This window comes from Arachis stenosperma, chromosome 5 (genome assembly GCF_014773155.1).
Source record: "Arachis stenosperma cultivar V10309 chromosome 5, arast.V10309.gnm1.PFL2, whole genome shotgun sequence".
In the NCBI taxonomy this organism is placed as follows: Eukaryota; Viridiplantae; Streptophyta; class Magnoliopsida; order Fabales; family Fabaceae; genus Arachis; species Arachis stenosperma.
The window spans coordinates 19,090,390-19,156,019 of record NC_080381.1 but is presented as its reverse complement, the minus strand read 5'-3'; the positions used below and the strand labels follow the sequence as shown (position 1 = coordinate 19,156,019).

The 65,630-nt window shown below is 35.7% G+C and overlaps 3 protein-coding genes across 4 annotated transcripts; 2 read left to right on the top strand and 1 right to left on the bottom strand.

Moving 5' to 3' along the window:
- The first annotated feature begins 11,709 nt into the window (after window positions 1-11,709).
- Window positions 11,710-17,243, top strand: LOC130982805 (uncharacterized). Of its 2 annotated transcripts, XM_057906903.1 has the most exons (13): window positions 11,714-11,999; window positions 12,122-12,206; window positions 12,311-12,381; window positions 12,775-12,889; window positions 13,007-13,086; window positions 13,516-13,600; window positions 13,683-13,763; window positions 14,531-14,625; window positions 14,779-14,829; window positions 15,324-15,404; window positions 15,848-15,920; window positions 16,027-16,104; window positions 16,588-17,233. In XM_057906903.1, exons 1-13 carry the CDS (start codon window positions 11,881-11,883, stop codon window positions 16,624-16,626), a joined length of 1,053 nt encoding a protein of 350 aa, XP_057762886.1. In that variant the 5' UTR covers window positions 11,714-11,880; the 3' UTR covers window positions 16,627-17,233. The 2 variants fall into 2 exon arrangements, with proteins under 2 accessions (XP_057762887.1, XP_057762886.1); XM_057906904.1 differs by lacking the exon at window positions 15,324-15,404 and having other exon boundaries at window positions 11,710-11,999; window positions 16,588-17,243.
- Window positions 17,244-18,128: 885 nt separating this feature from the next.
- On the top strand, window positions 18,129-19,485 carry LOC130982441 (cytochrome c). The gene is made up of 3 exons (XM_057906450.1): window positions 18,129-18,358; window positions 18,935-19,068; window positions 19,183-19,485. Exons 1-3 carry the CDS (start codon window positions 18,247-18,249, stop codon window positions 19,276-19,278), a joined length of 342 nt encoding a protein of 113 aa, XP_057762433.1. The 5' UTR covers window positions 18,129-18,246; the 3' UTR covers window positions 19,279-19,485.
- Window positions 19,486-50,274: 30,789 nt separating this feature from the next.
- Window positions 50,275-51,291, bottom strand: LOC130982730 (ethylene-responsive transcription factor ERF022-like). Its single transcript, XM_057906804.1, has one exon. The coding sequence runs from the start codon at window positions 51,216-51,218 to the stop codon at window positions 50,610-50,612; it is 609 nt and encodes a 202-aa protein (XP_057762787.1). The 5' UTR covers window positions 51,219-51,291; the 3' UTR covers window positions 50,275-50,609.
- Between the last annotated feature and the right edge of the window lie 14,339 nt (window positions 51,292-65,630).

Sequence of the window (65,630 nt, the reverse complement as noted above, 5' to 3'; positions counted from 1 at the left end):
GAATCCAGTATATCAAAATACAACAATAATTTGTAATCCTCTTTATATTCATTGATACATGGAAAGTAGTAGTTTAGACATGTTTCATTTTTTTTTACTCTATTGTTGAGTGATTGTTCAATTGGATAGTTGGATCCATTGTTTTATATACTAATATATTGTAACATTACAGTGCTTGTGAATCTTTAGAATGTATTTGCTGTCTTTTGCTAGAATAATTTTTAGTTTAATATAATTGTGTATTTATTTTTATTTTATAATATTTAATTTATTTAATTAAAAATACATAATTATATATATAATCATATTATTAAATATTATGTTGTACAAAAAATTATTAGAATTATATATATATATATATATATATATATATATATATATATATATATATATATAGAAAATAAAAAAAAACAATGAGGGACCTAAGGCTACACTTATATAGAGTAGCTATAGTATACAAAAAAAAGAGGGACCTAAGGCTACGCTTATAAAAAGTAGCTATGGTATACAATATGGCTACGCTTTATAAGTGATGCAGTAGTGTTAAAAAGCGTAGCCTATTCTAGAAAAATGAAAGTTAAAAAGCGTAGCCTTTGGTCCTGGACAGCATCACTTGAAAAGCGTAGCCTATTCTCAAAAGTCAAAAGTGTAGCCCTTAGTGCAGAAAAGCGTAGCCTTTGAGAATAGGCAATGGCCGAATAGGAATCACTCCAAAAAGCGTAGCCGTAGCCCAAAAAGCGTTGCTGTAGCCTAAGGCATCATTTTTTTTTTTACTTTTGGCTACACTTTTCAAGTGTACCTGAATGGGTATTTTTCTTGTAGTGTTTGTTGATCACTCATAAAACTAAATTCATATGACATACCATCACCAAGATCCTCTTATAACAGCTGAAGAAACCATTTCCAACTGTCTTTTGTTTCTATAGTAACAATTGCATACGCTATCAGGTAGACGTGGTTATTAGCATCTTGCCCGATTGCCGTCAACAGCTACCCCCCGGTAATATCCTTTAAGAAACGTCCCATCCAAGCAGATAAACGGTCAACATCCACCCAAGAAATCCTTCTTGCAAGCATGAAGACAAATATATATTCTCTTAAAAAGGTTGTCTGAATCAGGCATCGGCGTTGTCTCAATAATGACAGTTGAATCAGGATTACACCTTAAAATCTCATCTTCGTAGTCTCAAAGCAATGAATATTGTGCCTTCTCTGAACCCTCAACTCTCTCCCTAGCTTTGACTATACACCGGTAGATCTTTCTCTCATTTACATTTACATCATACTCTTATCTGAAGAATTGTGCAGCCTCTTTCACCGTCAACATTGGATGAGTTCTCATCTTCTCCTCTAATTCATCAACTACCCACTTTCCATAAGCTGATTTGCACTTGTTATCTTTTGCACAAGTGTGTTGATCAACAAAGGTCTTCACTTGATAGCTTAGAAGATGAGTTCTTCATGCACAATAAAGCTGCCATGGGCAATTCTCGTCGTAACATATGTCTTTTGATCGCTTTGGATCAACTCTAGGGAAGAAAATGCTCCGACCAACGGCAATGTTGTACTTTATTATTGCTTTCTTGAATAATGCAATGCTTTCAAACTACATTCCGACATCCAAACACACTTGTTGAACTGGAGCATCTGCATTTTCTTGTGGGTATGCTGTTGGCTATGCATCTTCTTCATCACTGCATATGCTGTCGCAAAATTCAGATTCATCGTATTGATATCCAAGATCATCTAATGAATATTCTTCTTCATCAAAAGGCAAGAAAATGCATGGAGCTTTTGTTGGATCTGGATTTTGAATGAATGTTTGACATGTAAGAGCAAGCCTTCTAACATTTTTTACTTTTCTCTTGCTCTTACCCATTTCTTCAGTTAGAGTACTCTCTTTTTCAGGCTAGGATTGGGGTTGAGGAACTGAGGCTAAACCTGATGTGGATGCTGCTTAGTGTTGCTGTTCAACTATTGGTTCAGGCACATATTGTGTGAGTATCTCATTCGTTCCACTAGATGTATTTGTTTCTTGATGATTTTTGGGTTAGGAGTTTTGCTTGAGCTTGGTTCACTGCTGGAAGGTATATGGAGTGAGGAAGTTTTGCCTTCTAGTGGAAATGATACTTGGGTGTGTGTTGCAGTGGCTTCTTCAGAGTTTGGGTTAGGGTGAGAGAAGGATCTAATGGGTTGGGAGTGATTTTCAGTGGGCTAAGGGTGAGGTTATGGGCTGGGATTGAGGTTTAATGGGCTGAGAGTGAGATTTAGTGGGATGGGATTGAGATTTAATGGCCTGGGAGTGAGATTCAGTAGGATGGGATTAAGATTCAGTGTGCTGGGAGTGAGATTTAATGGGCTGGGAGTGAGATATAGTGGGTTGGAAGTGAGATTTTTTGTTCACTGTAACTTGGGCTACATTCTTAACTTGTCCACTCTCCTCAGTTTTCCCTTCCACTTTGCTATTCATCTCTTCTGCAATGACATTCCTAACCTCCACAATAACAACATCATTTTTACTTAAATGCTCTTCATCATCTTCGGCTAGCACAGGAAGACTAATTGGATGCTCAGTAAATACATTCATTCGCCTATTATGATTTATGGCAGCTTCATACATCTCAACTATATCAATGTCAGTCCTCAGTAACTTCAACCCATTTTTAAGCTCTTTACCGGGTCTCAGCCAATAGCACTTATTCACAAGAGTATATCCAATATCCCTTAGGAGACCCTTGATGAAGAAATTGTTCAGTGTGTCAATGTTAACCCTTCTAACTTCGTTAACATCACCTCTAACATATTCCACATTTCCATCACTGTGTCTTACAAACCTTCCACTGTGGTGTATGAATAAAGTTATATGAGTTGTTGCTGCCATCTACCTAAATATGATATAATATTAAAACTCATACTAAAATTATCATGATTAATTGCTAAAAATCTTAAACCAAATATTCAATTAAAAGAAAATAAAATAAAATAATTAACATGCAAATTTATACCAAGAAAAGAACTTCAACAAACATAATCGCTATCATAATAAAGATCATTAGGAATCACATTTCAAGTTAATACTCTTACAATATGAAAAGCATGTACATTTAAAATGAACAAAGAGAAAACAAGAAGAAGTTGAAGTGGGAAGTACTATGTTGCTAAGCATTGGCATTAAAGCCAATGCAATAAGTCATCGTGGTTTATATCTAGCTATTAAAATAATTAATCTTATCTACTAAATGTATATAATATCTAGTAGAATATAAATTTGTTGAAATTTCTTGGTTTACTATTGGAACTGTCTTATATATCTAAGATATTCATAGTCACAAGCATAAAAATGAAAGATATGGTTTTAAAAGAAGCTGCAATATTGAGATTGAGATGAGACAATGAGAAGCAAGGATGATGAATGGGGAGTGGTGAGTGTGGACCAATTATGTCTTGGCTGTATCAGACACTATGAAAAATCGAAATTGAAGAAATTCCTACTCTAAAAATTAAGTTACTACTTTTATAGTATATATAATCCTCACGGTGCATAAATCATAATAGTGCTTGAAAATTGTTTCAAGTGAATACAATATAAACTATATATACAAATAATTTAGTTCCATTCAATACTTCAATTATATTCGTAGCTATGCCAACCCATAAAACTGCCCTACCCTCAGGTTTCACTGGCCACCATTACGTATAGAGAAAAGCAAAGTGCAGTGAGTCTTCTTAAACTAACAGCAATCAATCAAGAACATTCAAGTTAGGAATTAACAATAAACAAAAATTACTAAAGTAACAATGAATAAAGTATTGAAACTTAATCAACAATCACCAACAATCAATAACCTAATGAGTAAAATCTTTATAACATTTTCAAAGGAAATCATTAATAAATTGGGAATTCTGCAATGGTAGTATTTGCCCTAACTTAAAAAATGAAAACAACAATGAAAAAAAGAAAGAGTAGAAGCAAGCACCAACCGGAACACAAGCAACGAGGGTGACGACAGGAAGGCGATGGCGAGTACTTTGAGGGCACGTTAACGAGATAACGACAATTAAGACGAGAACGTACAAGCTCTGAATGCACGACACAAAGGACCTCTGCAACAGCGACTACATCGGCGACGCTCACAAACGATGAACACCGGTGAAGATCGATGACGTTTGTTGGGTTAGAGGAGAATCGACATCACCATTGATAAAGAACCTTTACTCTACGCGTGAAACCCTTGGTGTTTCAATTTGGTACCAAAAGACTCTGATGAGTGATTAGTTTAGTAAAATAGTATTTTATTATTAAATCAAAATAAAATAATGACATATTGGATAATAAACAGCCACGTAGGAAGCCAAACTAACGAAAAATTTTAAAAATTGACATTTGATTAGAAATGTGAAACGGGACAAATCTTTCATGGTTACAAAGTAAATTTAAATTAGTCATGGTCAGTATTATCAGACCTCAATCTTTCATGATTAGAAATGGTTAGTTACTCTATATTATATGTCGAAGATGGAATATTAAAAAAAAATTATTTTATGAAAATGATTATGTAAGGATACATGAAGTCTAAAAAAGTTAGACACTAAACTCTAGTAACTTTATATATTGTTTGATTAAGGAGTACTTTGTTATATGTAAATTTTTTTTAAAGTTAAACAATAAGTATCAGAAATATATAAATCGTATATATTAATTTAATTAATTTTGTTATAGAATACTAACCAATTATGTTATTACGACGTCTGTTGCTTGGACCAGCTCCATTATCATGCGCTTCCATTCCTAGATTTTTCAAAGAGTAGAATATAGATATTAAACAAAAATTGAATTTATAGCAAAACAAATAAATTATCATTATACATGTTAAGTTTTATGTTACCTGAAACAAAATAATGATGATGGATGGCTCTGTCCATTTGTCTAATTATAGTTAATCGAGCCACTCATGTGTTTGTATTTAATCAGTCACTCCACCTGTGCTTAGTAATGGATTTAGCATAGGAATTGTATTAGATGACACGACAACTTATTTTTCTTGTCGAATCATCTCCCGGTAAGTTGCACGTCTTTAGATAGGTGTTGTTGCCTTTGTTCTTCGCTCATGTTTTGTCTTCTTCGCCTAGCATATTCTGTCAAAGTGGGTCGATGTTGATGTGATTGTTGATTCGTTGAATTTTTCATTTTTATTTGTCAGAACATAATGTAGCAAGACGCAAAGAAGAAAAAAGATTGCAAGAGCACGATTGAAAGTGAAACAGATATTTAACTCTCTCGGGGGTTAAGTACAATTGAAGATGGAGAAGTTTTTTTTATTGAAAGTGAATCCATTTTTAAATTCTGTCGTGGGGTAAAGCCATTTTTTTAATAAAAAGAACCAAAAAAATTAAGGACATAGAAATAGTTTTTTTATTGAAAGTAAATCAATTTTTAAACTTTGTTGTGGGATAAGGCTATTTTTTAATAAAAAAAAAAACAAACAGGGATAAAATAGGAAGAAGGAATTGGATACCAAATTTTCGTATCCCTATTATATATTGATATAGATGGGTTTACCATGATTTCGTTCATCCCACAATGCAAATTGAGAAGTCATTATTCTACAAAAAAATCAGTTATTTTGTTTTTTTTTTCTTCAGTACAAAAGTTCAATTACTACTATTGTTCCCTTTTTCTTAAAATATTTTGGGTTCGGGCAGTTACATTCTACACGTTTTATGGATATCAATTTAATTCGTATAATAACAAAAAGTCCAAAGATCCCGTATTTTTTCTTCCAACTATGCATTTCAAAACAATAAATTCCAGGGAGCTCACAAATAAACTGTTCACTTCGCCAACCACCTTAAACACTTAATTACAAAACAAATTAAAACATAACGATTCTCAAATGCGGAATGGGACATGTTCCTTCCTCTGTTTCATAACCACACTCACTTCATCTGTCGTGCTCTGATGTTAACACGCACAGACAAGATAATACGATATGCTAAAAAACTACATCAACACAATAGAATTTTCCTTCATATTATAGGCATATGCTCTTTTATTATTAGAATTGATATATTCTATTAGCCATTGCTTTATTTATTAATGAAATTAAACAAAATAGAATTTTGAAGGCTTAAACTCATGTGTTCGATTCTTCTAGATGAAATGAATGATTGAGCAATAGAAATAAGTATTATTACTTTTAGATAAACTTCATTAATGTGAAAAGAGAATTAGTAAAATACATAATTCAGTATTATTACTTACTAAATGTACATATTCTAAGTGTCTATTGCAGTAACTTATCACATCATGAAGTAATTCTCATTGCAAAAGTACAGAGAGATTTTTATGTTCATTTGTTGAATAGATTAACTAAAACATGCATAAAATGATTGCAATACAAGAAACTTTAACAAAGGACTTATTACCACATATGAAGTAGCCATCTACACAATAAAGTTCTGAAGTTTTTAAACAACAAAGTATCAAATAATTTTTCAAAAAAATTCTTTGCAATTAATAATTTCAAGCTCACTCCATTGTTGTAAATAAATCTCTAACAAATATTTTATTAAAAATCAAATTTTGAGACATAGATACCTTACTAAAGTTAATTTCCTTAATATTATCATGAAAGTACTGTCTGCAACACCAAAAAAATAGTCTAATTCAAATTTTGGTTGAAAACAAATATTTTCTATTAAATATATAGAACAAAAATTTTAAGCATTACTACGTGTATTCAGAATAAAAAAATCCCATAGGAACGCTATCTTCACAAATGGTCCTTGGGTTAAAACTATAGTTGTGCGGGTATAAAACTGATGAGTAAAGAACACGATCAACTTATGATATTTAACTAATGAGTGATTTGTGCTTCAATACATAAAAAAATCCTTCGTACAAAACATAGACTATATATTTAACAGAGCGCCAAAATCCTCCCATTTTTCTCCAATTTCAACTTGATGTTTAACCCCAAAGGAAAAAAAAGGCTCATATTTTTTCATATGAAAAAAATTATGGTGTAACGCAATGAAATGGACGTGTGTTAAAAATTTCCGCTGCTATGGTGTCAATCCAAATCGAAACTTGCGTTTTACCTTTTCACTTTGTTTTTTTTTATTTCTTTTTGTTTATGAAAATAATCAAACGCAGCTTGCATTTTAATAATTTGAGATTTTTCAATTTTTTTTGTTTTGCTTTTAGCCCAAACGCAACCTGTATTTTTGAAATGAGAAATATTTAACATTTTTTTAAACTAAAAAATGCAGCTTGCTTTTTTAATTATCAGAAACTTCTTTTTTCGAAAGCTTCAAAATGCAGGTTGCATTTTGTATAGAAAAGAATATTTTAATCGAAAGCCTAACCTATAAATACAAAACGCAATTCATCCGAAGTTCCTCACTTCTACTCCTATTTCTCTTTTTTGCATATATTTCATAGTTGTGAGTTTTTTTTGGCAATTAGTTGTGGCAAAAATGTCGGGTTAGGTGAAGTTGAGGTTATAAAAGGTATTAAAAATTTGCGAGTGTATTATAATGGTGAGATTATACTAAACACACACGAATGAGTGATTTTTGTTTGTGAATGTATTCCATGCACCATAAGTTTTTTGTAGAGTTACAAAATGGTCTTTGTGATAACATATAAAGTCACATTTCAAAAATGGTGAGGAACATTTTATACAAGAATCTCGTACAAGTATTTGGTGGGCTGATACAGTTTCAAATAATGTCCATCACTGATGACGTAAGTATGCAGTAGATGTTCTGTATTTATCAACAAACCCGATTTCACGTGTCGATGATAGAGTTGTAAATTGAGTTCGAATAGCAAATGGGGCTAGGCGCGGTTGGCGAGGAGGTCAATGTTGATGAGCTCAGGGATATAGATACGGAAGAAGATAACAACGATAGTGAAGAGGAGTTCGAAGCCAACTATGAAGTCGATGACAAAAATGATGACGGAGACCTAGTAGGCAATCCGGCGGTGCAAAATGAAACGGATGCGATTGTAAGTCAGCACCCCTTTAGTGTTCCGTCTTTTATGCGGACTCTGGATCTTGAAGCCATGCATGCCTTGGAATTTCCTGAATATGCGAATATGGGTATGTTATGGTTTTTAATTAAAGTTACCACTACCATTTATTTTATTTGCCTTGTTTGACTAATGGTGGTTCACATGTCGTAGGTGAAGGCAATGTTGTGACGGAAGATGGTGAGTTTATTGTCGGAATGGAATTTAGTTCTAGAGTCGGTGATATCTGCAATCAAAAGCTATACTATCTCTAGAGGAGTTGATTACACTGTGTATGAGTCTGAGCCGCAAACATTTTATGCAAAATGAAGGGTTATGGTGCAGGGTGCGATTGGCTTATCCGAGCTAGCTTGATTGGAAAGAAAGATTGTTGGGAGATCAGGAGATACAATGGCAAACATACGTGCACCATGGGAACGATTTCACAAGATCATGCCAAGTTGGACTCAAACACAATTGCACATGCTATTAGACCGTTGGTTGAAGCAGACCCGTCGATAAATGTGAAGTCTATTATTGTAAAAGTTCAGTCTAGGTTCAACTACACTGTAAGTTACCGCAAAACTTGGTTGGCAAAGCAGAAATCTGTCACAAAAGTTTTCGGTGATTGGGAAGTTTCTTGACAGACTCTGCCAGTATGGTTGAAAGCAATGACTGCGAAGATGCCAAGGTCTCGTGTTTAAATAAAAAAGCTCTCTGTTTATCGTGAGAGTGAGGAGGTAAAGGTGTAAGAGTTCTCCATCACGTTTTTTGGAACTTCTATCCGTGTATTGTAGTATTTAGACACTGCAAGCCATTGGTGCAAGTTGATGGCACACACTTGTACGAAAAATATAAAGGTGCACTTTTAGTTACGGTTTCACAAGATGGGAACCGAAATATTGTGCCTATTGCATTTGCGATAGTTGAGGGTGAGACGACAGACATGTGGGAGTTTTTCCTAACCAATTTGTCGAGATATGTTGTTACCATTGATGGCGTGGGTATTATTTCTGACCGTCATAACTCCATCGACGCAGCAATAGCTCGCATTAACGGTGCATGGTCACCACCAAGAGCGTGTCACATGTTCTGCATCAGGCACATCGGGTCTAACTTCTTAAGGAGGTTCAAGGCTCCGTATTTGCATAAACTCGTGGTTAACACAGGTATTTGAATTCGCTGTTATGGTTCTATTTATAGTAATTTTGTGGCATTTGCTTATGGTTACATGGTTCGTTCTACAGGCTATTTTAGATCAGAACAAGAGTACAACAAAAACTACCAAAGACTTAAAGAGCAGGGTGGGGTATATACTCAATGGTGCGATGAAATCGGTGTTTAGAGATGGGTGTTGGCATTCGACACAGGTCATCGTTGGGGACATATGACGACAAACTTGGTAGATTCTGTCCTGAAGGGTACACGCAACCTTCCTGTGACTGCCATTGTTAGGTCTACTTTCTATCGGCTAAACGAATTCTTTACTAGAAAGAGCGTCAAGGCTCATGAGTGTGTCCGCAACGGATTTACGTATTCAGAATTTGCCACCAAAAGAGTTGATAAAAGTTTTCGACGTGCAGGAAACATAGTCATCAATCGGTTCGACATACGCAATGAGATGTTTGAGGTTCGCAAAATGCAAGATGGTTCTATTTACATCGTTAACCTTGCGCAACGACACTACAATTGTGGTCATTTCCAGGTTGAGCGACTCCCATGTCACCACGTTCTTGCATGTTGCACTAACCAGCGTCTTGATTGGCAAGTATATGTGCATGACGTGTACAAGATGTCTGAAATTTGTAAGGTCTACAGAGGTGAGTTTGTTCCGATGGGTGACCCATCTACGTGGGCTAGATATGAAGGAGCGAAGGTGATCGCCAATTAAACATTGAAGAGCGCGACAAAAGGAAGACCGAAGTCAATACGCTACTTGAATGAGATGGATTCGTGGGATATGCGTGGTCCTTACCAGTGTACTATATATGTGGACAGGAGGGACATAGTCATAGCTGATGTCCTCAGCGCGCAGGTCTAAGCTCTGCTTGAGGTCAATAGTGGTTAAGCATTTTACGTGTTTACGCATTTTAAACTAGTCAGTAACTTTTTATATAACTTTTTGTGTAAATTCAATACCTATTTTAAACTAGTGTAAGCTTGTTATGTACCTGCGCAGTTTATTTTTGTATGCGTAAACATTGAATAATAAATACGAAGATAGATAAAAAGTGCAACAGGTTAAACTCAAACAGAAAAATACGAGAACAAAGCTAAATATACAATAATAAATACGAGAACAAATAGAAACATATAAATATACAATATGAGATACAACACTGAATACGAGATACAACACTGAATACGAAATACAACACTGAATACAAAGCTAAACTCAAATAGTATAAGATAAACTGCAACAGGCTACTTTCTCGGGCCCTTCTTCAAATACTGAGATGAGGTGCATTTATCCGGGGGTGTAGTCTGTGTCCTTAAATTATACGGATAACCCTGAGACATACCGGCATCCAGACCACTGCCAACGTCAGAAGCACCGACATCTGACATGCTGGCATTGCCAGGGTCGTACAAACCAGAACCACTCATGTGAGAATATAATTACAACTTTTATTAGCATATATATGAAGAAACAAATTTGTTGGTCTATATGAAATGAAGAAATAATTTTTACAATAGGAAAAAAAGGTTTGTATCCTAACAACTAGAGAACATAAATTGATAAACATAATTTTTTTCTGCGTTGTCTGATTCAAAATGCAGTTGGAATTAAAAAATAATTAAAAAATAATGACTATTAGATCAATACGGTAATTATAAGATAAAGAAAATGATTAATACATGTATATTTTTTTATATTCATGCATTATGTATTTAAATTTATTATGAGGTTAGTTATTTTTTTTAAAGGGAGAACCTTTTTTGTTTCTATGTAAGAGAATGTGACTATTTTCAAAAATGAAAATGGTTGAAGAAGTAAAATTTTTTTTATTTCTTTTATTAAAAATTAAATGTATAATGGAATAGTATATTTCTTAACTTGCAAATTAATATTTGAATATGTATATGAAAATTTATTTATATATTTATATAAAAAAATAATTCAACATAATTGATATCTATATACATTAGATCATAAATATATTAATGTTTTTATAAATAAACTATATATAAATACAATAAAATAGATTTTGTATATGACCCGGGCTATGCCCGGACTTTACACTAGTAACCGGTTATTATCCGCATATAAAAGAGATATAAAACACATTTAGATTGCTACTCTCCTCATGCTAAACGCGTTTTGTAATTGCTTTTTTTTTTTCTCATGCAAAATGTGATCTGCATTTTGCAACTCTGTACGTATTTCGAGTTTACATATATGAATAAGACAGTATGTATTAAAATTGTTGAATAACACTCTCCTTTACTCCATATCTAAATTAATTTCTGGAAAAAGAAGGGAAAGTTCTCAACTTTGTAGCATGACCATTATATTTTTAGCCAAGTGTCAATGTTCTACAGCATGGGGTTTACTATTTGGTTGTCCATCTTTATAATAATAAAAAAAATCGGTAAAATATAAAAAGATATTATTAATTTATTATAATAAAAAATTAAATTAATAATAAAAAATATTAAAAAAAATTTCTAGTCCTCTTTTTAAAATTTTTGTCTAGTAACAAATGGAAGATATGATCGGATTCGTACATGTGTGATGTCAGAAGAGGGAAGACATGGCGAAGTGAAAGCACATTTGATATCAGACTCATACTCTCTGCTAAAAAGAAAAGCTTGCAGATCGACGCAACAAAGAGAAAGAGAAAAAGAAAAGAGAGAGAGCGATGGATTCCTCTGAATCTCACATGGCTACCCTCCCTGAAGATGACGCTAACTCCGATCATCCCCAACAAACTTCCCCCTCAGCTTTCGATTCCGTTCCTCAACGCCCTCCCTCAAATAAGTAACCTTCTCTCTCTCTCTGCGATCTTTTCAGCTCCCACCGCCCATTACTCTCTTCTATATACATGATTGCATTTATGATCGTTTCTTCGGTTCATTTTAGCTGTTAATTGCTTGTTGCAGGAGTTCCTTGGAGAAATATTTACCTGTAGATTGGTCCATCTACTTTGATAAAGAACAAGATGTTGCTATTCCCAATTCCAATGACGTTAGTCCCCTAAACCTAAACCATTGCCACTGCTTTTTTTTCCACACAATTAAATGATTATTCTTTGTAACAACAATAAAGCATTTCATTTTCCATCTATTTAGGTATTTCATGTGTACATGGCAGGAACTGAGGGACCCGTTGTGTTTTGTTTACATGGTGGTGGTTATTCTGGGTATGCTTACCTAGTTTCATTGCTAAATTTCTCTTATTATCTTAGTTATCTCTTCAAATTTTGATTAATGGAGTATTATGATTCATGGGAACTAGAATTATGCCTGACAGCCTGAGTGTAAGACCCACTAAAATTAAATCAAGTGGTAAATGGATATGTTGAATTAGGAGCAATTCGCAGTATATGCTTGATTTGAAAAAGGAGATAGCTGGTATAGCAACTTGATTACCAAAATTGAAGTCTTTGCAATCTTATTTTTCTTTGCTTACAGTTAGTATGACCATTCTCTTAAACGTGTCAAGTCTAATTTTTTGTGGTATTACTCGTAGTTGCTATAATTATTTCGTAGGTTGCAGTCTGCTGAATATTCATTCACGCATTTATTTTCTACAGGCTTTCATTTGCTTTATCTGCAAGTAAAATTAAGGAGAAAGCTAGGGTAGTTGCAATGGACTTCCGAGGTCATGGGAAGTCAGTGTCAGATAATGATCTTGACTTATCTGTTGAGGTACAATATAATAAATAGATTCAATAAAATTGTTTTGTGTGAGGATGTGTACTATATTCAGCATGCTGGCTGTTATACTGTTCATTTACTTGTACATATAACCATCTTTTCATGCAGACCATGTGCAATGATGTAATAGCTGTTATAAAGCAATTATATGGAGAATCCCCACCAGCAATTATCCTTGTTGGTCACAGGTAATCCTTTTTTGTTATCTTAGTAGGAAGGTGGTTCTGTAATAGAAGTATTGATTTGATTCCTGTTATTTAAAAGCTTTACTATCTTCCTAACCCTCTTACATGGATTGTAAGCATTTTGCATAATGTGATTGGTGAATTTGGTTTTAACGAGAGAAATTTTTCGGGGTTATCGGTTCAGTTCTTGATATTCTATATGGCTAAGGCATGATTGTTTGACTTAGGTTGTCTATTTTAAGCTGAATGTGTTTGTAGAGCCTCCACTTTTCTCTGACATTATATCCTTAAATTAATAATATATTGTTTTATCAAATATTTGGTGAACTAACCTCTGTACCATTTTTTTTCTTTCCTTCTAATATAGTAATGATTTTTAAATATGATAATGATGTTAACAATCATTGATAAAAATTTATTTCATCATCAAAGCATGGGAGGGTCAATTGCTGTGCATGTTGCTGCAAGGAGATCATTGTCTACCTTGGCTGGGTTGGTGGTTGTGGATGTTGTAGAGGTTGGTTCCTAGTTAATTTCAACTTATTGTTTCTAATGACCAATTACTCAGTGGCACTGATCTCGAGTAACAAAAATTTCAGGGAACAGCAATGGCTTCACTAATTCATATGCAGAAAATCCTATCAAGTAGGGTGCAACATTTTTCTAGTCTTGAAAAAGCTGTAAGCTATGAGTCTATAGTTTTCTATTTGATTTACAAGTTTTATCTGATCTGGTTGGGACAATTGTGTCTCACTTGAAATCTTACGTATTTACTTATTTTCTTACATTTGTTGTTGTTTGTTTTGCAATTGTTAAATAATTATTTTAATATTTCCCTTTGCATGTCAACCTAATTTATTATTTACTTCCTGAATATTGGGCTCTGCTTTAGAATTGTTCCTAGTCCTAGTCCTAGTCCTAGAAATTGATTTTGCAACTTCTAAAAATTTTTGTTGGAAGTCCATGAATTAAAACATATAGAAGGCCAGATTTTTGTATTTTCAACTTTTGAATTGAGAATTAATTTACTAGTTTCATTTCATGGCAAATTAGTTATTTCATATGGTCCCTTTAAGCTTCTGGAAGCACGCCACAACTGGTGGCAAGAAGCATGAGCACCTAAAAAATTTCTTGTTTGAGGGAATTTGCTTAACTAATGTCAAGCAAAGACAATAGTGGACAAAGAATATGTACCTTTTAGCCATAATAAGCTGGAAGATATGATTTTTATAGCTTATTGCATGTGAATTGGTTGTGTAGTAATGTTTTTGTTCTTCCATTTGTTAGCAAATTGTATAATTGTTCGAGGCAATTATTGCATGTCATATGCTTGTGCTAATGGACCTATGTAATGTAGAGTCTGATAGTAGCTATAGGTTATACTGGTACTTGTGATGTTTTTGCAGACAGGTAACATTTGGGTTGAGCTGAAATTGCTTCTGTGCAGATTGAATGGAGTGTCAGGGGTGGCTCGTTAAGGAATGTTGATTCTGCTCGTGTTTCAATCCCCAGCACCTTAAAGTATGATGATTCAAAGAAATGGTTGGTACTCTTAGCCTTCTGTAATATTGGGTACTTGGGTAGAACAATCCAAGATATAGTTTTCTTCAATTATCAATCTAAACAGTCTGGTTTTGAAGACTTTCGTTCCTGGTTTTTTTCTTGATTGGCTTGTTCTTTATATTGATGCTGCAGTTATGTTTACCGCACAGAGCTGGAGAAGACTGAACAATATTGGAAAGAATGGTACATTAATCAATATTATTTTATTATTTTTCTTTTTACTACTTACTGTAGCTACAAAGTTATAGATAAAACCATTGGCATTCTAAATGTGCTCTCTATTTAAGGGATAGCAAACTTCAGTACAAGTGTAATTCCTGGATGAGTTGTTTAGCCCGCATCTGAATTGCTTGCTCTCTAGGACTGTTGTTTGGATATTTGCATGCATATGGATTTTGACAATGTCTCTTTCTTAGAGACTCAACCTTGGAAACTTAATTTGAAATTGTGCTCATTGGCCTTTTCTTTCCATAAAACTTGTTTGTTTGGTCTTTTATTTCTGAGAGTTAATAAATAATATATTGAAATATTTTCTTATTGCACGGATATGATACTTGATTCTACAAAAATACAACTACGCTAAATTGTGTCAAATATAATGTGACTTTCATGGTGCCTTGATCAACCCATCCAACAGTTATTATTATTATTATTAACATTATTATTCTTATTTTCAGGTATGAAGGTCTCTCGGATAAATTTTTGTCATGTCCGGTTCCAAAGCTGCTGTTATTAGCAGGAACAGATAGATTGGACAAGTCAGCACCTTTAAACTACTTTATATTTGTGTAGTATTCTTCGAATTGTATTTGAGGATTTAATTGAAACGTTTCATTGAGTTAGTTTGTCAATTTCAATAGTTAGAATGGAATTAAACAATCAGATGCAAATTTTATTCTGGAACTAGACCTATCTCTATAAAAAATCGTTGGTGACAACTGTATGGTCTAAGTAGTTAAGTGCAAGGTCACTGTCAGCATCATCTTGGGAAGCACCATATATTAGTATGAAGATGGATATATGATTGAGATAATAATATGACTTTGACGTTGTATAAATAATAAATAATTAAAGTGTAAAGGAGCATTCTATATTTTGTTATTTTGTTTGTCCTATTCTTTTATCCTTATGATGTTCTGAGAAGATAGATGAATTGATCAATGAAATTCTGATATTTTTCTTGGCTATGTTTATCTAACAGGTCTCTCACAATCGGTCAAATGCAAGGGAAGTTTCAAATGATAGTTGTCAGACATACGGGGCATGCTATTCAGGTTCAAAATAACTATGATTTTTGCTTCAATCTTTAACCTCCCTCCCTCTCTCTCTCTCTCTCTCTCTCTAATTTATCATCTAACATATTTCTAGCACTATATTCAGGAAGATTCACCTGAAGAATTTGCAAATCTGGTTATAAACTTTATTTCTCGCAACCGAATAGGCCCTCATGGAGTTGAGGTACGAATGCCTCATCTTTTATATTCTCCATTCTAGACAGATTTCATTAAGTTGGTACCATCCATTGCAAGCTGTTACTTCAAATCCTGGAAAATGGTGTTTTTCATCCCATTTTGGTATGATAAGAAGTCAAGAAGCAATACCAACCTGCTTTATTAAAGCTCTGAATATTATTATTACAACGATTCTTGCATACATGCATATATGTAACATCCACCCTTTAGGCCTTTATCCACTGTTTGAATGGTGATTTGCTGTCACATTACTTGCATCATGCAATATAAGAACTATTTCATAAAAAAGTAATGGAAGTTTGAATTTATTTAAGAACAAAAAGGGTATAGTTGATTCCCTTGTTGTACGACGATTGCTTTCTCCTAAATTTAGTAACTTCCTTTTTTTTTTTAAATATTTTAGATGTGATTTGACTATTCTGCTACTAATTACTAAATATTTGGTTCACAAAATTCTTGGTTTATGCAGATACCTGGCCTCCGCAAGCCAGCCTTTTCAAAACCCTGAACCAGACATTAGATAAACCAAGAATCATACTACTTGGAGTGACAATGGGTGCCTTACTTTGTTGTTTCTAGTTCTTGTGGTTTACATTTTAGTATTAGTATTAAACCTCGAATTTCAGCCCTAACGAAAATGATAGAGGGCAAAGTTGCCTCAGAATTTGAAATTGACAAAATTTTCCTCATCATTTAAAAGAAAGTGATAGATTAGTCATTTTGTAAAAATCTACTCAGTTATGGAAGCGCCAATATGTCTATGTTTTAAAAATTATGATGAGACGAAGTTGTCAATTTCTTGAGGAACTACTCTGTCTTCCTATGTTTCGGTTAGGGGAAAGATTGAGAGTTTACTTTTAAGAATTAATCAATGCTTGTATCTTTTTAGTAGGAGAGGTGGGTAGATGAAACTATAGTTTAGATTATATTAGATATGACGACCATGAGAATCAGATGAGGTTGGGTGTGGATTTGAACACATTACTAGTGAAATGACTAATGAGTCTCTTCCATCAATATTATCATTCATAAAGTTTTGGTCATCTCTTAAAATTAAAGGAAACTCTCCTGAACAGAGTATTTAAAAATCTTCGACCTCTTGGTAAATGGTAGCTAGCAGGACTTTTTTAATTGTTTCACGCGTGAAAAAATATTGAAACAATGATAATATTTCTAAAGGGAGAATTAAAATGATAACCTTAGCGCCAAGTTTTTGACTTAAAATATCGTTATATTTAGTCATCTATATCTATTAATTCTAATTTATAAACATCTAGATCAAGTGTTTTACTTGGCAGCATTCATATAGAACCCAAGAAAATCCACAAAATTAGGATCCATTGAACACTTGTCTAAATTAATATTTGTACTAGTAAATTATTTTATAAAATAAATATTCTAAAATTTAAACACGAGTTATTAGAATAAGAATTTATTCGTTTTACCAAACCTAACTGGATTGTGCTTCAATGACTTCACCCAAAAAGATTCTTATATAAGCACAATGTCAATAATTGGCAATACTAGTTTTATTCAAACTAAATAAGGGTTACGAGTTTGATAATCGCTTACCTAACTTATGCAGAGTCCCTTTACATAGCACAAGGAAAACACGAGAAATTTTAAAAACTCTAAAAATAAATCAAGTCATTTATTTTATTTTTTAACATATCAGCAATAAGAAATCATGATTTTTATTATAATTTAAATTTTAAAAATTGTTCTTCTAAAAAAGTTTAATTTGAAACAAGGATGACAAATTTACATTACCTATCAGTATTGAATAAATAAAATAAATAAACAGCTTGATTTATTCTTGTAGCACTTTTTCATTAGAAAACAAATCTCATGAAAAAGTGAAAAACCGAACTTGACCTAAGCCTCACGCTAACGCCACTGACCAAAGGGAATAATTAGAGGGCCAAAAAGGGTCCACGTCAGCGGAAAAAGTTAGGGCTGCGTTTGAAGCACCGTGGTGACCGCGTTCCATTTTCAATTTCCCACCTTCTCCCTCGAATCCCTATATATATAAATCTTTCTTTACAGCCCTCGCGTTCTTCTCTTCTGTGCCATTAGTTTAGTTTTCACATTCTCATTCCCTATTCCCGAGAAAACAAACGCAGCATTAATGGCGTCTTTTGACCAGGCACCTCCCGGCGACTCCAAGTCCGGCGAGAAAATCTTCAAGACCAAGTGCGCTCAGTGCCACACCGTCGAGAAAGGTGCCGGCCACAAACAAGGTTAGCTCCCTCCTTCATTCCTCGCTATTCATACGATTTGTTTTTATATGTGATCGATATTTTCGATTTCGGATTGAATCGTGTTTGCATGTTTCTTCATTAATGCTTTTCTTATTGTATTTAAGCGAGTTAAGGCCTAGATCTGGAGATCGGACGCTAGTTTTGCATTTCACGTTTTTATCGTAATTGTTATCGTGCGTTAAGTGTGCTTTAATCTAGTTATTCAGATCTGCTTAAAATTTTAGAACAGATGGTATTAGTTGTAAGGTGTTATTGTAAATGCGGTTTGTTGATGTGATTATATGAATGGAAACATTGAATTGTTCTTTTAACATGATTCCCGATGATTTAAATTTAAATTAGAGAATCTTAACACAATTCGGTTCGATTTTTACAAATAGTTTAAGCTGAAGAGCATTTAACAGTGTGTATAGTAAACATATGATACTTGAATACTAATCATAACCACTTGAGGCGGTTATAGAATTGATTTTATGCGTTACCTCTGTGTTCTTTTTGAATAATGTCATTGTCAATTCTGAAGGCTGAAACCGTCACCTTTGTTTATAATTTCAGGACCCAATCTGAATGGTTTGTTTGGAAGGCAGTCAGGCACTACTCCTGGATACTCCTATTCTGCTGCTAACAAGAGCATGGCTGTGACTTGGGAGGAAAAGACCCTATATGATTACTTGCTTAATCCCAAAAAGGTAATCATCACTGACATATTTCATTCAATTGTGACATTAAGAAAATATGTTTGCCATGCAAGACGTCGCTGACTTGTGTATTTTTTTGTGACCTTTTTTTATCCTCTTATGCAGTATATTCCAGGGACAAAGATGGTGTTTCCAGGTCTTAAGAAACCCCAGGAACGCGCTGATCTTATTGCATATCTGAAAGAATCAACTGCACAGTAAATTTTTGTTAAAGTTTTATGAGATTTAATTTTTAGACATTTAGTTCAGCCGGTGCAGTGATTACTGTAGAATTGGCGAATAAAGTAGATCACATTGTTTGCAATGCTATTTTGTTCATTTTGCATTGCTTTTATAAGAGGCTGCCGTAATATGGCGGGTGTAACATTCAATCCAATTATCAGTTCATTATTGAAACATTCAAATCGATATTTGGTTACCAGAAGCAGAATTAGTCAGTTACCACTCTTAAGTCTTTGCTGAATTATTTGACGTTATTTTTGCTTTTCATGGTTTGCTTGCAATTAATCTTCAAATGTTCCATTCACTTTATTGGAACACTAGTATACCATGTACGATAAGGTTTCCTATTTTCCTTTTGTTATTTAGCAAGTAGGTAAATGACCAAAATGTCCTCCATATTAGAATCGTGCCCCACTCCTAGCTCTGTTCCATCTTCCTCCTATCGGGCCATCGCATGCCCTTTATTGCCGACATCACCATTCCTCGCCGGATTCCTTCTTTTTGCCTTTGTCACCTTCTCCGAGTGTTATTGCCTTCGCTGCCTGTAGTCGTCGCTGCCGTCAAAGTCCTCACCTCCCAAAGGCCTAGCAATCACTGTCGTCTCCTATGCAGTCCGATGCTCTGGCTCTCCTCTACCCGGTCATCATTTGGTCACCTCGCTTGTTCCTTTCTCTGCTTCTCGGTTCAGGTCTTCACTCTTCAATACTTGAGGTATGTTACAGTTTTACTTTTTAAAAATTTTCAAAATTATTATTTTTTATAATTTTTTATTATTATTATTATTATTATTATTATTTATCTATTTTGATTCTCAATAAATTTTGAATTAGGCGTTTTCAATTAAAGTTAATTATTCGATTAGTTCCTAATAATTAATTTAGGCAATCAATTAGGTTCTTTGTTTCATCAACTTTGACGGATGACAAAATAGTTTCTGACAATTTTAAAGAGGGACAAAATGATCGCTGATCCCTGTGTTAAAAAATGATACCGTTCTTTTCCAATTTTCACATATCTCGCATAATTCTAATAATCTAAAATTTAGTTTGATAAAGTTTTTATTTTTCAAACTTGTAAAAGCTAGCTTTTAAAAGATGACTTTTTAAGAAGTGTAATATTTATGTTTGGTAAATTAAATTAAAAATAACTTTAATAAACACAAGCAATAACAATTATGTTTGGTAAAATAGTTTTTAAAATTTAAAAATACTATAAGAGACATAAATTTATGCGTTAAATTTAAAAATTAGTTAATATATGAGATTATATTAGACTTTTAAATTTTAAAAAGTATAAGCCAACTTTAAAAGTTCTACTTTAGGTGCTTTTAAAAGTACTTTGATCTTTTAAAAGTTACAAGCACAAACACATGGTCTTTTTTATTTAACTTACACAAATGAGGAGCTTGTGTTTTTAAAAAGCACAAGCACTTCTTTGAAAAAATTTACCAAACTAAGCCTAACACTGCAATATTAAGTTAAAAAATGCACACTCTACAACTTTAATATTTACAAGAAGAAAAATACTCAACTTGTTCTTAACTAATTCATACTTAAGAAACTAATGACTATGTCTCTCAAATACTTGTCGTATTTGATGGATCCAATAAATCTAGACAGCAAATATGATTTGTTAAAACCCGTATTTGCTAAAACCCACTATCATCGTCGCCATCTCTTTCCTCCTTTACCGTATCATTTTTATGGCCATATTGTCCACCACTCCGATCGCTTCCTTTAGTTTCTTCTCCGAACCAATGTTCAGTAATCGTTTCAGTTTCTATATGAGTGGCAATGGCGACGTTGCTCGCTATATCGATAACTTAGATGCAGGGTCGAATTTGTCTGCCAACTTAGACTTTGGGAGAGAAGGAATGAAGCACTCGCGATCCATTTCAAATGAGAATTTGCATATAATGTCGAAGGAGAATCTTCTCATGATGTCTTAATGTCCAACAATCTATATTGCTTGCTAGAGAATGGAGAAAGACATGTCCTTTGAGTAGTTGTGGAACTTGGTCTTGAAGATGTAGTGGGTATTGTCGGGGTTGGAGGTGTTGTTGTTATCAAGAACGTGGAGGTGGATGCTTGTGGTGGGTGAAATGCGGAGGAGGTAAGTGTACCAGTTACAGAAATTTGAAAAGTGTGTGGTGCATGACATGTTGAGGTAGGTGCGACACGCGTGACAGTTACACCATGGCTTGATCTTAGAGTTGAAGAGGAGGAAGGAGAAGATGAAAAAGAAGATTATGAAAATAAAGAAGGAGAGTATGAATGTTAGGGTTATGCAAGATACGATGAAAATTGGTGGAGAACGGCAGCGTTTTCAAACAGAGAGAGGGCAAATACTATTTTGTCATCTGTTAAAATTGTCAGGGACCATTTTGTTTTCCGTTAAAATTATTAGAGACTCTTTTGTCTTTTGTTAGAATTGATAGAACAAAAAATCCAAATAACCGACAATTAATTATTAGAGATAAATCGAATAATTAATTTTAGTTGAAAATAAAGTATCTAATCTAAAATTTTTTAGAAATTAAAATGGATCATCATTGTATAAAAGTAGCAACTAGCAAGCATCTTACAAAAAATAGTTAACAAAAAAATCGAGTTGTAGAAATCCCTTTGCCTGGGCTTTGCATAAACGATGCCAATCGAGTGCGTTCTTAGATGACAAAATAGTATTTCCGCTTAATCAAGTGTCGGGGGTTCGAATCTCGCTTTGTGCATGTAGCAATCAATTGGCCAGCGACAGACCCTTAAATGGAGCTTAGATCCGCGACAGATTAGTCCTTGACCTGTCGGGTTGGAGGATACCGTGGACAAAAAAAAAAAAAATCTATTTAAATAAGTATTAGTTTGAATCCTGCTTTTATGTATGCAGCAATGCATTGACAACAGAATAGTCCTTAATCTGATAAGTTAAAAAATACAATAAAAATTAAAAAAATAGAAATACAAAAGAAAAAAGCAAAAAAAATTGATCAAAAAGAGATATACTGTGATTTGATTTGATATGAACAAGCAATCTAACATGTTACAAGTCCTGCGTTTTGTCGTATTTGTTCCTTACTTGCTGGAAGCTCTCCTTCAAATGCATGTAAAATGATCTTATGATCTCCATGTCAATAACCGATTCTTTTTCTCCCGAACCAATTTATAAGAGAATATATTTGATGAATATATCAAGTACCAAAAATTTTTACCAGATTCTTTCTTTCCAAACTAATCCCTGTTTCAATAGTTCTTTCCCAATTCTCTCCATAATATATCATATTAATTTATTCCATCATCGTTTGTGGTGCTTATGGTAAATGCTCTTAACCCTGGAGGATATCATATGCTTCAAATTGATTCAGACAATAGTATATGAGAAACTTCCACACAATAAATATAGCTCTGGTGACAGTTGTATGTATCTAGTTTCTAGTATCGACTTTGCGCAATAACTGTTACGCTATGCGGAGTACTATCTAAGCAAATAAGCATCTTACATAAATTACTTTAATAACATTTGTATATGTATGGGTCCCCAAACTGCCCCTCCATTGCAAGTAGTAGTTATTTCGTTAATTCCGAAGTACATAACACCGGTTAGCCTTAATTTTGAAAAGTAGGGAGCGTCAAATGTCAAATGTCAACGGTGAATTCCGAATGAAAATGTCAACAGTAAAACTCGCTGCACAAAAGTCATACCCGTTGGGTCCAAATAGATTTGGGCGGCTACGATTTCTGCATCATTCTCCTTTTAAGTTTTAACCTTTAAACTCATTCAATTAAGCATCCTCTTTTAGAATTTGGTTACGCGAAATCAAAGATTCAAGGTTAAATTAAAACGACGACGTGAAATACAAGACATTGCTAACATGCTTAACAGCTTAAGTTCAAACTACTTGGTCCATTAAATCTACGACTGCAGGTTGAGTGGTTTAATTTGTCTCCCTATTAGATGAATAAGCGCATTTTAAAAAGCTACTCACATATATATATATATATATATATATATATATATGGGTCCATCTACTGTACAGATGCATTTTTGTACAGATTTACAGATTTTTGTTTTATTTGATTTAAAAGTGTGTCACTAAAAGTGTTGCTTAAAGAGAAAGTGTTGCCCTTAATCGTTAACTTGGCTCTGATACCAATTTTTTAATTTCGACTTTTCTTTTAATTTCTTTTTCGAAATTTCTATTAACTCTTCATATTTTACTTTGAGTAAGTTTATAATTTGTATATGTGCTTTATTTAAAGGATTTTGATAAAAAGTATTGACCATTTCTACTATTTCTCTTGCATTTATTACTAGTCTTTGATGTTTTGATTTATAACTTTTCAATCTTGTTTTAGTTTATAATATTCTTTTTTGCATGGATTATTGTATATAAAATCTTTTATCTGTTTGTCTTTTTCTTTAATATAATTTCTCAAATCCTCAATAACTCCTTTTATTTCTACAATTTCTCCTGTTTCTAAATATCTTTAATTTTTCAATTTCATTCTCCATTTTTTCTTTCAATATCTTTAATTCTTTTAAGTCATAATATGGTTTTCCAGGCATTTATAAATTTTTTAAGTTTAATTCCAACTTGTTTATATTTATTCTTATTTCTATCCTTTTTATTATAAGATCATCAATTTCAATCTGAAGATTGTTTAATTCCCTTTTATACTCCTTTATTTTACCTTTTAATTTTCTCGTCCTATTTCTTTTTATTTTATTTTCTGGTTTTTCAATCTTTTTATGCTTCATTATTTATTTTAAAATTTCTGCAAACTCTATCATTGATTCATCACTATTTTCTAGAGATTCTATTAATTTCTCTAGCTTTTCAACTTCTCTTTTCAACTTGTCATAGATTATTTTTAGGGCTTCAAATGCTCTTTGATTTATTTCAGAAAACTGTAAATAATTCAAACGATTTTCTCTTTCAAATAGCTCTTGTTTCTTGTCTTGATAAGTTACATATATTTCTTCTTTATTTATTGTCATAATTTAGTGTTTAGGGTTTCATTTAATTTTTCGACCTTTTTTGTTAGTTCTTTTATTTCAGAATTTTTTTCTTTAATTTTTAACTTAGATAAACTTAAAGGGCTATTAATTTTAGATTCTCTTATTTGAAAATTCGATGAAACTAATTTTCCTGATAGTTCTTTTAATAATAGAATTGGGTTTTCAATAGCTTTATATTTTGGTATTTCTTTACAATTTTCTGAAATAATTCATCAATATAAATTTTTTCTCTGTTTTAAAATATTATACTATGATGGCTATTTGTTAAAGCATAATTTATTGCATATGTAATTGAAAATGGTTCATCATCTTGTTCCATTAGATTCTTTCTGTGAAATTTATAAGCTAAGCTTATAGATCTTCCAAGATTTTCAATTGATAAAGGTATAGCGTATCCAAGATGGGCATTGAATTTAACATTTACGTTTGCCAAGTTTCCATGAACAATTCCAATTATTTGATCTATTGGGTCATCAGTAATTCTTTTATCACAGATTGCTAAGCTTATTGGTGAATTAATTCCTTTCATATATGTAGATTTGATTAAGACTTGTATAGTACTAATATAAATCCATCCAATTTTAGATCTTTTTTGTTGATCCTTAATTTTCTCAATCTGTTTACTCAATTCTTCATCATTTATCAAAGCTATTTCAAGTTCTCCATTGGCGGATTTTATCTTTATAGGGGCTTCAAGTTGAATTTTTCCATAGTATATTATATTTTTTCTATTAAAAACTTCTTTTAAAAGATTTTGTTTATTAAAATTTTCATTTGATTTGAGATTTAATTCTGTTTTTAGAACAGCCTGTTTTTCATTATCTAATAAGACAGATAATCTATAATAATCAGATTCTTCGGTTAATTCTAAACTTTCTAAATAATTCATAACTAAGAGATTAGGATAAAGGCGTACCTTTCTGGAGAAAAACTTCCTTTATTTAGTATATTTTACATAAGATGTTTTTATCTCCAGAGGGGAGATGATAGATATTAACTCCAGAGGGGAGTTTAAAACTATTTTTCCTAAGGGAATTCTTTTGTCAGACTACAGAATCGCCTCGGCAGCTTCCTCCTTGCTCTCCTAGCATATGAGTACTCTTAGCCTCCTGCTTTCTATTGTCTGATGCCTTCTATAATTGCCTAAGCAATCTATTTATAATGGTTGGGTCTGATGGACAATTCCCATCCTTTCCCTTCTTATGACGTCATTGCTTACGTCATTGTTTATTATCTTGCACCAGCTACATTGTTGGTGCTCTATGACCTAAGCGCTTACGTCATTATGCAATAATGTTGAGAGATGCTTCAGATGCACTGTCCTCTTCTTTTATGTGGGTGGATGAGCTGTCTTCTTCTTTTATCATGCGGGTAGATCCTATTTCATTATTGCTTTCTTCAGATATTTCTGAGACACACAGCTGGCACTTGTGGTCTTCTCTGTTTTTTATCAAATAGCAGAGATTCCTTTTTATCCCTTTAGAGAGTTTTTCTAAGAGTCCGGATAGATTGTAGAATGCAGATTCAAACTCTACCACGAATCTCATCTCTCTTTCTTCAATTTCATTTCTTTTACTGGACACAAGCAGAGTATTTCTGCTTTTATAATTGATTCTTGTGTGAGATTCCCTTGTTATCTTTTGAGTTCTTTCGAAGACCCTTGCTAGTATGCTGGCTAGTCTTCCTTCATGTCTGTAAATTGTTAAGTCTTGAATCTGATCAATTGGTTGAAAATTTCCTGGAAAGACGGACATGAATATTACTTGGTGTACTGGAACCAAGCATTCTTCTTCTTCATTAAAAATAGGTTGACTGTTTGTAAATTTTTGGGATATATCCCTTGGATTTACATTGTCAATCATATTTTTAAATCTCTTTACTGCATCAACAAATCCTGTAGAAAACTCACTAATAATTTTTAGATCATTAAAAATTAAAATTGTATCAATCAATCCATAATGGAAAAACTGATAGGTGTCTGATGGGGAAGCATCTGAAAATATAACCAGTTTTGTTAGCTGTTCTTTGGCAATAGGATAATATCCTAAAATTACCATTTTTTCTTCAGTCCAATTTAGGACTATGTTAAGGGTTTCTCTGAGATTTGATCTACAGACCCTTTTCTTTTCCTTGATTTCAGCCCTTGTAGGAATGTTTCTTATTATCCCTGTTCTCTGGGTTTGAATTGGAGCTTTATCTGCTCTTTTTAGGGTTTGCTCTGGATGGAGAGCTTCATATTTCCTGAAGGATTCCTTTGCCTCTTCCAGTGTTAGAAACCCTCCTTTATGAATTATCCTTGATTGATGTGTGAATGGTGCTGCTTTTTCCCAGGCATCATATACTCCTTTCATGGGGCCATTATAAATTACATAATATTTTTTATCTTGGGTGAATTTTTTAATGATTTCAGCAATTATTTTATTTTCTGAAATTTTTTCTTTACCTGATTTGTCCACCATGCTTAGCTGGCTGAACTCTGATGGTTTTGCTTGTTGTGTTGATTTCATTGCTTCAATGGCCTTCTTGAGGGATTGGATCTGTGTCCTTATTTGTTGACAATGCTTGCATTTTTCGAGTTCTTGTTCATATTTTTGAATTTCTTGATCTAATGCGTTGTAGACGAACTCCATTCTCTCGTTAATGTATCTGCAATAACATTTTTGTCACCCTTAATATATTCAATTTTTATTGGATATTGTAACAAAAATAATTGCCATCTTACCAATCGTTCATGATTATAATCAACTTTTAAATTATATCGTATAAAACCTGTTAGGTAACTTGAATCTGTCCTTAATGTAAATTCTCTGGGTAGTAAATCAATTTTCCATTTCTTAAGAGATTTAATTGCTGCTAGAGTTTCCTTTTCATGAGTGGTATATCTCTATTCTGTTGGAGTAAAAGTCCCTGAAATATACCTGCAAAGTAATTCCTTTGGGGAATATTTAGAATCTAGTGATTCTTTTTCTTGTTCCAAGCTTTTTATAGCTTTCTTAGCTTTTAGACATCCTGACCAGGTTATGTCTGAGGATCTATTTCTACTATTAAGTAGTCATTTTCTTCTGGAATATAAAGTTCTGGAAGTTTTTCACATAATTCTTTAATTCTTTGAATTTGCATACTATCTTTTCATCCCATTTCCATTCTTTTTAGTACTTATTTTTGGAAATAAGCTTTTAGTGTATTCTGTTATATTCTTTAAAAATCCTTGATCAGAAATATAATTTATACACCCTAAAAATTTTTGTAATTGTTTTCTATCTTCTATTTTATTAGAAAATAAATTTACTTTTTCTAGAACATTTGGTTGAAGTTTTAGCTTTCCTTGAGTGGATAGAATTAATCCAAGAAACTCTATTTCTTGTTTTGCTATTCTTGCTTTCTTTTTGCTAAGAACTAATCCTTTTTCTTTACATCTTTCTAAAACTATTAATAATTTTTGAAGATGATCTTCTTTATCCTATTTTGTAAAAATTAGTATATCATCAATGTACACTAAAACAAATTCATTTAACTCTTTTAGATTTTCTTCCATAAATCTTTGATAAATACCTGGGGCTTGTTTTAATCCGAATGGTAATACATTCCATTCATAGAGCAACACACTTGTTGATTCTTTTGTTGGGCAAGTAAAAGCAGTTAATTTCTTTGTTTCTTCGTCTAAATGAAGTTGCCAATATCCTGATTTTGCATCAAGAGATGAAAACCAAGTTGCTCCTTTGATTTTTTCTAAAATAGAATCTTTTCTTGGAAGTTTATGAGCATCACCAATAGTTGCTTCATTCATCTTCTTATAGTTAATAACCATTCTTCGTTTTCCCCTATTAATTTCATTATTATTTTCGACATAAAAGGCTGGAGCCGCATGAGGACTTTTACTTAATCTTATAATTCCTTTTTCCAAAAGATCTCTACATTCTAATGAGAACTCTTCTCTATCTCTTGCGGAATAAGGAATTTTATTTGGAACATTTATCTCTTTTGTAGGATCTTTTAATTTAATACTTACTAATTCGTTATTTGTATTTTTAATATCTAAAGGATTTTCAGCACAAATTTCATCCAAAAGTTCTTCTATCTTTATTTCAAGATTATTTTTTGGAATATTTATCTGAAAGTATAAATTTAAATAACATGTCTCTAATATAGAAAATATTTTAAATTTTAAGATCTTATCTATAGTAGTAGTTGGTATTTTTATACGTTTTGATTTTTGGTTTATTGAAGAATCGTGTGGAGCTTTTAAAACTATATATGTTAATTCTTGAATGAATGGATGATATAGCTTTAAAAAGTTATTTCCTATGATAAAATCCATTCCAGAATCTAACATATATATAGATGGAACAATGAACCTATAATTTTGAATAAAAATTTCAGCCATCTCTGCTTTTTGGTCAATTTTATGTATTGATTTGTCAGCTATTCTAACTCTTAATGGTTTCTTTAATTTTTTCCAATCAAGTTTTATATTTGAACTAGCAAAGCATTGTGTTGCTCCAGAATCTATGAAAGTATTTATAAACTTTTCTGTTATTTTTATAGTAATAAATGTGGCATTATTACTCAGTCTCTGAGTCTGTTTCTGATACATATTCAAAAATATAGTCTAAGTTATCATCAGATTCCTCTAATGGTTCCATGAAACAAGACTTAGCAATTTCTATTTGTTTAGTAAGATCATTTTTATCCTTTTTTTCGGACATTCATTTGCATAGTGTCCTTCTTCTTGGCAATACCAACACTTACAATTTTCTTTTTTATTCGGGCAATAGTCATTTTTTTGTCTTTTGTTTTTATTGTTATCTCTTTTTCTAAAATACCTCTTTTTTCTCCAGTTTGGATAGTATTTTCTTTTTCTAAATTAATATTTTCTTTTTCTTTGAAAATTTTTATTAAGACCATATTTTTGGGGTATCTCTTCATTATCCTGACAGCAAATTCTAATTATATTTGCAAATCTTTTTTGAGTTGCTTCTTGCATACAACGTTCTTTTATTTCTTCTCTTATTGCAGAGGTTGCTCCACCAAAATTATTTTCAATTGTCCTTCTATTTATTTCTCTTATAAATCTTCCCATTATAAATTCATTAGCAGGATATGGAAGTTTTGTTATATACATACTAAGATAATGATTTTTATCTTCTTCTTTTAATTTGTAATAATGTATTCTATATTCACATATATAAGACTCCACATTACATAGATCATATATCTGAATATTAGCTAAATGGTTTTTTGCTTCTTGATATTCTTTATTATAGACTTCTTGTCTATGATCTATAATATTTTTTCCAAAAAATTCTTTATATAGAATCATCATTATATATAATATCTTATCATAAGCTGTCATTTTTGTTGCTAATTCTTCTGTTATTTAGTTTTCTATTGATGTCATATAATCTCTTATAGTTCCTTTAGTATGAAACCCTATGTAATTCCAAATATCTCTTCCAGACAATTCACTAAGTTTTGGATTAGTAAAGGCTTCTAATAAAAAGGAATTCAACCAATTTTCAAAAATTTCTTTTTCATTCTTTTTACAGTCTAAGTCGAGCATTCTTTCTCCTTCCATTTCCTGGATTTTAGGAACGTATTTTGATGGTATTTTTGTATATTTTGAATCTTTATTTATAAACCCTTTTTTAAAAGCATAATTATCAAAACCTGTTTCCCATTTAAATTGAGATTGATTATCCTTAGATGTTCCAGCTTCATTTTTTACTTGTATTGGAATTGCTGGTTCTTCGTCAGTTGAGTAATCTAGGATGTGTTCTTCATTTTCTATATTTTCAGAATTTACTAATTCTTCTTCTATTTGAAAACCCTGTTCCATAATATTATTTTCTTGAGCCATTTTTAATTGTTTAAAAAGCATTGTAACTTCTTCTAATTTTTCTTCAATATTCATAATTTTAGTGGTGGTTTTACTTTTAAATATGTTATGTTGATTATATTTTGAAATTTTTCTTCTTTGAGATTTTCTTTTTCCTTATTTCTTTGAAATTTTATGGATACTAATATTTCTTCAAGCATATCTACTATAGAATTTAATTGTGGGATAAAGATGTGGGGAATCATTTCTATGGTAACATTTTTTAGAAATTTCGTGTGAAAAATAAGTTTTTTCAGGTTTTTGAAGTCCTTCAATAAAACTTATAGTAAAATAAAGATTTTGAGAAAAAAACATTTTGTATTGATTTTAAGAATTCGGTGTCATTGCAGTTAACATTAGTTAAAATCATTAATTTTTTGTCTATTAATTTTGATAACTTAATTATTTCTTCTCTTAAATCTTCTAATTTACTTTTTTCCATTAGGTGACGCTTTTCTTTGTGAAGAGTTACAATTTTAAGTGAAAAGTGTGGCTTTAGGATGTGTGGTTTAGGTTTTGCCACGTAAGCATATCTTTAAATCTGTATAGGTTTTTGATCTGTACCATATAATTTTCTTTTATATATATATATATATATATATATATATATATATTCTTTCTTAATCCAAATATTAAATTAAACCAACTCAATAAAAATTATACTAATTAAAATTTAACAGAAAAAATAATCACTCCTATGAAAATGGTGACTTTCATATGAAAATATTTTTATGTAAGGATGATATAGTTAAGCTGTTGATACATATTATGTTAAACAATTTAATTAAATATTATCAAATAATTAACAATTTTGTTAGATAATCAACGATGGTCTAACTAACAACAAATTAACAAACGTTTTTAAACTACACTTCATATTAATTAATTATTATTAATTAGTGATTATTTAAATTTTATTTTTTGAAAAATATAAAATTGATAATTATTAATTGCAGTTATTTAAAATTACCTGGTTAGGAGTTATTTTTTTTTTTTTGGCAATCAAAAGGGGGTCAAGAACCCCAAGAGAGAAGAAAACGCCTAACCCCAAGAGAGAAGAAAACGCCAATCAGTAAGAGGGGAGCAAGAGCTTAAGACCCCTTAACTTGATGGTTTCAAAATAGTCACAAAAAAGGGCATAACTAATACAAGGGGGCTTGTATCTAAGTGATTTTATGGACCCGGGCCGCCAATATACAGATATCCTGAACCAGCGGAGCACAAGGATGAGCTGGAGAGCAACCGTGGTTAATAAAGTTTATGGCAGCAGCCGAGTCGGATTCCACAATAAGGTTATGATAACCATTAGTTGTAGCAATATTAAGCCCATGAATGACTGCCCACAATTCCGCATGCATAATTGAACAATTCCCCAGGTTGCAGGAGAACCCCTTCAAAAACCTCCCCTTCGAATCTCTGAAGACATCCTGTTTGTGGCTAAACCAGAAACCATCAACATTAACTTTAATACACCCCTCCTCAGGTCGAGACCATCTTATAAGACAGTCACCAGTAGTTTGGGTATTCCGCAGTTTTAAGTTGCTTCTGGCCACTCTACCAAACTCCTTTGATCGTGCTTGAATCTGGTTTACGGCTGTCGTGACAAGAACTGAATCACCATTGAAAACAAGCTTGTTTCGAAGATACCAAATAGATGACACTGCTACACCGAATAAGCAACTCCAAGTGTTGTTAGACATCAGGTTCTGAAGCAACCACTCGTTGAGGTCGGTATTGAAGAAGTAATTAATCCCATTGGGAGGGAAGAGCTTTTGCCATATGCTTTTGGAATAGAAACAGTCCCGAAACACATGGATGGCTGATTCTTCATGACATCGGCACCGTGGGCAAGAGTCGTCATTAGTTAAGTGTCTCAATGAGTCACCAGCCATAGAAATGTTCTGATCCGTTAGAGCCTTGCCAATTCCACACCAACCAGAAGTTCTTATTTTGAGTATGATGTTCATCCATGGTCACCTGGTATGCTGACTTTGTACTGAAAGTCCCGTCCGAGGAAGCCCCCCAGGCTATATGATCATCTTCCTTCCAAGGGGACGAGGGAGAGATGGCAATAATTTTCTTGACTATATCCTCTGGCAACATCCGTTGAAGCTTTCCCACATCCCATTGTCCTGAAATATCGCAAAAATCCATCAGCATCTTAGAAGAATTAAAACCACTACTTACCTGAATTGAAGAGTCGCTCAAACGTTCGGCACCCGGAACCCAGTGATGATCCTAGAAGCGAATTCGGGTTCCATCACCAATTCTCCAAATGCAGTTGCGTTCAACATTCTCCCAGGAAGCACAGATACCCCTCCAAAGATTGGAATTGCTTCTCTTTTTCTCCACTCTGGGCATAATGTCGTTACCGCAACCATACTTTGATCGGAGGACTCTAGTCCAAAGGTCGTCCTTTCTTGCTATAAGCCCCCAACCGGCCTTCATCATAAAGGCTTGACTGATATGACTTGCATGTCTAATGCCCAATCTGCCAGAGTGTTTTGGCTCATAGATCTTCTTCCAGTTAAGAAGGTGTATCTTCTTATTTTGATCTATGTCACCCCAAATAAAATTTCTGCAAATACGATCAATAGTATTATAAGTAGTAGCAGGTAATATAGCAGATTGCATATTGTACAAAGACATTGAAGAAAGGATGGATTTCACCAAAGTTGTTCTTCCAACCAGGGAGAGAGAGGAAGCTTTCTAAGAATTTAGTATAGCATGGAGTTTATTGATGATGCCTTCAAAGGTGTGCTTTGTTGCATTTGAATGAAGAACGGGGACACCCAAGTATTTTCCCAAATCATCAGTTCTGGCAAACTGCAGGACATTACTTATCTCTATACGTACCGTGTGCCCCACATTTTTTCAGAAGAAGGTTCTAGTTTTCTCATTGCTAACATTCTGGTCGGAGCTTTGACAGAAAGCTTCGAGGCACTTATTAATGATGTTGGCTTGGTCAACTCTTGCTTGTGCAAAAAGAAAAATATCATCTGTAAAGCACATATGGGAGATAAGTGGCCTATCCTTCTTTAGGCGGATAGGCTTCCAAACATCTTGATCCACTACTGTACTAATGAGTTGGGAGAGTCTTTCAATGCAAAGAACAAAAATATAAAGAGAGATGGGGTCTCCTTGTCTGATGCCTCTGGTAGGAGAGAATTTCTCGAGTTCCTCCCCATTCCATAGGACTCTCACTTTGGGAGTCGAGATATATGAGAGGGTTAGATTAATGAAGTTTTGAGGGAAACTGATATCCAAGAGGATCTCCTTGATAAAGCTCCATTTAAGTCTATCGTAAGTTTTTTCCAGGTCAATCTTGATGGCCAACCAACCTTTTCCCCCTATTTTATTCCTCATAGAGTGAATGACTTCTTGAGTGATGATGATGTTATCGGAACTTTGTCTACCAGGAACAAAGCTGTATTGATTTGGCCTAACCAACTTGTTCATAATACTTCTCAACGTATTAGCCAATATTTTTGTAACCACCTTATATGAAACATTACAAAGGCTGATAGGTCTCAAATGCTTCAGGTGTGAGACAGGTTCGACTTTCGGGATAAGAGTGATGAGCATCTTATTTACCTGTTTGACCTTATCCGATTGCTGAAAAATATTCTTAGTCAGATTACAGATGTCACTGCCTATTTTGCTCTACTGATTTTAGTAGAAGATGGCTTCCAAGCCGTCTCTGCCTGGGGCCTTCCAACTGTCAATGTCAAACATGGCGTCTTTGATTTCTTCATTAGATACATTCCAGCCTAATGTGTGAAAATCTGAGTTACTCACAGTGGGAAACATGTTTTATAGAAAAAAGGAAGTGTGGGGAGGGCTATCAGTATAGAGATTAGAGAAGAAGGAAGTGGCCATATTTTTTAGAGTAGCCTTGTAAGTTATCCAGCCACCGGTGTCATTCTGAAGGGAAAAATTTTTATTTCTACATCTTCTAGTCATAATAGAACCGTGGAAGAACTTAGTATTGCGATCCCCGAATTCGATCCACTTGTTCCTAGACTTTTGGAACCAAAGCATTTCTTCCTGGATGAGAATCTGTTTATATTCAACCCACAGATCTTTTTGCAGCTTTTCAAGAAAGGAGTTTTGGAAATTTCCCAAGCTAGAATTGATACCTTGAAGGCGTCTAAAAATTCTCTGCTTTCGCTGAAAGATGTTGCTAAAAACTGACTTATTTCAATCCTTAATCCTACTTTTAAAATTTGAAATGCCCTCAGCTTAGGAGCCCTGAACATTCCAAGAAGCATCCACAACATTTCCAAAATCTGGGTGAGTGATCCATGCCGCAAGAAAGCGGAATGGCTGTCTCCCTCTATTTTGAGAGAAGGTTGGAGAGAGTTGCAGGCAGATAGGAGAGTGATCTAATTTAAGCATGGGCATATGTTTAATAATCACCTCTGAAAATTTACTTTGCCAATCCAGGTTGCTTAATCCCCTGTCTAATCTCTTTGCAAGATTACCCCTCTTCTAGGTGAAGGGTTAGCCTGTAAATCCCAAATCAACCAAGTCACAAGTCGAAACACAATCCTGAAAATCTTTGCGGGCCTTGTGACTACTACTCAGTGCCCCTCCACTTTTTTCGTGATTATGAAGCATCGCATTGAAATCACCCAACAGAAACCAGGGGAGATTAACATTAGCAGCATAGGTTTTAAGGTGTTGCCATAACAATTGGTGCACGAATTTGTGATTCGCACAACTAACCAGCAAGTGCATTGGGTCGTCCAAGTAATACCTTACGTGAGTAAGGGTCGATCCCACGGAGATTATTGGCTTGAAGCAATCAATATTTATTTTATTTGTCTTAGTCAGGATACCAATAGGATTCTTTGGCCTCGTATTTTAATAAAGAAAAAGGGCATAAAATAAATAGTTATTACTTGAACAATAGAGTTATTTGTTTATAAAGGACTGTGGAATATGTTGGAGTTTTGGAGATGCTTTGTCCTTTGACTTCAACTCTTCCTTGAAATCCTTCAATACACGCAAGGCTCCTTCCATGGCAAGCTCTGTGTAGGGTGTCACTGTTGTCAATGGCTACTTCCCATCCTCTCAGTGAAAACGTTCCTATGCTCTGTCACAGCACGGCTAATCATCTGTCGGTTCTCAATCAGGTTGGAATAGAATCCATTGATCCTTTTGCGTCTGTCACTAACGCCCAGCCCTCAGGAGTTTGAAGCACGTCACAGTCATTCAATCCCAGAATCCTACTCGGAATACCACAGACAAGGTTTAGACTTTCCGGATTCTCATGAATGCCGCCATCAATCCAGCTTATACCACGAAGATTCTGATTAAGGAATCTAAGAGATATTCATTCAGTCTAATGTAGAACGGAGGTGGTTGTCAGGCACACGTTCATGGATTGAGGAAGGTGATGAGTGTCACGGATCATCACCTTCTTCACAATTAAGCGCGAATAAACATCTTAGATAAGAACAAGCGTGTTTGAATGGAAAACAAAGGAATTGTATTAAATCATCGAGACGCTGCAGAGCTCCTCACCCCCAACAATGGAGTTTAGAGACTCATGCCGTCACAAAGTATGTAATTCAGATCTGAAAATGTCATGAGGTACAAGAAATGTCTGTAAAAGTTGTTTAAATAGTAAACTAGTAACCTAGGTTTACAGAAAATGAATAAACTAAGATAATTGGTGCAGAAATCCACTTCTGGGGCCCACTTGGTGTGTGTTGGGGCTGAGATTAAAGCTATCCACGAGTAGAGGCCTTTCTTGGCGTTAAACTCCAGGTTATGACGTGTTTTGGGCGTTCAACTCCGGATCATGACGTTTTTCTGGCGTTTAACTCCAGACAGCAGCATGAACTTGGCGTTCAACGCCAAGTTACGTCGTCTATCCTTGCGCAAAGTATGGACTATTATATATTGCTGAAAAGCCCTGGATGTCTACTTTCCAACGCCGTTGAGAGCGCGCCAATTGGACTCCTGTAGCTCCAGAAAATCCATTTCGAGTGCAAGGAGGTCAGGATCCAACAGCATCAGCAGTCCTTTTTCAGCCTAAGTCAGATTTTTGCTCAGCTCCCTCAATTTCAGCCAGAAAATACCTGAAATTACAGAAAAATACACACACTCATAGTAAAGTCCAGAAATATGATTTTTGCTTAAAAACTAATAAAATTTTATTAAAAACTAATTAAAACATACTAAAATCTACATGAAATTACCCCCAAAAAGCGTATAAAATATCCGCTCATCACAACACCAAACTTAAACTGTTGCTTGTCCTCAAGCAACTAGATGAATAAAATAGGTTCTAACAGAAATTAAGAAGTAATAATATTTTAGAGTTTTAAATGAAGCTCATATTCTTATTAGATGAGCGGGGCTTGTAGCTTTTTGTTTCTGAACAGTTTTGGCATCCCTCTGTATGTTTAGATTTTCAGAATAATTGGCATCCTTAGGAACTCAGAATTCTGATAGTATTATTGACTCTCCTAGTGTAGTATGTTGATTCTTGAACACAGTTATTTTATGAGTCTTGGCTGTGGCCCTAAGCACTTTGTTTTCCAGTATTACCACCAGATACATAAATGCCACAGACACATAACTGGGTGAACCTTTTCAGATTGTGACTTAGCTTTGCTAAAGTCCCCAGTTAGTGGTGTCCAGAGCTCTTAAGCACACTCTTTTGCTTTGGATCACGACTTTAACCACTCAGTCTCAAGCTTGTAACTTGGACCTGCATGCCACAAGCATATGGTTAGGGACAGCTTGGTTTAGCCGCTTAGGCCTGGATTTTATTTCCTTGGGCCCTCCTATCCATTGATGCTCAAAGCCTTGGATCCCCTTTTTTACTCTTGGCTAGTGCTCATGGCTTGTTTTTTTTTTTTTTTGAACTGCTTTTTCTTGCTTCAAGAATCAATTTCATGATTTTTCAGATCATCAATAATATTTTTCGTGTTCCTCTTCCTTTCAGGAGCCACTATTCATCAAATTCAAAGTACAATTTATGCACTGTTCAAGCATTCATTCAGAAAACAAAAAGTATTGCCACCACATGTAATTAATTATAATTTTTATTATTAAGAACTCGAAAAATATAGATTACTTCTTTATTCTAAAAAAAATCTACTACTTTATTCATGCCTGATGATGATGAGAAAAATAAATTATAGCTTAATTGGAAATAAAATCAAAATAGACAAACTAAATATCTCTTAAGGTAAATTTCTATAATTATCCTATCACTAAGTTAAAAGCAGGAAAAGGAAAGGAAAAGAAAAAAAAAATTGGAACTCAGCAACCTGTTGTTTCGGGGAGTAGGTGTTCCTCTAATATGTGTGGTGCTTTTTCATGGATTAATTTTTGGCGCTTCAGCTCCCTTAGATCACGCCTTTGCTCCTCCTGTTCCTTGAGCAGTTTGCAAATCATGCTACTTTGATTATTCTGTTCTTCCTTTATTTGATCCATAGCTTCTTGCAATCTGGAAATAGAAGCTTCAAGATGTTCCCAGTATTCGAATTGGGGCAGTTCTGGGAGGGCTTCTTGTGCTCTCCTCTTGGTTGAATCATCTTGTTGCTGTTGTCTGACCATTGATATTCCAGTAATGGGCTTTTCAATTAGGATATATTCAGTTATTCCCATCTTTACTCCAGCATCTTTGCAAAGCATAGAAATTAGGCTTGGATAAGCCAATTTGGCGTCCTTAGAATTTCTGTTTGCTATTTTATATAGCTCACATGAGATCAGCTGATGGACTTCCACTTCTTTTCCCAGCATGATGCAGTGAATCATGACAGCTCTTTTGATGGTAACTTCAGAACGGTTGCTGGTGGGCAATATGGAACGCCCAATGAAATCCAGCCAGCCTCTGGCTACTGGTTTCAGATCTTCCCTTTTGAGTTGAACTGGGATGCCAGTCGTGCTGGTAGTCCACTTGGCTCCAGGGATGCATATATCTTCCAAGATCTTGTCCAATCCTTTATTGACCCTCATCATTCTCCTATTAAAGGAGTCTGGGTCATCCTTTAGTTGGGGAATCTTGAATATCTCCCTGATTTTGTCAGCATTGGTATGAATGATCTTTCCTCTGACTACGGTCTTATGGTCAAAGAGAGCAGCTCCAATGATTCTTTGCCTTTCTGTCTGCCATAGATTAGCATAGAATTCCTGAACCATGTTTCTTCCCACTTTCGTTTCAGGATTGGCCAGAATTTCCCAATTCCTGTTTCGAATCTGCTCTTGGATTTCCGGATATTCATCTTCTTTCAGATCAAATCTGACTTCCGGGATCACTGATCTGTGACACATTATCTTGTAGTAATGGTCTGAATGTTCTTTAGTTAAGAACTTCCCTTGATTCCAAAGTGGCTTTGGAGTGCTTTCTTTCTTGCCTCTTGGGTTGGGTTGTTTCCCTTTAGGAGCCATGATCAAGAGACACAATAGTTTTTGTGATCACGGGTAAAACACACCAAACTTAGAGCTTTGCTTGTCCTCAAGCAAAAGAGAAGAAAGAAGAGGGATAGGAGGAGAGCAATGTGGAATGGTGATGATGAGGAAGTCGCCGAATACAAGATATAGGGAGGGGGGTGGGAAATTTTCGAAAAATAAGAAAGAGATAAGATAGAAGATATGATTTTAAAAGATATGATCAGAAAAAGATATAATTTTTTAAAAGAGAAAGATATGAATAATAATTTTAAAAGATAAATCTGAAATTTTTAATTTTGAAAAAAAGATTTTAAAAAGAAAATTGAGTTTTGAAAACAAATTTTTAAAAGATTTGGATTGGACTGGAAAATTTGTTTTTATAAATTAAGATACATTTGATATTTTTGAAAAAAAGGATTTTAGAAATTGGGATTTTTAGAACACTAATTTGGATTGAGGGATGATAATTTAAAATATGTTTATGTAAGAAATCATGGATTGAAACATAAAAATAAAAAAATTTGGATTAAAAACGAAATTGTACCTCCTCCCACCATCCTGGCGTTAAACGCCCACATGGTGCATGGTTTGGGCGTTTAACGCCCAATTGTTGCTTCTCCTGGGCGTTCAACGCCCATTTGGTGCTTCTTTCTGGCGTTGAACGCCAGGAAGTCCTTTGTCACTGGGCATTTTTCTGAACGCCCAGGATGCTAGCAGACTGGCGTTAAACGCCCAGAAGGTGCATCTTTCTGGCGTTTAACGCCCAGAAGATGCTCCTTTCTGGCGTTTAACGCCCAAATGGTTACCCTTACTGGCGTTAAACGCCCAGTGGGAGCTTCTTTTGGGCGTTTAACGCCCAAAGTATTTCTTACTGGCTTTTTCACGCCAGTGAGCTTCCAAATTTCCCTGTAACTCTATGACTTCAACCAATTGCTATTTCACCTTTGGAGATACTTGAACTTATACCTGTAGAAAAAGGAAATTTATTTAATTAGTAAATAAACTTTGTAAATGGCTGGGTTGCCTCCCAGCAAGCGCTTCTTTAATGTCTTTAGCTGGACTATCACTGATCTTCAATGAAGTCTCAGTCTTGAGCATTCTTGCTCGAAATTATCTTCAAGATAATGTTTAATTCTCTGCCCATTAACAATGAACTTTTTGTTGGAGTCATTATCCTGAAGCTCTACGTATCCATATGGTGATACACTTGTAATGACATATGGACCTCTCCACCGGGATTTCAATTTCCCAGGGAATAATTTGAGCCTAGAATTAAATAGCAGAACTTTCTGTCCTGGCTCAAAGACTCTGGATGATAATTTCTTATCATGCCACCTTTTTGCTTTCTCTTTGTAGATTTTTGCATTCTCGAAAGCATTGAGTCTAAATTCCTCTAGCTCATTTAACTGGAGCAATCGTCTTTCTCCAGCTAACTTGGCATCAAGGTTCAGGAATCTGGTTGCCCAGTAGGCCTTGTGTTCCAGTTCCACTGGCAAGTGGCACGCCTTTCCATACACAAGCTGGTATGGAGAGGTCCCTATGGGGGTCTTGAATGCTGTTCTGTATGCCCACAGAGCATCATCCAAGCTTCTTGCCCAATCCTTTCTGCGATTAATTACAGTTCGTTCCAGGATTCTTTTAAGTTCTCTATTTGAGACTTCAGCTTGCCCATTAGTTTGTGGGTGATATGGAGTAGCTACCTTGTGGTTGACTCCATAACGTACCAGAGCAGAGTAAAGCTGTTTATTACAGAAATGAGTACCCCCATCACTGATTAACACTCTAGGGATACCAAATCTGCTGAAGATATGTTTCTGGAGGAATTTCAACACTGTTTTAGTGTCATTAGTGGGTGTTGCAATAGCCTCTACCCATTTGGATACATAATCCACTGCCACCAGAATATAATTGTTTGAGTATGATGGTGGGAAAGGTCCCATGAAGTCAATGCCCCATACATCAAACAACTCAATCTCCAAGATTTCTTGTTGAGGCATGGCATAACTGTGAGGTAGGTTGCCTGATCTTTGGCAACTGTCACAATTAAGCACAAATGCTCGGGAATCTTTATAGAGAGTAGGCCAGTAGAAGCCACTTTGGAGGACTCTTGTGGCTGTTCGCTCACTTCCAAAATGTCCTCCATACTGTGATCCATGGCAATGCCAAAGGATCTTCTGTGCTTCCTCTTTAGGCACACATCTACGGATTACTCCGTCTGCACATCTCTTGAAGAGATATGGTTCATCCCAAAAATAGTACTTTGCATCTGTGATTAATTTCTTTGATTGCACCCTACTGTACTCTTTGGGTATGAATCTTACTGCCTTGTAGTTTGCAATGTCTGCAAACTATGGCACTTCCTGGATGGCAAACAGTTGCTCATCCGGAAAGGTTTCAGAGATCTCAGTGAGAGGGAGGGACGCCCCTTCTACTGGTTCTATTCGGGACAGGTGATCTGCTACTTGATTTTCTGTCCCTTTTCTGTCTCTTATTTCTATATCAAACTCTTGCAGAAGTAACACCCATCTGATGAGTCTGGGTTTTGAATCTTGCTTTGTGAGTAGATATTTAAGAGCAGCATGATCAGTGTACACAATCACTTTTGATCCTACTAAATAGGATCTGAATTTGTCAATGGCGTAAACCACTGCAAGTAGCTCTTTTTCTGTGGTTGTGTAATTCTTCTGTGCATCATTTAGAACACGGCTGGCATAGTAAATGACGTGCAGAAGCTTGTCATGCCTTTGTCCCAACACTGCACCAATGGCATGGTCACTGGCATCACACATCAGTTCAAATGGTAATGTCCAGTCTGGTGCAGAGATTATTGGTGCTGTAACCAATTTGGCTTTCAGAGTCTCAAATGCCTGCAGACATTCTTTATCAAAGATAAATGGCGTGTCAGCAGCTAGCAGGTTGCTCAGAGGTTTGGCAATTTTAGAAAAATCCTTTATAAACCTCCTATAGAATCCTGCATGCCCCAGAAAGCTTCTGATTGCCTTAACATTAGCAGGTGGTGGTAATTTCTCAATTACTTCTACCTTAGCTTGATCCACCTCTATTCCCTTGTTCGAAATTTTGTGCCCAAGGACAATTCCTTCAGTCACCATAAAGTGACATTTTTCCCAGTTTAAAACCAGGTTAGTCTCTTGGCATCTTTTCAGAACAAGTGCTAAATGGTTAAGGCAGGAGCTGAATGAGTCTCCAAATACTGAAAAGTCATCCATGAAGACTTCCAGGAATTTTTCCACCATATCAGAGAAAATTGAGAGCATGCACCTCTGAAAGGTTGCGGGTGCATTGCATAGGCCAAATGGCATCCTTCTGTATGCAAATACTCCAGATGGGCATGTGAATGCCGTTTTCTCCTGATCCTGGGGATCTACTGCGATTTGATTATAACCTAAATATCCATCCAGGAAGCAGTAGTATTCATGACCTGCTAGTCTTTCTAGCATCTGGTCTATGAATGGTAAAGGAAAATGATCCTTTCTGGTGGCTGTATTGAGCCTTCTGTAATCAATACACATACGCCACCCAGTAACTGTTCTTGTAGGAACCAGTTCATTTTTTTCATTATGAACCACTGTCATGCCACCTTTCTTAGGGACGACTTGGACAGGGCTCACCCAGGGGCTGTCAGAAATAGGATAAATAATCCCAGCCTCTAGTAATTTAGTGACCTCTTTCTGCACCACTTCTTTCATAGCTGGATTCAGCCGCCTTTGTGGTTGAACCACTGGCTTGGCGTCATCTTCCAGCAAGATTTTGTGCATGCATCTGGCTGGGCTAATGCCCTTAAGATCACTAATGGACCACCCAAGAGCTGTCTTGTGCGTCCTTAGCACTTGAATTAGTGCTTCCTCTTCCTGTGGCTTTAAGTTAGAGCTTATGATTACAGGAAAGGTATCACCTTCTCCCAGAAATGCATATTTCAGGGATGGTGGTAATGGTTTGAGCTCGGGTTTAGGAGGTTTCTCCTCTTCCTGAGGGAATTTCAGAGGTTCTACTATTCTCTCTGATTCCTCTAGGTCAGGCTGAACATCTTTAAATATGTCCTCTAGCTCTGATTCGAGACTCTCAGCCATATTGACCTCTCTTACCAGAGAGTCAATAATATCAACACTCATGCAGTCATTTGGGGTGTCTGGATGTTGCATTGCTTTGACAACATTCAACTTGAACTCCTCCTCATTGACTCTCAAGGTTACTTCCCCTTTTTGGACATCAATGAGGGTTCGGCCAGTTGCTAGGAAAGGTCTTCCTAGAATGAGAGTTGCACTCTTGTGCTCCTCCATTTCCAGCACCACAAAGTCAGTAGGAAAGGCAAATGGCCCAACCTTGACAATCATGTCTTCAATCATGCCTGATGGGTACTTAATGGAGCCATCAGCAAGTTGAAGACATATCCTGGTTGGTTTAATTTCTTCAGTTAAACCAAGCTTTCTGATAGTAGATGCAGGTATTAGGTTGATACTTGCCCCAAGATCACATAAAGCTTGCTTGGTACAATTACCCTCTAATGTGCATGGTATCATAAAGCTCCCAGGATCTTTAAGCTTCTCAGGTAAGCTTTTCAGAATGACTGCACTGCATTCTTCAGTGAGGTAGACTTTTTCAGTTTCCCTCCAATCCTTCTTATGACTTAAGATTTCTTTCATGAACTTAGCATAAGAAGGTATTTGCTCAAGTGCTTCTGCAAACGGAATCTTTATTTCAAGAGTCCTGAGATAGTCTGCAAAGCGGGCAAATTGCTTATCCTGTTCCGCTTGGCGGAGTTTTTGAGGATAAGGCATTTTGGCTTTGTATTCCTCAACCTTAGTTGCTGCAGGTTTATTACCTACAGAAGTGGGTTGGGAAGCCTTTTTAGAAGGGTTATCATCAGCACTCGTAGGTGACTGATCCCCCACTGGCATTTGAATGCCAGAGGTGGGAGCTGGAGTGGCGTTGGACGCTACCTCCTTGTTGATCACTGGCGTTTGAACGCCAGAACCATGTCCTTTTTGGGCGTTCAACGCCAGATCCATGCTTGTTTCTGGCGTTGAACGCCAGGAATGAGCATGGGCTGGGCGTTCAGCGCCAGCATCATTCCTCTCTGGGCTCTGATTGTCCTCAGAGGGATTTTGAGTATCCATCTGTTCATTTCCTGGTTTCCTGCTACTTTGAAGTGAGGTATTTAATGTTTTCCCACTTCTTAATTGAACTGCTTGGCATTCTTCTGTTATTTGTTTTGACAGTTGCTTTTCTGTCTGCTTTAATTGTACTTCCATGTTCCTGTTAGCCATTCTTGTTTCCTGTAATATTTCCTTGAATTCGGCTAGCTGCTGAGTTAGAAAGTCTAATTGCTGATTGAATTCATTAGCCTGATCCACCGGACTGAGTTCAGCAGTTACTGTTTTAGCTTCTTCTTTCACAGAAGATTCACTGCTTAGGTACAGATGCTGATTTCTGGCAACTGTATCAATGAGCTCTTGAGCTTCTTCAATTGTTTTTCTCATATGTATAGATCCACCAGCTGAGTGGTCTAGAGAAATCTGAGCTTTTTCTGTAAGCCCATAATAGAAGATGTCTAATTGCACCCATTCTGAAAACATTTCAGTGGGGCATTTTCTTAGCATCTCTCTGTATCTCTCCCAGGCATCATAAAGGGATTCATTATCTCCTTGTTTGAAGCCTTGGATGTTTAGCCTTAGCTGTGTCATTCGTTTGGGAGGGAAATAGTGATTCAGGAATTTTTCTGACAGCTGTTTCCATGTTTTTATGCTGTTCTTAGGCTGGTTATTTAACCACCTCTTAGCTTGATCTCTTACAGCAAATGGAAACAGTAATAATCTGTAGACATCCTGATCCACTTCCTTATCATGTACTGTGTCAGCAATTTACAAAAATTGTGCCAGAAACTCTGTAGGTTCTTCATGTGGAAGACCAGAATACTGGCAGTTTTGCTGCACCATGATAATGAGCTGAGGATTCAGCTCAAAGCTACTAACTCCAATGGAAGGTATACAGATACTACTCCCATATGAAGCAGTAGTGGGGTTAGCATATGACCCCAGAGTCCTCTTGGACTGTTCATTCCCACTTAATTCCATGTTGGAATAAAAGAGATGGTATATATGTTGATATTATTTATTTTATAAAAATTAATTTTTATAAAATAAAATAAAAACGAAATAAATAAGAGAAAGTGGAAATATTTTGAAATTGAAAATTGAATTTTTATGTAAAAATTTCGAAAAATGTAGTTCAAAATTAGTTAGAAAATAAAAATTTTTTTTTTGAATTTTGAATTTTATGATGAAAGAGAAAAACACACAAAAGACACAAGACTTAAAATTTTTAGATCTAATGTTCCTTATTTTCGAAAATTTTTGGAGGGAAAACACCAAGGAACACCAAACTTAAAAATTTTAAGATCAAGACACAAGAAAAACTCAAGAACACTTTGAAGATTCACAAGAACACCAAGAACACAAGAAAGAACACCAAACTTAAAATTTTTAGAAAACTTTAATAAAATTTTTGAAAATTATGAAAGATTAACAAGAAAACACCAAACTTAAAGTTTGGCACAAGATTAAATCAAGAAAAATTATTTTTGAAAAAGGATTTTAAAAAGAAAGTGCCCAATTGCTAAGAATATAAATCCCCGCTATAATCAACTGAGCTAAAAATGTAATGTATTTTAAAGATGTGTTATTTTTATGGATAAAAGTTTAATTCTTGAAAGTTAATGTTTTGAAAAAGCACAAGAAAAACAAGAAAAGACACAAAACAAGAAAAACTTGAGATCAATCAAGAAAAATGAACAAGAACAACTTGAAGATCAAGGAAGAACCAAGAACACTAACACGAAAAAAATTTTTTTTTTGAAGAAAATATAAAATATGCAATTAACACAAAACTTAGAATAAGACACTAAACTCACGAAAAATTAACAATTAATTAAGAACAATAATATTTTTGAAAAGAAATTTTTGAAAAGAAACTATCCTATCAAAATTTAATGACTCTGTAACAACAAAAATAAATTATTCCTAATCTAAGAAATAAAATAAGCCTTCAATTGTTCAAACTCAATAATCTCCGGCAACGGCGCCAAAAACTTGGTGCACGAATTTGTGATTCGCACAACTAACCAGCAAGTGCACTGGGTCGTCCAAGTAATACCTTACGTGAGTAAGGGTCGATCCCACGGAGATTATTGGCTTGAAGCAATCAATATTTATTTTATTTGTCTTAGTCAGGATACCAATAGGATTCTTTGGCCTCGTATTTTAATAAAGAAAAAGGGCATAAAATAAATAGTTATTACTTGAACAATAGAGTTATTTGTTTATAAAGGACTGTGGAATATGTTGGAGTTTTGGAGATGCTTTGTCCTTTGACTTCAACTCTTCCTTGAAATCCTTCAATACACGCAAGGCTCCTTCCATGGCAAGCTCTGTGTAGGGTGTCACCGTTGTCAATGGCTACTTCCCATCCTCTCAGTGAAAACGTTCCTATGCTCTGTCACAGCACGGCTAATCATCTGTCGGTTCTCAATCAGGTTGGAATAGAATCCATTGATCCTTTTGCGTCTGTCACTAACGCCCAGCCCTCAGGAGTTTGAAGCACGTCACAGTCATTCAATCCCAGAATCCTACTCGGAATACCACAGACAAGGTTTAGACTTTCCGGATTCTCATGAATGCCGCCATCAATCCAGCTTATACCACGAAGATTCTGATTAAGGAATCTAAGAGATATTCATTCAGTCTAATGTAGAACGGAGGTGGTTGTCAGGCACACGTTCATGGATTGAGGAAGGTGATGAGTGTCACGGATCATCACCTTCTTCACAATTAAGCGCGAATAAACATCTTAGATAAGAACAAGCGTGTTTGAATGGAAAACAAAGGAATTGTATTAAATCATCGAGACGCTGCAGAGCTCCTCACCCCCAACAATGGAGTTTAGAGACTCATGCCGTCACAAAGTATGTAATTCAGATCTGAAAATGTCATGAGGTACAAGAAATGTCTGTAAAAGTTGTTTAAATAGTAAACTAGTAACCTAGGTTTACAGAAAATGAATAAACTAAGATAATTGGTGCAGAAATCCACTTCTGGGGCCCACTTGGTGTGTGTTGGGGCTGAGATTAAAGCTATCCACGAGTAGAGGCCTTTCTTGGCATTAAACTCCAGGTTATGACGTGTTTTGGGCGTTCAACTCCGGATCATGACGTTTTTCTGGCGTTTAACTCCAGACAGCAGCATGAACTTGGCGTTCAACGCCAAGTTACGTCGTCTATCCTTGCGCAAAGTATGAACTATTATATATTGCTGGAAAGCCCTGGATGTCTACTTTTCAACGCCGTTGAGAGCGTGTCAATTGGACTCCTGTAGCTCCAGAAAATCCATTTCGAGTGCAGGGAGGTCAGGATCCAACAGCATCAGCAGTCCTTTTTCAGCCTAAGTCAGATTTTTGCTCAGCTCCCTCAATTTCAGCCAGAAAATACCTGAAATTACAGAAAAATACACACACTCATAGTAAAGTCCAGAAATATGATTTTTGCTTAAAAACTAATAAAATTTTATTAAAAACTAATTAAAACATACTAAAATCTACATGAAATTACCCCCAAAAAGCGTATAAAATATCCGCTCATCAACAATCTTCTAGTCGCCCTTTAGGGGCTTCCATATATAGCAGAAATGAGTAAGGGAGTTGAATTATTAACAGAGATTTTAAGGTGAACAAATTGCCTATCATGCTCCAAAATGTCCACCTTCCAAATAGAGGAATCCCAGAGACACCAAATTCCTCCAGCATGCCCCATTGAATCCACTACAAAGGATTGATCAAAGCCCATCTTATCCCGAATTTGATTTTCTCGGGTACCACACACATGAGTTTCCAATAGAAAGAACAAATTTGCTCCATACTCATGTCGCAGATCTCGGATGAGTGAAGGGAAGGCTTTCCTACCCACCCCCTGCAGTTCCAACTAATGATATTCATCATTAGACCTGGCGTGAAAGGAAAGCCACATGGCCAAATTTACTTACGGGAACGAGCCCCAAGCAGTGGATCCACCTGGTCCTGAGACGATGATGCAATCAAGGTTCCACCACCACCGGCATCAATAATGACAACGTCAAGGTGTCTCACTTGGTTACCTCTGGCTTCTGTGTTCTTCATTTGCTCCTCTGTAAGTTGCTGTTGTTTATATGGGTTGAAAAGTAAATTCTCTCTTACCACATGCTTCTCCAAATTTCTTCGAGAATCCTTCAAAGTATTAAAGGCATCCCATCGATCTCACTCCATTCTTTTCATGTATTCACTAACCACCATTTTCATACCTTCAAGTTCAGAGTTGTGTTCCTTCCCCTTCGCAGCTTCCATGGGGTTTCCCGACCCTTTAGGGTTTGCCGTAGAGGGTCCTAGCATTTTCGGTTTGTTTTTGCCAATATTTTCCTTCCTACCCGGTTTGATCGTGGATTTTGGGCGGATAACAAATTTTGGCTGGTTCTGTGGGTTTTTCCTAGCACCCAGTTTGATGGTCCTTTTTTGCACTTGGAACTTACTGGTTGTAACTTGGGCTTGGTTCACTTGAGGCTCGTTCCTTCCCAAAATACCTTGGCTCACTTCATAATTAGTCACATCTTCATGTATACTTTTCGGATTCTCTTCCTGCGGGATATCAAAGCGGGATCCCGAATTGGGATTATTCCTTTTTGGGGAGTTTCCTTCTTCAGGGCTGTATATAGTAATCCCATCTTGGTTGGCGTGAAAATGTTTCTTTCCTAATTGGAGTTTCTTTCTATTATTGAATCTTTGCACCAACATCTGAGGCCCGAAATCCAGGTTGAACTTACCGTTGCTATGATTGTGGTGATCTTGTGATTCTGCGGCCCTTCCATTTTCATCTCCGGCACCTTACCCTGCAGACTATCATCGGAACGGTTCTCTTCCATAGGGTCACCATTGTTAGCACCGTTTTCCATGCATTGTTCGGATCTGTGGCCATATTTTCCGTAGGAGAAGCAAATTTGGTACAAACCTTCATATTCGAGATGTAGTTCACAGCCAAGCATTGAGATTTTTGGTACTAGTTGTTTTGCCAGGTCGATCTCCACACATATACCAGCGAATTTATCCCTCGAGTGAATTGAGGTAGTACGATCAATCTTGAGCATGTGTCCAATGGCTGAGCCAACTCTCCAGAGGAATCGGTGGTTATACAGCTCGATCGGCAGGTTTGGAATGCGAATCCAGGTTGCGATCTTTCTAATATATGTCGATCCGGATAGGAAAAAAGGCCGCCATCTTTGCACGATGAGGTAGTGGCCAACAATCATTCAAGGACCCTCCATAAGCGCATGCGCGTAATTCTTCTCATCTGCAAAGTGAACCAAGAAGTAGTCATGATTCATATCAATAACATGAATCTTACCTTTCTTTTCCCAGTCTCTGTGGAGTCGTTGTTCCATGAACACAAACGTCACATGGTTACCCAGCACTTTGACCATGAGAGCATTCTTTTATGGTTTACACCACTCTTCAAATTGCTCCTTTGCCACAAGAATTGTGGGATAAGAATTTAAAGGTTTATCAGCACTTTCTTGGTCATTTTCATCCCTATACCACTTGTCCTCAAGATTGGGGCATCATTTTTCATGTCAGGCAAGGTGTTTTGACCATATTTAAGCCCCGAGCTCGTCAATAATGTATCTTTATATGATCTCTTCGTTGCTATGGATATATTTTTTTCAGCTGGAACAATTTCCATGCACTCAGATGGTTGATTAAGATCCATCTCTTCTCGAGTTTTCACTTTTTTTGTGCTTTTCTGCACGAGGTCGTCCTCTCGAATGGAAATCCTAGCAGAACATTGATCCATATAAAATTATCTATTTAAAGTTTTGGTTAGGAGTTATTTACCCATATTTTTTCATAATTTAATAATTCTCAAAGTAAAAGACATCCTCAATTAAAAAAAATGAAAATAATAAGAGACTTCAGTTACTTAATAAGATGAGATAGTTGTATTTATTTATCTATTAATAATAGTATAATCACGTTCAAAACCACCATGAGGAGATTGTAATCCGTGGTTAACACCTTGCTTTCCTACAGAAAGCAAACAGTAGGCCACCTACTCTGCTATCTTAACAAAATTAAACAAACCGATATGCTGACCTCATGCTTACGTTGATATAGAATTCTCAAAGCCTTCTCGGTTTTAAATTTTGTATACTAGCTATGTAGAAAGAAAAGAAAAAAAAAATTTCAAGTCGTATGTATTTGATCAATTTTTTTTTTTTAATTTGAAAATTGCTTTTAACTCGTTCTTACAATCTTTGCGTTTTATTTTTTTCATTTTCTTCCAAAGAGTCTTATTGTCAAACAGTTTGTAGTAGCTATGTTTAACTTGTGATGACCCCACCATACATGTTGTAAATGTTTTTTACAAAACAATTATTTAGTTTTTCTTCAAGTTTAACTCTGAATACCTTGATGAATAATTCCATTCCAAATAATGTATATTTTAGTTTAACGCTGAACAAAATTAGTTCGTTAATAAGCTCTTAATGCAATATATATGGCAATTATATATAATTAGACGATTATGGAAATAACCAACACATCAATTTTACAAGCTCAATTCTGCATCAAAGTTACAGCCATTCTGGAAAAGATATGATTATGAAATGTTGAAGAAGGAGAAAATCAAAGGAGCACAGCCATTAATGAATTAATAATTGGGTGGTTAATTTTATGACTCAGAAGCTAAGCAAAGGATATAAATCAAATGGGACATACCACCTTATATATATGATATGATATACATGATGCAATTGACATAATTAAATAATAAATCCAATTGCTTCATTTGAATTAGTCTCACTTAGACATTAGCAGCATGCTGCATTAATTTTAGTATACTATATTATAGGGACCCAAATCAAATTTAGGGATGATGCTTTATCGTAATTGATTATTCAATTCTCCAAAGCATGATTCATGAATCCCATAAAGATTCATGCTGAATTTCTTCCCATTCACTCAACTCCAACATACCATAATCATAATCACAATAATCATGAGGATAATTATGATCATGGAAGCCAAACATGAATGCTTCAGCCATTCGCATCCACATTTTTGGCGAGTCTAATGGAGATTCATTAATCGCCTGAATCTGACTAGGAGACAATCCTATCCTTACGGGAAGGATAGTGCCCTTGTTATCAGGGGCACTATCTACCTCCGTAGAAGAATAATTTAATGACATAATTGGAGTACTCTTGAATCTTAATGCAGCTTGCTGAGCCGCAGCTTGCACGTCCTCGGCCCTTGAACTCACGGGCCGGGGCATAGTCTCCACCAACTCCGGGAAGTTGAGCCTGGCAGAGCGGCCTCTAAGGTGCAATGCCGCCACATCGTAGGCTGCAGCCGCCATTTCAGGTAGCTCATAGCTCCCTAGCCATATTCTGGTTTTCTTCCCCGGTTCGCGAATTTCGGACACCCATTTGCCCCATTTTCTCTTACGAACTCCCCTATAAGACTGCGGCACCATCACATTATCATTGTTACATTCTTGCATGGTGCTGCTAGTTGGATTTTCCATTGGAAAAAGAAAAGCAAAGAAGGGTTTGTGGTAGTAATAACAATGATATCTTATAAATAAGAAGAAGCAAGGGTTACAGATTGAGGTAGCGAAGATTCATTATTCATATATGTATATATATATGATCGTAAATGAAGGTTGCATTGCGTTACTTTGAGAAATTAGTAGAAAATAAAATGGAGGGAGCTTCGTCGCAGTTACGTTAAGTGCGAAGATGCTGTCAGTGAGTGTGCATTCGCCACGTTTACTAATTATGTTGGTCTTTGCATTATTGAGTTTGTTGATGTCATTGGAAAAGTTTTTTTTTTTCTTTTAAAAGAGACTTGGGATTTTAATATATAATGACCTCCTTCTTCTATATCCACTAGTTTTATATTATATTCCTAAGTAAAATATATTTGTATTACTATATTTTAATGATATTAGATAGATCACTGTCCCTGAACATTTTTCTTTTGTGATTTCAATTTTATAAACCGTCACAACCCTTGCTGGTGTAGTCAAACTTATTGGTGACCCTGTTTTTCAGGTAATGAACTAATGATATTAGATTCATGTAATCTCAAGATTATGGACTAAAACCTTATTTAATAAGATCATGAATTCAAGTAAGAGAATCAGTCACTAATACAATTATCATATTAAGTGATTTATATTACATTCTTTTAGTTAAGTGCAATTTATTTCGAATCCAGTATCAACGCGGTATGCATGAACTAATGATGTTAGTAGCTTAAAATGAAGCTAAGATACTCAATTAGCAGAGTAAAACTATGTGGAAGCCAGTGTGAAGATGCAAATATCTATATATGTGATTACGTTATGTATACGCAGCTTCATTAATAATTGGAATTAGAACAACAAATGAATCGGCAGCATTATTTAATTATTTTTCCATAGTGTCACACATAGAAGAGTAATGTGAAAGAGGTAATGACTAAATCAGTATGGAAAAGATTCAAACGCTGACATTTTAGTATTTTATTATTGATATTGATAAAATGGTACTTGAATGATTTTAAAAATTGTCAGGCATGTCCTCTTGTTTGTCGGACTATAGTTCCGGCGAGGACGATATTGAACTGGACACCAATTTTTGCTGACAAGATAGACTTTATTTGAGTTAGAATTTGTAATTAAATAAGTTATTAACCTAGCTAGAAATAAACATAATTGAATTTGATTTTGCCCCAAATCAAATGAATTTGTCCTACACCTTAGAATTATTCTCTTCGGTCACTCGTAGCACAGGATCCAAAATTAGAAGATCCATACAGTTAGGGCCCGTAGAAAAACTGCAACCATGAGAAAGCAGTCATCGATACAAGCCTTCGATGTGGATGATGGTTTAGGTATTGTGAGCAAAACATACGACGGCTATTGCTTTTGTCCCCTTCTAGTGGTTTCGTTGAAGTTGAAGACAACTAGCAACTCTAATAGATGGTTTCTACGCTGCCCTATGTGAAAAGTAATCTTGGAATGTTGATGGATATGTGACGAAGTAATGCAATATCCCGTCTTGGTTTGTCGTCTCTGCTTATTCAATTTTAGTTTTCAATCGTTATCTGATCCATTAATTTTTTGTGTCGTGATAGAATACACAAATGCATTGCGAGTATTTTCAATGGTTGGATGAAATACAAGAGCAATGTGTGGAAGGAGAAGTTTTTTCTGAGAATAGTAATATAGTGGGTAAATCAGAACAAAAAAAAAAAAAAAACAGAATCAATGTCGAGTGTGGGATGGTCTGGAAATTGATAGGATGATGATGGTGCTATTTGTGGTGAATGACATGAAGGAGCATATGATGAAGAGGGTTGAATTGTACCTAATTTTTATTTGTATATTGATTGGGTTAAATCTGACTTTGAGTATGTGTTATTTGGCTAAGTAGGTAGATAGTGGACAGTTTAAGAGTTTAACAGTGACACTTTATTCGTTTGTAATGTTCTCCTCATTGTAACGGAGATAATTTAATGGATATTATGTTATTCTTGCACTATGATTGAGTTATTGTTGTTGTGATGTGAGCAAGTTATATAGAAGATTGGTAAGCATTTAAAAATAGACGTAGCAACAGAAGCTCAATAAAACACCAGTATCATAACATGAAATTATAATCCATAACTATTCAGAATAATATATTTCAGGCCCAAAATAACACTAACAAGCCACCAAAAAAAAAATAAGATGCCATAATGACATTTATGTTCATAGATGAATACTACAGATCCAAACTGACACTAACAAACCACGTAAAATTTGGTTAGCACCTACATGCCATAATGGCACTTAGGAGCATAGTAACTAAATCAGGTCAAAAATGGAGCTAACAACAAATTGAAAACCCAAGATTCTCAGGTCACTTCTTGTCATTTGCGGATGGCTTTGATGGTGGTGTCCAGATGGCTTTTTCTTCTTCAAGGATGCGGTGGGCATCAAGCCTATGAACCTGGTCTGTGTGGTTGGGCTAGCTGTTGCCATGATTTTTCTAGTCACAGTTGGTGGCCTAAATGGAGCTGAAGGTTAGACTTGAAGAGTGGGCCTAACTAATGTACATTGTGCCATTGACCCAATAAGCCTGTCAATAGGCTTCTTGTATGGAGGAGACAGACATGGCAACCCTTCGTGATGCTCCCAATACTCTTGACTTGGTGTACTGTTAATGTAAAACTGGTAAGTCCTATTGTATGACTCAATGGTGAGCTTGTGATGGACATAGTCTTCAAACTTCTCATTCTTTTTCTGGATTGCTGCAATTCCATGACAGCATGGTAGGCCAGTTAGCTGTCATTTTCTGTATGAACATGTTCTCTCTCGGGTATTCACTCTCACTTTATGTTGCCACTTTGTGGCATCAAATTGGTTGTGCTCATCATCACCACACCATTGTGCTTCCCAGTAGTTAGCTTGTCTTTTCTCCTTCTCTAACCTACTGACTTGTACCGGGGCAATCTATCCAGTGTAAGCCACCAGGGCGTCCTTGTGAGTTGACATTGTCTTCATGATATAGAACTTAAGATCCTCAAGCATTGTCAAAATTCTCTTTTCCTGCAGACCCACAATTGTTGAATTAAATGACTCACAGTAATTGCTTGTCAAACTATCTACCTTCGGTCATTCTGAAAACCTTGATCTCGACCACTGTTCTTGCTCAAATTTTGACAAATACTCCCATGCTTGTTTATTAATCCATTTCACATTATCCATTGCATCATTGAACTCTTGATCAGTAGTTTCTTTCCCACTCTAGATCAGATAGGCTCTAACAAAACAGAAACAATAATTTTACCTGTTGTATTGTCCGTAACTGCTTCCTCTGGCCTCACATCCACAAATGATGCTCCAAAATTAGCACCTTCATTGGCATCATCAGAATTGATTTCATGTGTGGATTCATTTACCGTTTCAGCTTCTCGAGGATCACCCTCAAGTTATTCAGATTCAGCAGTTCTTCTTTCTTGGGATAAACCACTTGGTGGTGGTCTTGGATACCTCTTTCTAACCTTCTTAACATCTTTCTCTAGAGTTGATACTCCTTCAGTGTCTTTATCCCTATCCCCGTCATTCACATCTTCATTCATAACACCACTCTCACTTTTGTTCACCTCGTTAACATCAACAATGGCCTCAGTCACAACTTCGTTCATAGTCTCGTTCACAACAACACTCAAAACCTTATTCAACTCATTAACCTCACCAGTGGCCTCATTCACAACTTCATTCTCCCTCTCATTAGTCTGACCAGGTGGATTGACTTCAACCACACTCTCACGGCTACCATCAGGCACCACATGTTCGTCAATAATTTTAGGGTTGGCATCAATTGGGTGATCAAAATAAAGATGGACAGTGTTGTCATTCTTCATCACATTCTCACACATCCTCATCACTTCAGCATCCATCCTAAGCACTCTAAGACCCTTAGCTAAGTCTAAATCAGGTTCTAGCCAATATACTTCATTATATTCAGGGTAACCCAAGTCTAGAAATAAGTCCTCAACAAAAAATAAATTACATGTCTTCACATTCACACTGTGTATCTCAGTTACTAAACCACCATTGTATATCACATTACTGTCTCTACCCCCTTTTCAAGGAACCCATGTGATGATACACAAACATAACCAGACGATCCATATAAAAAATAGTAGAGGGAAGATACAATAATGAATAAACAAGAAGTTACAAGCACAAAAAATAAACAACAAAAACGACCCACTACTAAAACAATCAAAATGATCATAAGGTAAACGAAACGATGGAATGAAGCAGAACCTACCTCTTCAAAGGGTTGTTCCTACCGAAGAATGGAGACGCGATGATGCCACTTGCAAACCCTTACACTTGAAGCTCCGGATTCCACAATGTCTCTCACGTTGTTAGCGTTCTTCTTCGCGCCAAGCTTCCAAAGCAACGTCTCTCCCTCTCTATGTGACCTTTCAGTTTTACTCGTAATGAAACACTAAGTCAGTAACTAGTAACAGCGATTGCTAATTAGGGCTTAGGACAAATCCATTTGATTTGGTAAAAAATTAAACTCAATTATGTTTATTTTCAGCTAGACTAATAACTTATTTAATTACAAATTTTAACTCAAATAAAGCCTATCTTATCAGAAAAAATTGGTGTCCAGCTCAGCATCTTCCTCTCCGAAGCTATGATCCGGCAAGCACAAGGAAACACTTGACATTTTTTTAAAATTATTTAGATACTATTTTGTCAATAACAATATTGAGATACCAAAATATCAGCGTTTGAATCTTTCGAATATTGATTTGGTCATTACCTCTAATGTGAAATAATTAATTTTAAACGTTAGATTATAAATTTTTAATTTTAAATTCTAATCTATAAATCTAAACATTAAAGTCAGTTAATTCTAACAAATTAAAAGTTAGTTCTTTATATATATATATATTTTAGATAAAATTATGATTTGGATCGTAAATATTTTGTCTCAACCAAAATTGCTCCTAATATTATTTTGGTTTTAAAATTATTTCTAAGATTATAATAAATTTTATTCCATTAAGAAATAACTTTTTATAGAATATATATTTCGATCAATTTATTAACCAATCATTATATATCATATGGATTAATTCTTTGCGAAATAATTTGTAAAAAAATAATAATAATAAACAACATTAATAATGCGATCAAATAGGGTCAATTTTGTATTTATAAAAAAACCTGTCAACCATTTTGGATTAGTAATCTAAAATATAACAATTAGTGATTATTTTAATAAATAAAATAAATATTAAAATTATAAATATAAATATGTATTCAAAAAATTTACGTTTTATACTTTAAGTACTTATTCAGTTTTTTTATTTGACCATTTTTTGATAAATTTATCTCTCGTTTTTTGTGAGAGCAAGATAAATAAAGAAGAATGAATACATATCTCATCCTAAATATTATTATTGTGTTTAATTACTAAAAATATAACTAAAATTCAAATTTTAGAATACAAAATTTGAGCTTTTTTAATATTTTAAAAAAAATTTAAATTTTAAAATTTTAAAAATAAATATTAAAATTTTAATAATTTTTTTAAAGTATTTTTATTTAATTTTTTAAATTTTTATTTTACTCGGCACTCACCATTTTTATCTTTAAAAATGCTAAAAACAGAGTTTAAAATTTTAAATTTTTTTCTAAAAATACTGTCATTTAATTTTTGGTTATTGTACCCGTTCTACCATTTTCATCTCTCTAATACACTAGTTTCTAACAATGAGAGAGAAGCAAGGTGTGGCTATGGTGGAGCTTGGTGGCACTGTCCTCCTTCAGTGGCGACGTCTCTCCTTTTGACCGGCTGAGCTCTGAGAAGACAATTATTTGTCATCCTACCTATTCTTGTCTGATCGGGCCGATGTATATCTCGTTCTTTGATGGAGATCGGCGAACTTCCTGATTGGAGCGTGGTATACGTCGGCAATGGAAGAAAGAAGGAGGTGGGTACCAGCAAAAGGCACTCCGACGCTCAAGTAAGTGAGCGAGTATATTGATAAAGTTTATTTCTTGGAAAGATCGCATACCTTCTAAACTTTTCTCGTCCTTCTTTATACCTGAGAGGACGAGGTCGACCGTTTCTTCCGAGTAATGATGCCAGGAAGAAATTTAACTGCATATCTGACGTTACAGAATAAGGATCGGTTATGACTATAATTAACTATATTAACATGTCGGTTACAATTTGAATAAGAGTTTGACGTTTTCGAGCTATAACTCGTAACCGATGTTTATTGATCATATCACAGCCTCCAAGTTTAGCCTGACTTTAAGGAGATAGGTTGAGCTTTTAAGTTGTTATCAACGAGTTATAGCTCAGCATATGGAGCCCCCAGGTCAATGTGGCTCATTTAAAGTTATTTTTGGCATCTGAAAGGACGTGGTCATGGGAAGCTAAATGGAGTTAATGCTTCTCCTGGTTCATATATATATGTGAGTGCAAGTTCCAAGGTGGTTTTATAACCGTTGGAAGTACACTTCATTGAATGGTAGTGATTGACTATGGAACTGAAAAGTTTATTAAATGAATGGATAGAGTTCATCTCAAGTCCCTCGAACTTGATTACACCCTTGGTGTCTTAACTGGTGGAATTTCCAGAAGTTTTAAAGAGGATGAGTAAAAGAGGTTAGTAAAAACGTCTCTTCCTGCATTTTAACTTTCTTACTAATTTTCTGCTTTTTCTGAAAAATAGCGAAAAAAAGATGAAATCAACTTTGAATTTGATGTTTTGAAATAGATGAACTGTGCACCTTCCCAGGTCCATCCTAATGGTTGGGCGTTTATAAAATGTTTCCAGGTTCTGATGCAATTCCTTGAAATTGAACCAGACCTGTAGCTTTTCTTTTCACTATTCCAAGCCAAAAGGGTGTAGAATGGCCTGTGGGTTAATTTGAATAGCACCCCAGGTTGCTCCGTGTTTAAATTGTACAAATCGTCTTTCAAAGATTTTAAAGAGATATTTTTTAAAGTGAAGTCAGTAGATGAAGAATTTTCGTTTTATTTAGACGAATATTTGGGAAAAACGTTTCCGATGTATTGGTGGTGCCAACCACAACATATATTGGGTCCCGAGATTACAACAACTCGGAAAGAATGTATAATATCGTTTCTAATTGAGATGGTGGATAAAGGTGGTCTGATATCTGTCTCTGAGCTGCTTCCATGGGAGGAAGATAAGTCCTCTGTAATAGATTATTTTGGTAAGAGGATCAGAATCTATTGTATTGTTGATATCTGCATTTTTGCTTACTGATGATATTGCTTTTGGGTTACAACTGGCAAATTTTCAGGAGTATCGGCATCGAGCCTAAGAGCTCATTTCAAAGCGAAAAACTTTGAAGGTTCTTCTTCAAATCCAGAGAAGATGGACGGTGGACCCGAGGTCAACCAGCCCCCACCTAAGAAAAAGGGGATCGTGTTTAAGAAGAGGAAATCGGACATGATTATCCTCGATGCCGAAAAGGACAAGGATGGAGTGGTGCAGTTCGAGGAATTGTCAAACTTTACTATCAAACAAGAAAAACTGCATGCTTTTGATAATGATGGAGACGGATCATTGGTTTGGGATCGGAGGTTCCCATTTAATGTTGTGGCAGACGAAGTCGTCCAATCCATGTCAAATATATCTCGGATAGACGAGGTTGGGGATGTAGGGGTTGATCAATTTCTATAGGTGAGTTTTGTACTTAGTTTTTGTTTTCCTAAAATATTATGCGTATTTCAATGCTTGATTGTAATTGTAGGTGTTAGGATTTCAACTGGCCAGTATAGGCGGTAGCCAGAGAAGAAGCACAGGAAGATGGTGCTTAGTACTGCTGATAGTGCAGGTTTGAAGGAACAACTGGATTCTAAAGAAGTAGCCCTAAGTGAGTTAAAGAAAAATTTGTCTAACGTCAAAGAGGAGTTAAAATTGGAAAAGGAAAGTCATGAAAAAGATGCTGAGATGTTGAAGAAAAAGGAAAATGATCTTGCAAACGTGAGTAACCAAGTGATTGAAGTGACTTTAAAGATGATGAAGATGGAAACCAGCCGAGAAGGGGACATTCTAGATGCATTTGCCGAGGGATTTGAACGAGCTGTAACCCAGGCCATGTTTCTTGTTCCTGATGGCAATCTTACTCTAATGGACCCGAGCAAGATAATTCGAGATGGGCAGCTAGTGGATGATGAAGAGGCTGCCAAAGAAGGGGACGAGAATATGGCGGGTTAGTGTTGTGTGCTATGTTTAAAGCTTACTCCAAATGCTTTCGTTGGCTTATTTTTAGAACATTTGTAGTTTGTTTTGGGTATAGCATATGAAAGTTCTGTAGGAACTTTGAATCTGAACTTCTGCAGTATTTAATTGTTATTGCTGCTTTTGGGGTTTATATCTGTTTAATTAGGCTTTGTTTGTTCCTAATTGTTTGTCTGGTCTCCTGACGAGAGAGGGTATGATTACTGCACTAAATTGCTTAAGCAATGCTTACCGTAGTTTTGCGCATTCGGCCAAAATGCGACTTTTAGCCTGATCAGTAATCCTTCGTTTAAGCAAGGATATTATTGTTGTCTAATAGGCTCAAATCGGTTTAGCCCGTAAGTCTGATAACAAATAGCTTGTTTTGCAAGATCTCATAAAATGGAAAGATCTTTATAGAAAAGGATGAACTAAATTTATTGAATGCAGTACCTTTACAAATGGATCCAGGTAAGCTAGCCTCATTAAAACCTCCTCGAGCAAAACTCTTTTGGGAAAAATCTCGAGGTAGGGAAAAGAGTACTAGTATACTGCTGTTGTTAACTGTAATATTGCTTTAAAGAATTAACATTCCAAGTGTTTGGAATTTTAGTGCCATCCAACTCTTCTAGTCTATAAGCACCTCTTCTGAGGACTTCATGCACTCTGTAAGGGCCGTCCCATGTTGCAGCGAGCTTTCCATGAGAGGAGTGTTGGCGAGCTTCTTCAGTTTTTCTCAGCACTAAGTCGCCCACATTAAACGATCTTAGGTGCACCCTCTTATCGTGTCATCGGCCTTCTTACTGTTGTAGAGCTCGGTGACGAATAGCTGCTGTGTTTCGTACCTCTTCAATTAAGTCAAGTTCGGAACGCCGAGCTTGGTCATGGTGGTAAGCTTGCGTTCTCAGCGAATCTTATGAAATCTCAATTGGTATCATGGCTTCAGATCCATACACCCGATGAAATAGGGTTTCTTTAGTCATCAAATGCACTGTAGTGTTGTACGCCCAAAATATTTCCGGAATAAATTCGGCCCACAGGCCTTTGGCATTGTCGAACTTTTTCCTGAAAGCTTGTAAGAGGACCTTATTGGCAGTTTCTGCTAATCCATTGGATTGTGGGTGCTCCACTGATGAAAAGTGTTGCTTTATCTATAAATTCTGCAAAAAGACTTTTAAATTATGGTCGATAAACTAGCGACCATTGTCAGTTACGATATGACAAGGTAAACCAAATCTACAGATTATATTTTTCCAAACAAAGGATATCATTTGGGATTATGTGATTTTTGCTAAAGGCTGGGCCTCAATCCATTTAGAAAAATGATCAATTGCCACTACCAAATATTTCACCTATCTCAGAGCCGTGGGAAAAGGTCCGAGAATATCAATTCCTCACTGAACGAATGGCCAGCTTATCACTGAATGATATAGGTGGTAGGCTGGTACGTTGATGATCGGAGCATGTTTCTGACAGTTATCACAAGTTTTGACTTTTTGTCGGCTGTCTTCCCATAACGTTGGCCAATAAAAGCCAGCTCGGAGTATTTTTTGCCAGGCTTCTTGCCCCCGAATGCATTCCGCAAATGCCCTCATAAGCTTCGGCTAAAACAAGGTCGGCCTCTGATCTATCTAAACATTTCAAAAGAGGTCGAGAATAACCTCGCATATACAGAACATTATTCAATAAGGTAAAAAAGAGGCCTGTCGTTTGAATTTTTTCTGTTCTTCGACCTCCTCCGGGATGTCCCCATTTTGGAGGTAATGTATGTAGGGTTGTTGCCAACTATTTTCATTGATGACATTAAAAATGCTAGTTGTATCGATGCTCGGTTTATCTAAAACTGACTATAAAAGTGTTACGGTGTGTGCTTGTGTAGTTGCCAGTTTTGATAAAATATTTGTTCTGTGATTTTGATCTCTAGGTATATTATTAATCTCAATCTTAGGAAAGCTGTTTACTAGGTGTTTAACAACATCTAGATATTTTAACAAAATTAGATCTTTTGTTTGGAAACACTGATTTACTTGCTGAACAACTAACAATGAATCACAGTAAACCTTTAAGGGCTTCATATTCGGCCTAGTTTTTACTTGCTTTAAAAGAGAACCGAAGAGAGTGTTCCAGAATAATTCCTTCCAGACTTTCAAGGAGTATTCTCGCTCCAGACCCTTGAGGGTTTGAAGCTCCGTCAACGAACAAACTCCACTCTTGGCTTTCTGTATCTGAAACTGATTTCATAAATTCAGTAACAAAATCATCCAAGTATTGGGATTTGATAGATCCCCTAAGTTGGTAGTGGATATCAAACTCTGGAAGTTCAATGGACCACTTGATTAGCCTTCCTGCTAGTTTTGGCTTGGCGAGTATTCACCTGAGTGGTTGCCCGGTTCTAATGTTGATTGTGTGGCTCTAAAAGTAAGGTCAGAGCCGTCGAGCTGAGAAAACTAATGCGAAGGAGAGCTTCTCTAACCTCGGTAAAGAAGTTCAACGCTTTGCAATGATTTAATCACACAATAAACTGGTTGTTGGATCTTGTCATTTTCTGCAACAAGAACAGAGCTAACCGCAAAATTAGTAATAGATAAATACAAATATAATGGTTCACCGAGCTTAGGCTTTTGTAAAATTGGAGGTTTTGAAAGAAATTGTGTTAAGCTCGTGAAGGCGGCCTCACAGTTTTCATCCCATTGAAAATTCATGTTTTTTCGCAAACAATGAAAAAATTGAGAAGATTTAAATGCTAAACACGGCAGAAATCTTGATAATGTCGCTAATCTCCCAGTCAGTCGCTGGACCTCTTTGATTGTCCGGGGACTATACATGTCAAGTATTGCCTGACATTTTTCTGGGTTTGCTTCAATGCCTCGGCTAGTCAAGATGAATCCGAGGAATTTTTCCCCACGAAAGCCAAAGGCGCATTTCTTAAGATTCAGCCACATGTTATATGCTCGGATATACCCAAAAATTTCAGCGAGGTCGTCGATGTGTGAATTTCCGAATTTCGTCTTGGCGACCATGTCGTCAAGAAATACCTCAATATTCCGACCTATTTGTCGGTCAAAAATTTTGTTCATCAGTCTTTGGTACGTGGCACCTGCATTCTTTAGGCCAAAATGCATAACATTATAGCAATAATTACCATATTCAATTATAAATGCTGTTTTTTCTTGGTCTGATGGATGCATAAGGATCTGGTTATAACCAGAGTATGCATCCATGAAACTCAAGGTCTCATAACTACAAGAGTTATCAACTAAAGTGTCAATGCAAGGTAAGGGATATACATCTTTAGGGCAAGCCTTATTTAAGTTAGTAAAGTTGACGCACATGCGCCATTTACCGTTATTTTTCTTTATCATAACAACCATGTTGTGAATCTTATTTCCCGGATGAACTTTGCGTCGATGAGCTTCTTAGCCTCTTCTATCGATGCCAGTCGCTTTTTGATGCCGAGATTTTGCTTCTTCTGAGAAATTGGTCAGGCGGCTGGGCTGATTTCTAGCTTATGCGTTATTACAGATGGGTATATTCCTGGCATATCACCCGAAGTCCATGCAAAAAGGTCGGCATTTTGACATAAGAATTTGACGAGCTTTTCCTTGTCTTAGTGCTGAATGGATGTCCCTACAAAGGTAAATCTAGCAGGATCATCAGTCAGGACGACCTTGGTAAGATCTTCATTTGGTGTAGGGCGTTCCTTAAAGTCTACTCGAGGATCAAGTTCCGCTAGTGCTGGTTGCTCGGCATGTACAGAATTGACCAGCACTTCTATGTGCCTTTTAATAGGTTTCAAGCTTGTGTTGTAGCATTGCCGAGCTTCTTTAAGATCACTGTGGACTGTAGCCATTATATTGTCCTGCACATGAAACTTGACACAAAGGTGAACTATGGATACAATTGCTGCAAATTTATTTAAAAAAGGTCGGCCCAATATAAGATTATAGGGACTAAAATAGTCAAGTACAAGATATTGGATATCTTGTGTCTTGGATAGTGGATGCTCACCGAGTGTGGTTTGCAACCACACTGAACCCAAAGTAGGAACTCTTTCTCCTGAAAACTCGATCAAATCCCCGACAGATGGTTGTAGAATATTAGTGCTCAGCTTCATTTTCTCAAATGTTGTAAAGAATAACACATCGGCACTGCTCCCAGGATCAAGCAAAACTTTCCGGACTATTAAGTCTCCAAACTGGATAGAGACGACTACATGGTCATCTAAATTGATGTCGCTGCAAATAAAGTCGGTTGGATGGAAGGTCATCTCTGGAATATTCTGAGCAGATTGAGGTTTGGCAGTGACATCCCTAATAGTTAGCAGAGCTCTGTAGGAACGCTTCCTGGTGGAGCTTGTATGTCCACCCCCAGCATAACCTCCGAAAATACAATTGATTACTCCTCTGGGTTGAGTAGGAGCCTTGTCTTTGTCTCTTGATGATGTGCCTGTTGTAGATTGGTCAGAGTTAGGATTAGCTTTCTCCTACATATGTCCTGCAATAAACTTGTCAAGATGCCCCTGTCTCGCTAATTGTTCCAGGAGATCTTTAGCAATGACACATTCATCGGTGGTGTGCCCATGCTTCTGGTGAAAACTGCAATATTTGGATTTGTCGATGTTCCTTGGCTCAGGATAATTGTTGGCTTTACGCGGGGGTTTAATTAGCTTGGAATTGAGGATCTCTTTAATGATGTCGTCCATCTTCGTGTTAAATTGTGTTTATGACTCGTATCGAGGAACTAGTTTGAATGTCTTTTTGGTTTTTCGAGGTTTATCGTCGTCCTTACTAGTTGATTATTTATCTGCCTTCCGTGCTTGGCGTAGCTCATCAATGTCTATCTACCCCTTAGCCTCACGAAACTCGGCCAGAGTTTTCGGTTTGGCAACAGCGATGGCCTCCTGGAACTTGCCAGGATGAAGGCCGCTTTTGATGGCATGCAAGTGGACTTCGGGGTGAAGATCAGGGATCCTCATGGCCACTTTGTGAAATGGGCAATGTAATCCTTCAGACTCTCCTGCGGACCTTGCTTGATGGTGTTTAAATAGTTGGAGTCATGCAAGTATATTGCCGATGCTGCGAAATGTTCCTCGAATTGCTTCGCCAGCTCCTGGAAGCGTGAGATAGAATCTGCAGGCAAAGAGCAAAACCAATCAAGTGCAGGACCATCCAAAAAAGAAGGAAAACAACGACATAGGATAGGGTCAGATGCACCGTTAACGATAATGATAAATCAAAATTTTTTGATATGTTGCTTCAGATCTCCTAACCCATTAAAGTGGGTTAGGGTCGTCGGCAAGGTGAACTATCTGGGAAGCTGAAATTTCATAATGTCGATCGTAAATGGGCCCGCATAGTTGTCAGGCTCCGCCTCCTGATTTTTAGGTCGAGCCTTCTCACTCCGAGGACCTTTGTCGTCATTTCGAGGTGTCTAAGAGACATGCGTTGACTCCGATTGATGCTCGTTATTCCCCAGTTGCTTCCGGCGATCATTATTGTGTTCAGGGCGAGCATTGGCTAATTTCGCAATCTGGTTCTGCATCCTTTAGTTCTCCTCCGCCATGCGCTGGTTCGCCTCAGCCATGCGTTGGTTTGTCTGCTGAAGCTCGGACGGAGTGGAAGGATGGAGATACGTCGGCCATGGATGAATGCAGGGATGGTTAGGGCTTATAAGAAGAAGTACTCCAAATTTTCAACCCCACGGTGGGCACCAAATGTTCTTGCCCGATCGGGCCGATGTATAACTCGTTGTTTGATGGAGATCGGCGAACTTCTTGATTGGAGCGTGGTATATGTCGGTAATGGAAGAACGAAGGAGGTGGATACCTGCAAAAGACACTCCGACGCTCAATTAAGTGAACGAGTATATTGATAAAGATTATTTCTTGAAAAGATCGTATACCTTCTAAACTTTTCTCGTCCTTCTTTATACCTGAGAGGACGAGGTCGACCGTTTCTTCCGAGTAATGACGCCCACGAAAAAAATTAACTGCATATCTGACATTATAAAATAAGGATCGGTTATGACTATAATTAACTATATTAACATGTCGGTTACGATTTGAATAAGAGTTTTACGTTTTCGAGCTATAACTCGTAATCGATGTTTACTGGTCATATCACCACAACCACCCTTGGCCATGTCATAGCTATTTTCATTTTCATGAAACTCCAAT

Bases quoted from the DNA above. Each gene is read 5' to 3' on its own strand.
- LOC130982805 (XM_057906903.1), top strand. From the start codon at position 11,881: ATGGATTCCTCTGAATCTCACATGGCTACCCTCCCTGAAGATGACGCT. The intron at 13,601-13,682 runs GTTGGTTCCTAG...CAAAAATTTCAG, and splicing joins TGGTTGTGGATGTTGTAGAG to GGAACAGCAATGGCTTCACT. The intron at 14,626-14,778 runs GTTGGTACTCTT...TTGATGCTGCAG, and splicing joins TATGATGATTCAAAGAAATG to TTATGTTTACCGCACAGAGC.
- LOC130982441 (XM_057906450.1), top strand. From the start codon at position 18,247: ATGGCGTCTTTTGACCAGGCACCTCCCGGCGACTCCAAGTCCGGCGAG. The intron at 18,359-18,934 runs GTTAGCTCCCTC...TTATAATTTCAG, and splicing joins AGGTGCCGGCCACAAACAAG to GACCCAATCTGAATGGTTTG. The intron at 19,069-19,182 runs GTAATCATCACT...CCTCTTATGCAG, and splicing joins ACTTGCTTAATCCCAAAAAG to TATATTCCAGGGACAAAGAT.
- LOC130982730 (XM_057906804.1), bottom strand. From the start codon at position 51,218: ATGGAAAATCCAACTAGCAGCACCATGCAAGAATGTAACAATGATAAT.